This window comes from Symsagittifera roscoffensis, chromosome 4, assembly GCF_963678635.1.
Source record: "Symsagittifera roscoffensis chromosome 4, txSymRosc1.1, whole genome shotgun sequence".
NCBI classification, from domain to species: Eukaryota; Metazoa; Xenacoelomorpha; order Acoela; family Convolutidae; genus Symsagittifera; species Symsagittifera roscoffensis.
The window spans coordinates 59,048,872-59,109,819 of record NC_087065.1 but is presented as its reverse complement, the minus strand read 5'-3'; the positions used below and the strand labels follow the sequence as shown (position 1 = coordinate 59,109,819).

The window sequence follows — 60,948 nt, the reverse complement described above, 5'->3', positions numbered from 1 at the left end:
TTCAGAAAATCCAATTGACGTTTCAAGCAGATCAAAATTGCTGAAATGAAATTAAGAAAAAGTTGTCTGTATGTTTGTATTTTTTCACTTTTTTAAAATTAAAAAGATGTTTTTATTTGAATTTTGGAGAAATAATATTTGCTTTTGGGCGCGTCAGCAGAATTGAGAATTAAGCAGTTCAGTAATTAAGAGCATGTCTGCAGAATTTGTGAGAAAAGTTCTTTAAGGGAAAAATAGTTTAGTTCCCGATTGCATGTTTTTTGCTTTCGCAAGTAAAATACCCGAAAGTTTAAACTCAAACTCTAAGGACTTAATACTTACTGTCCAACAGTTCATTTTGAACTGGAAAATTATCGAAAAACATTGGTGGCCATTTATGCGCCGGTCTAGGAAGCTGGTGCTGTAGAATTTTCACTGTCAGCTTTAGAAATCTTGGGGTAATTTTGCGTAGGTGCCTACAATCGTTTTAGTCTTTGAAAATTTCAATTTGATTGAAAAAAAATTGAAGATTAATTTTTTTCAAAAGTATTCAACTACGCTTGTTTCAAGCGTCAAATTCAGGCATTCAAGGCAAAACAAAAGTCCATAAAATGAAGTTAAGACTGCGAATCACAAGATCTTACTTAAGGATGACAGTTGGAGAATTAGTAGGAACATTTGGATCATTAATTTGTGCTCCAGAGCATCATTTTGTAAACAGTAGACTTCAGGAGCTTTAAGCTGTATTGAAGATTTCATCATTTGAATTAAAGGCATTATATTGCAAAGCTTTTAACCTATTAACATCAAATATTTTAACCAATCTCAAACAGAGCCAAAACTTTAAAATTGTGTAATTCCCAAAAACCAATTTGTAATCCCTCGTGCCTGCCGAATTTAAACTTTTTCTCTGTCATTTTTTGTAGAAGGAAAATTGTTTCGCAGTAGATCAAGGGAATCTATTGCGCAAACTTTCAGCGGCTATTTGTCTTCCCTAAAAAATGTATCTTGTTATTTAAACAAATCATTATATTTTTAGTAACCAGACCAAAACACAAAAATGACGAAGATTTCTTTTTCACTTCAGGCTTCACCCTTCTACGGATTTTGAGTTTGCCAAATTTATTTTTCTCAATACTAGTGTTAAAATTATTTTAATTTCTCATGGCAATTAATGTACGCACACAACTCGAGACTATAACTCGGTAATCCATTAGCTTGTGGCCGGAGTCAAGATGACGCTTTTACTAAGCGTTCATTGCTGGTTGAATGCTTAGTAAATTTATCCTAAATTATAAGTCTCACCTTAGATCGTCAAATTGTCTTGACAAAAAGTAGAGTAGAAACAATAGTTAGAAAAGGTATGAATTAATTAGTTGGTTAGATACAGAGCACTGGGTTATTAGATTATATAAATGAATCGAACAGCTTAAAGAAATATACCTATGAGGGGAGGTTGAGCTAATCTTATTTTGTTCATCAATATTTTATCTTCTTACTAAGGTCGGTGGCTGATTAGTATGTATGGTTGCCCTTGATGTTTGTCCAAGTCAGCACTTCTGGTTGGGTCGTCTGAATCGTCTTGCCGTAGTCCTTTGGGTACTTGTAGTCCAGACTTCCTCGGGGGTGCGTATCTCGAGTATCTCGATTTATAAATTTTCAAATCAAACTTAAACTGAGAATTTATTCTTTTTTTTATAAATGAAAAGGGCTAGATTAATTTTAGTGTTAGGGCAGAAAAGAAAAATTATTTATTTTTAAAAGATTTGACTGAAGAGAAATGACTTGCTGCTGACTGAGCAAAATGAAACACTGAAGATTTCAGGCCAGTCCTTTTGCTCATAAGCATAAACCGGCGGCTGATTCAATCTTTAATTATTCAGGTTTCACCTGCTCCTTTGTTCTCCCTTTTTAATAAGGGAATTTTCAACTAGTTTTTATTTGATTTTTTCAAATCAAATATCTTCAACTTATTAGTCCCCTTTGATAAAAACCGCAGCCTTCAGTTTGTCTTATTAAAAATTCATATTACTCTCTCTGATGCATCATATTGCAGGTGCACCTCTGCTTAATCAAAGCAAGGAGAATTTCAGTGCAGCCGGCAAGACTGCTAAATATTTATCCAGTTTGTTTCAAGTTAAGTTAAAAGGGACGTATTAATAATCGCCGCCCTTTTAAAATATTGAGCATGAAAAAATGAGAAAAATTGGACAAGTATTTAAAAAGTAATGGATTTTCAAAACAAGATTTTATAGTCCTAATAAGAGTAAATCAGTCAATATCTGATTTAGTGAAAAGAGGCTTTAATTTAAATGGCACGCTCCAATTTAGAATTGGGTCGTTAAATAAACAATTAAGACAATGGTCTTTTGTGTGTGTAGTATTTCGCAATACTACACGCTCAAGAACCTCTCAAAATGTTGACAGTCTAAGAGGAAAAAGTTGACCAGTTTAATTTTTCTCGAAAAAACGCTCGAACCGCTTATTCAGAAACACAATTTTGAGGGAATTTTTCAGCTTAAAATGAGAAAAACTCGCAATTTGGATGCTAATTATCTTCAAACTGCCCTTTTGCTCAGTTTCATGACACAGTCTTCTGGCTGACCTACCCGGCCAAAAACTTGCTTATCGTGAATTGGGCACCAATGCACGCAAAAACTGAAGCAGAAGCAAGCGTCAAAATGATACCATTTTTGCATTTCTGTTGAACAAAACCAAAATAGTTGAGCTAGAAAGTCAACTTAACCCCATTCATTGCAAGAAAAAAAATCTAATTTTTCTAACGATAATTATACCTCCCAATTTTTGACACGCAGGCGAAGCCAAGCTTTGCAACACTTACAATATAACACAAACTCAGCACTCCAAAATATTGATTAAAAATGTGAGACGCAGGTCGCAATTTTATTCACATAGGTCGCAAAATTGTGAGGCGAAGTATTTGCGTTAATAAGCACTCATCAAGGCGGCTCGTATATAAGGGCAAAACTCCATAAAAACAGGATCATGTTCTCACCTAGTTAGGAAAAAAATATATTGGAAAATTATCTAGTTCCCGATTACAAATACTCTTGCTTAGCAAGTTAATCTTATACTTAATTCTAAACAACTTTTGGGGAAAGATGGGAGTCTTTTTGTTCGTTCAACACAAACATTGGGCCAGAAATCTTGATGGTTTATTTGGTATTTCATCATTTTTATTTGTAAATATGTTTCTTCTCATTCGAATAATGTTGCAATTCACTAAAGGTCAGCGCAAGAAACGAATCTTGATATTTGAAGATGAATAATTTATTGAACCTTGATTTAATTAAAACAGCGGGTTAACAAATTGGAGATGCTTGAAAAGAATTTGCAAATCATCTGGGAAGTATTTACACAAGATGATTCATTTGTGGAAAAAAATGAGATGATTTACTTTCAGTGTTGCCTCTCAAACAAGAAGTTGAAAAGTAATTTTTCTACACGTGGCTTAACTTTTTGCATTTTTTGCAATTCAAACTTTGAAGAAATTCGGTTCAAACAAGCTTAAAAAGCATGACCGTAAAACATGCATAGCAATTAAAAATCGTGGAAGAATGTACGCAACTTTGACAAAATTATTTCAAAAAAGCGTCCTCACTATTTGAATAACTTTTGGTGGAGGCATAAATTAAAATTTCCAAATCGTTTTAGTGTCAAGCAAACAGTAAAAGAACGAGTGCAAAACTCGAAAGAATATCCCCAATCTATTCATCAAAACGTAACGAGCAAGGGGAAAGAACTTCTTGGCTCATGACTCGGGGCCGGGGGATTCCGACCGACTTCTGCTGCTTATCACTAGGGCAAACTGGACATTCTTACACAACAAGGTAAATTTGAAAATTGTCCCGCATTATTCTATCAAATATATACAGGACATGGTTTTTATAGATAAATGCTCCCTCCATTCTTTTACAACGAAAAACTCAACAGCATATCCACAAAAATGTTGTGTGTTCTATGAACTTAACCCTTTATTAGAGTCAGCAAAACTGATTTCGAAAAAGCAGCAATTTCCTTTTTCAAATCGAAAAACCACACAGCGACCGTAAAAGGGGGCTTTTTTCATTTTTCGAAAAATACAAAAATTAGGATTTGCGGATTAATACAAAAAAGACAAAGATTTAAGAAAGTAAGTGAAAGAGACTTTTTCCAATTGGCGAAAAATACAGGAATTAGTAGTGGCGGATGAATACAGAACAGACAAAGACTTAAGAAAGAAAGTGAAATCGTTTATTGCGCTGGGCTGCATAAATGAATGCGACTTGGAGTTGGCACTAGAAGCTGTCTAAGCAAAAAAACTCGAAAAATCAGCTCCATTCTTATTTCGATTTTTTTAAAATGTGGGTGGGGAAAAAAGGTACGGAGAGTTCCACGAAAAGATCCAGATTTCAAAGAGCTACATGGAATTGGTTCAGCGATTCGATAAATGAAATTGAAAAAATCAACAATTCGTTCGAACGACGGCATAAACCTTTTCAATTGGTATTTGGTTATGCTCACCCACTCTATCAACAAACTTGTTCAGGAAACGAGGAATGAGCAAAATTCAACGAAAAAAAAGCCAGATTCGGTTCAAATTTTGAGAAAAACCCTATAAATGTTCTAAGTATGAACAATTTTAACAACGGATATGAGAATTTCTTGGAAAAAACTATCAAAACAAGGATCTAATTTGGCAGCTAAAAGCTCTTTCATCCAACTTTGATCTGTAAACACCCTTTATACCATTTTAAATCAAAACTTTTTTAACGCCTCAAAAGCTTTGATATTTTACCGTTTTGTCTTACATTTAAATTTAAAAAAAATTAATTTTTTTCCGAGTTTTATACAAGTTGTTGTCTCTTTCTCAAGATGTTGCTAGTTATCTTTTTTGCGTGTTCGCAAAATCAATAACGTTCTAGAACAAATATTTAGTTATAGGCGTACGATTGAGTTAAAAAACACACCAAAAACCTAATCATTAATTATACAATAGTTCAGCTTTTTGATTTTTATCGATTACACACTGTCAATGGTACTAAGTTACTTGTTGTAAACCTCTACAGTTTTATGTAATTTGAAGCAAATAGTTTTTTCAGTTCAATTGTTGAATTTAAAATGCATCAACTGTGTTAACTTATTACTATTCGAAGGTTATTACTATTCAAAGCACATGCTACCGAAAAGCTGTAAATAAGCTCCAAAATAAACTAATATTTGCGAATAAGGTTAGAAAAAAGGTTCTTAACGATACACTAATCTAACACTAGTGTAATTATTAGGATTGAATCAAAATACTTACAAAAGATTATTTCTGAGACTGCTTGATTCCCAACTGAAAGGTGATATCTCAATCAGCTTATTACGTTTGTTAGTCTTGTCTGAGTTTGTCTGGGATAAACCGATTACAAAATTCTGAAGACTGCTTGATCGGAAAAAGTCAGCAAGACCAAAAACTTGACGAAGCATTCCAGACAGTTGATATGTTATTGAACTCACGCAAACCGAAAAATTGACTCTGAAAACTTTCCTATTTTCGAATTTCAGAGAAATTTGCTCCGGAAAATTGAAATCCACTATCGAAACAATTATAAATCACTGGTTTGAATCGAAACTGATTTGAAAACCGAAAAACCCAACATAACCGTCAGACAGTTGTAAAAGCGCAAATGAACGCAACTGAACAGAAAAAAAATACGACGTCAAAAAAAAATCGGGAACAATTTTTGATTGACATGTTGTTTATGATTTCATTCTGAAGTCGCATTTTCGTCGAAAACTTAAGAACATTAACTTCACTAAAACCTCCTCTCCCGACAATATATCTTCGTATTAAATCAGTACCATGTGTCACTGAAACGAAAAATAATTCAATTTTTGTACAAAAGAAATGTTTCATATTTTTCAATTATCTAGTATTTTCAAAGTAAATCTATTATTGCGATATTCATAAATATTCGTATATTGAGAAGTAAAACAAAGAAATATTATTCTGATGAATATTACTTCAGATAGCAACAAACTATGCACCCAAACTTAAATCCCAATAGTAGTAGTAGTATAGTGTCATCTGGTGAACGTTATAATTGGATATTTGCAGCACTTAGCACAGGCAATAGTAAAGCATCGTGGCCGAAATTTAAAACTGCGTGAAATGTTCATTGCAAAATATGAACTCAACTAACTCGGAAAACAACTAAAGTAGATCAACTTAAAATCAATTGAAAATCGGAAATAATCGGAAGCAAAATTTAAAACATTTCTACATATCATTTAGGATCTATTGCATTGCTTTAAATTCGTCGAACTTGCTCTTTTAAAAATTGCACCATATAGTTTCACAGAATTGACTCTAGATTTTTCATGTACAGGAGTAAAAATCATCATCGTGGCTCCATTATTTTTTTCGACCAGTGCTTTAAGTAACGGTGTATGAAACTACTCTTAAAAGTCTCAACAGATTCAGAGATCGGAGAGAAATGTCTAGATACTGTATAAACCTCAACTTAACAGAACTAAAAGCGTCATAATAAGAGACTATCAAACGACCCATTTCTATTTATTATTGCTCTAGTATAGTAAACAACTTATATCCATTTGGCCATGCAAAAACCCAATATATATTTTTACTATTCAAACAAATCTCAACATCCATTTTCCTTAACAAACTAACAACAATTTCAACGGAATCTGATCCTTTGCAATTGACATCATATAATCGCTTCCAAAATGACAAAAAATGGCCAAATGCAGCATTTCATTATAAATAAACCGTTTTTTTGTTGCTGGTATTATAAAATAAACAAGTAGTTTTCGATTTTGCCTGGCTATGTAGTGAGTGCTTCCTTGAGTTTCTGGATGGCTGTGACTGGAATGAGGAGACCCACTACCTTCTGGTTGTCGCTCGTCTTCAATCTGATCACTTGCATCTTACTGTTGGTCACCTGGGCTAACATGGTCTCCACTTTGTTCCACACAGATAACACACTGCCACTTAACACGTACAGTTTCCTCATCCGCTTGCCCACGTCACAATTCAGACGTCTGCAGCTGCCATGACTGAAAAAAAACATTTAGTTTATGGAATCGATGCACAAAATCATGACACATATGTAACTTTCACTGGCCGACAATTTTTCTGAAGATCGGTTTGTTACCAACGTGTACAGATCTAAAAGGTTGGACATCCACAAAAAAATTTCGCAATTGACAAAAAAATATTGGTATAACATTGGACAACAGCTCAATCGAGCAAAATCTAGCTCCAAATCTGATACCATAAGCCGCATAGAATTGCTTTTACTAAGATACAACTTTGTGACTTTTGTCCACTGAAAGAAAAAACACTGGCAAAAACTGTTATGTTAAGTGAGACATGACTACTTTAATCTACAACTCACTACATGTTGTGACTGCAAACCGCCTCTGAGAGTGAGTGCAGTTTGTGCCAGAGGGACTTGGCCTGAGTGGGCTCCACCTTCTTCATTACTTCCCGCACACTCTCCGCCGTCTCCAGTTTGGCCAGAACTCCCACGTTAGGCCTAGTTACCGTGTACAGCACCTGATTGGCACAAAATCATGTCAAGCAGAGAGCAAAACTAAGCCAGCGAAGAACAATTATAAGTTAAATATTTTGATTTCACAATCAATTCAAGTTAATTAACACTGACCTTTTAAATGCTCATTATCACTACATTAAACGCCATAACAAACAATCAGTATTTTCACAGCCTTAATTTGACCGTTTTCAAAATAATTTCGTTAAGCTATTTGGAGGACATATTCAGTCGTGTAAAAAACTCAATGTAAGCGCACTTACAAAATTTCAAACTCCATTGAAAGTTTCACCGACTCAATTATAACACATGAAAGCAAAGAGCGGTTGACAAAAATACATAGAAAAATAGCCAACTAACAGTTGGAAAAGAGCAATGAACGCAAAGAAACTGAAAAAAAAAACTGATTTGTTTTTCCAAGAGCCTTCAACTTTTGAAATTCGAAAAAAGAGATGGCATTAAAGCTCTTTAAATTTCTAAAACAAATTATGATTGTCACTTTTTTCGCTAAAATTTACGTATTTGAGAAAACTGGATCATTACGTAAATTTTTCATTTCCTGAGAAACTTTCACTCAAAGGATCGAGATCAAACTCCAAAGTGAACACAATTATTTAATTAGAAGTAAACAAGAAATTGAGTAAAATATAGTCAACAGACAGTTGGAAAAAATAAAAATGCAAAGGAAATAAAATTTCAAAAACATCTTTCAAAAATTTTTGATAAAAACAGCATAAAAAAACTCACAAAAAATCTGCCATAAATATATGAACTCAACTACTTGCACATAGCCGGAATAAAATGAAAGAATTTTTTTAAAGAAATGCCTAAATTCTAGGCAAAAGCCTTGTTGTGGCAACTAAGCTAACAAAAATCAGCAGACAAACAGAAGTCCGACACGACAAAGCTTTTTTGGACATGCTGAAAATTTTTCCATTTACAAAAAAAATAAGTCCTAGTCAGATTCGATCCATTAATCTCTTTCTTTGTTGACAGGTGCGTTATCTCAACGACACATGCGCAAATTAACGCCGTGCTTTTGATTTTATACATTCCAAAGTGTATACTGATTCAAGTGATCCCACGAAACTAGACATTGACCCAAAAAAGTCTATAACCCGATTGGATAACGCTTGCAAACAGAAAACGTAATGGATCAAAAACTTCCATCACAATACCGATTCATTTAATTTAAACTTAGCTAAGAGACAGTTGGCAAAGGTCAATAAGCGCAAAGAAACAGAAAAAACCATCTGCGACCTACTGCAATCAAGAAATTTTGAGTCTCACGCATTATCCACTCACCCACGCAAGCTTAACAACCGACGAACACTACTCACGAATAAAGCAGCTTCATATGCTAATAAATTGCCAATGCCAATCAGCAAAAGTGGCACCAAATCTAAATAGACTCAATTTTGCAAGTAATAATTTGGAATATAGAAAACTGAAGGCATTCACACTAACTTTGATGAAACAAATCGCAAAGCATATAGCCACATTATGTGTAAATTATGCATTTCAAAACTTGCGTGATATATTGCGTTAGAAAATTTTTGAAATCGAGTTTTCATTATTATTATGTTGTTTGAAACAAATCACTTTTTTCGGTTCATTTGATGAATTAAAAGTATCAACTGCGTTAACTTATTACTATTCGAACGTCAAAGCACATGCTATGAAAAAGCTGTAAAGGTGCCCCAAAAATGGCATCAATATTAGCGACTTAGGTTTGGAAAAAAAAGAAGGTTCGCACTTATACACTCACTTTGCAAGTGTAATAATTGTTATCTTGTTTGAAACAGTGGTTGGTTTCGGTTCATTTGATGAACTTAAAATGCATCAACTGTGTTAACTTATTACGATTCGAATTTCAAAGCACATGCTATCAAAAAACCGTAAAGGTACCCCAAAAGTGGCACCAATATTGCGACTTAATTAGAAAAAAGTCGTAATACAACACTAACGCTCACTTAAGTTCGCAAGTGTAATTAAAAACTTCTATACATTGGAAGAATCACGGGATCTTATTGACATCAACTCCGTTGTAAAAGGGGCACAATTGGTTAGTCAGGTTAAATATGCGCATATGCTTGACCGCTGGATAAGTTCAGTTTAGATGGGGAATAATTTTTACTAGATATCAAAGGCTTGAGCTGTTGACAAGATTCAACTTACCTTCTTGTTGTTCATTCTGACAGCACTGACCAAAACCACTTTCTTCGTCTGAGTCCCGTGCACTATCTTGTCGACATAGAAGCCCTCGTTCTCACTTTCGCCCATATTGGCCTGATTGTACTTCTTCAAAGCCTCGTCATATGACACGCCCCTCTCTACACACACTTCGTACAGCTCACAGTAGGTGCTGTCTTGATACTCAGATCGGAATGTCTCTATCTTGCGCTTAGTGATATGTTCCCCATTCTTGCCCAAATCTAGCAACATAGCCAACAGGCAATTTAAAAAGATCTCTAAGATGGGTTAATCTGCCCCTATGATACGCGTTAACAAAACTTTTGTAAAATCATTGCTCAAACTGCCGATTTTCAAAAGTCCATAACCCGACTGCAGGTGAATAATCAGGTGTAATTTTGCAGGTGAATTATCATTCTAATTCCGTGCCCAGGACATCAAAATCTTTTGAGAAAACTGAATCATTACGTAAAATCTTTCATTTCCTGAAAAATTTTCACTCAAAGGATCGAGATCGAACTCCAAAGTGAACACAATTATTTAATTAGAAGTCACCAAGAAATGGAGGAAAATATAGTCAACAGACAGTAAGAAAAAATAAAAATGCAAAAAGGAAATAAAATTTCAAAAACATCTTTCAAAATTTTTTGATATAAACAACATGAAAAAAACTAACAAAAAATCTGCCAAAAATATTGGAACTCAATTACTTGCACATAACCGGAATAAAATGAAAAAATGCCTAAATCCTAGGCAAACGCCTTGCTGTGGCAACTAAGCCAATAAAAAAAACAAGCAGACAAACAGAAATGCGACATGACAAAGGTTTTTTGGACATGCAGAAAATTTTTCCGTTTAAAAAAAAGTAAGTACTGGCCAGATTCGATCCAGCAATCTCTTTCTTTGTTGACATGTGCGTTATCTCTACGACACAACGCAAGTTAATGCCTTGCTTTGATTTCATATATTCCAAGGTGTAAATTGATTCAAAGGATCCTACGAAACTAGATAATGACCCAAAAAATCTATAATCCGATTGGATAACGCTTGCTAATAGAACGCGTAATGGATCGAAAATTTTCATCACAATGCCGATTCATTTAATTGAAACATATCTAAACGACAGTTGGCAAAGGATCAATGAGCGCAAAGAAACAAAAAAAGTCAATACTGATTTGTTTTCTGAATAGATCTCAACTTTCGAATTTCAAAGAAAAATAGATGGCCTTTAAAACTCTTCAATTTCTAGAACAGTTTGAGTAGCATTTCGATGAAAATTACCCAAGTTGAGAAAACTGGATCAATAGCTAACTTAATTAATACGCTGGGAAATCTGAAAATTAAATTCTACTTTCGCAACTTGAAGTCGATCTGTTTTTCGTGACCTTTACACTTACGTAAATGGAGAGCACAACTTACGTAGCTTTTAGCAGATGAAAATGAATTGAACTCGAATAGTGCATATATACCTAGATGCATTCATAAATGCAATAATTGGCATAAATGCACTTCTGTAAAATATTAAAGCTTTTTAAGACTTTTCCTGAAAAAAAATCATCACGACCGATATAGGAGTCTGCAGTAGGTTCGTCTACTCTTAACAACACTAATTGGATTTAACTCCACTTGATACTAGATTCTTTATGTATTAACAACTCCTCAAATTCAGACGAGAAAACTATAAAACAAATCGCAAAATGTCACATTGAAAAGTCGAAACTTGTCTAACCTAGAATGCCCAGATCGAATTTGCCCATCTTCTTCTCCTCCAAAATGATTGCATCCAGAGTGTTTGTGAAATGCTCAAACAGTGCATTCTGGTGCTTCACTGGCATGCCCAGGATCCTGTTCAGGAACTTAGCAATCGTGCTAGCATCTATAGAAAAAGACAAACTAAAAGGATACTATGCCTGCAATAAGACGATTAATGCTTAAGAATTGCAAAATACAATTGCAATCAGCAATATTAACTATGTGATCATATGCACTATTGTTCTTTCTGCCTATCGCCACCTTATGTCGTTACAAGTAAATGATACAAGAAAGACCGCAGACCCTTTAAAATCATCGTACTTAATTACCGCGGTTCCTCGTCAAAATGTTTTCATGAGTAATATTTTTAATCAACCCACCTTTGTCTAAAATTAGTTGACCAGATTGCGTTTTCTCACACAAGCCGACATCCACGAGACATTTTTGCATCTCTAAACAACAAAAGATTTTTACACAAGGCGAAGCTGCGCTTTGCAAACACTAACAAGTAAAGCTGGTTACTGTGCAAGTAGCACAAAAAGTTCCGACCATAGTCTTTAGAAAACTACGAATTAGAAAGTTTTTTCTCCAAATTAGTTTAGTTTTTTTTCGGCTTGGTGTGATAAAAAGGATCTGACGTACAAATATAATTAGGGCATATTAGACAGTCATAGTAGTATAGGCAAATTGGACAAAAAAAATTGTAGTAAAATGGCTAGAAAAATTTAGTAAAAGTTTTAAATTTTTTTTTCCCAGTGTCGAGAAAAACCGGTTTGATATTTCGGATTTTTTGTCTGAATTCGAGGAAATAAAGCAAGCGAGGAGGCTTCCAAGCTGAACTATGCCTAATTTAAAACCTTGGAACTTAATTTTAAGCAAGTAAAACTAGTTTTTGAGTTTTTTTAGCTTCATTTTGGGCATCAAGAACTCCAAAAACTAGTTTTACTTGCTTAAAACTAAACTTTACGGTCCTAAATTAGGCATAATTCAGCTTGTAAGCCTGCTCGCTTGTTTTATTTGCTCAAACTAAGACAAAAAATCAAAACTTTCAAACCGGTTTTTCTCGACACTGGTAAAAATTTTTGGAACGTTTTTAAAGTGGTTCGAATCACCACTGGTAGGGCTTTAATATATCACTCAACTCAGTCCGATCATTATTTGTGGTACCTGATTTTGCGTGGAAAACAAAAAGCAAAACAAAAACAAAATCACCCGAAGGCAAAGTTTTTCCCTAATTTCAACGGTCGGAACAAAACAAGAACATGACAAAAAATCAGCTTTACAAAGTGAAATAAGAAAAATAGAAATCAGCCTCGAATTAGCAAAACTTTGCTAGGTAACGGATTCGGAGTCTCACACCCTGCCCTCTCGACCACGAACAGTTAACATTCAGCAAAAAAGTCACCAAATATAAATTGACAGAATTTTGCAAGTAATAATTTGCAATATATCAGACTGGAGGCACCCACACTAACTTCGCATGTAATAAAATGGAAAGCATAAAACCACATGATGCTTAAAACCGCATTTCAAAAATTGCGAGATATATTGAGTTAGAAAATTTCTGAAATCGAGTTTTTATTATAGTTGTTATATGAAACAAATAGTTTTTTCGTTTCATTTCATGAATTAAAAATCCATCAGCAGTGTTAACTTATTAATATTCGAAAGTCAAAGCACATGCTATCAAAAGGCCGTAAAAGTTCCACCAAAAGTGGCACCAATATTTGCGACTTAGTTTAGAAAAAAGAATAATCGTACTATAACACTACGCTCACTTGAGTTAGCTAGTGTAAAAAATGCGCCAACAGCATGCATAATCATTTTCTTTCCAGTGTTCGAACTTTTTTTTGGAAAAAAAATCAGTACTGTTCATCAGTCTGAAACAGTTGCAATTGTAAGATCACAATTAACTATTTATTCAAGATCATGCTTTTGTATGAACAAAATCAAGAACTTAGGTACATTAATAGCGTGTGTGAACGAACAGTAGTCTGAAAAAAAAAGAGCAAATGAGCAAACTTGATGTTTCTTTGTTTCTTGTATTTTGAAAATCTTTTTGACTTCATTGCTGCTGCTTCATTACAATGGTGTGAATACGCCAGGTCCTGCAGGAGAGTTCATCAAGCACTCAAATTTATACCTTCGAAGCCATTTTCTTTAAAAAAAAAACTTAATACTATCCGGTGGGAATTTAGGACAAAATTATACGCCAAGTAATTCGGAATATACCTTTGAAGAAGTCTTTGCCTTTGAAGCTTTTTGGTGGCTGCACTTTGCACGGTTCTGCGAGTAAAACACTTGCGTACACGTCATCTAGTGCAATACGGCCATATTTGTTATCAATATTGAAACTGCTAAGATCTTGGTGTTCGGTCGCTCTTCTGTCCCCGTGTGTCAAAGCCCCCAAACATTCGAGACGCTTCGCAACAACTGAAGCGAATCTCCTCTCGCCGGCTAGTTCCGAGATGACTAAAAGATATTCCGGGGCATGGACTTGATTTGATCGGTGGGTTCTGCCGAACTGCTGTACGGCTCTATCCGCGGACCACGGTAGCTCCATTGTAATGTGGATGCGTCGGAGCTGATTTTTGGCACGCCTGTCCGCTTGAAGTGAAATTCCAGAGCTGGCAGCCTCACTTATGATCGCAACCCTCTGGAAAAACATCAAAATCTTTTTAAACAGCTTCCCAAAAATGGTCATAGAATGCTACAAATTAATATATCAATTTTTTATTGTTTTTAAAAAGGCGAATAGTCCTTCAGTAATGGGATCTATTTGAAGTGTTGCATTGTGGACAAAGGTTACTTTTTCGAGATCCATGAATCTCTTTTTCTCTGTAACATTGATGACTTCTAGAGAAACCATGGCCTCCGACCTCTTCTCGTACTGGATGTTTCCGGCGTCATTGCTCACAACGCGTCCCTTTCTTCCGGTCATCTGCAAAAAAATATATTTATGTCTAAAGTTGAAATTTATCAGCGAAAAAAAACAAACAAGAAAATTTGCCAGCTTACGTTCTGTAAAGGGTGATTCAGATTAAATATTTTTCAAAATGCAGTAAATTAAAACTGACATGGTTAACGAAACTATTTTTTAAGACTTGAAAATCCAGTAAATTAAAATTGACGCGGTTAACGAAACTATTTTTTGAAAATCCAAGACGCTACCAATTCTGAAAAACCTCAGAAGCAAAGAAATTTTAAACAGAGGTTTTTCTCCAGTTTCTAATGCATTTCTAAAACGGCATTACTGATGAAGAAATTCAAACATAGTTTGCTCTACCGACAAAAATTGCGTGTTCAACAGAAAACGGAAAGCAAATTGGTTTACAAACTAGCAGTTTATTTTCCCGCTGAGTCAGAAGAGAGTTGAAATTCTGTGGATTTACCGTTGATGAGCAGAACGCCAGTTTAAACCACATCACTTCAAAATATTTGTTTTCGAGCCGGGAGTTACGAAGAAAAATAGAGAGAAACTGGTTTTCTCTGCCAATTCAGTGACCTCATTCAAAAAAATTTTGTGACACACCCAAAGAAGTCTGTCCACCAAGCACAAACATCTATTGTGAATTTTACAGATGGATGAAAACTATAACTCGGTATCTTTTTGTGCTTGGTGGACAGAGTTATAGTTTTCATCCATCTGTAAAATTCTCAATAGATTGAATTGGTAGCCCAACTAACTCAACCAGGTGCATTAAATAACTGATGCAAACAGATTGCAACGAGACACCAGCGGATTTAGGGGGAGTACACTTTCCCATCAGGGATTCGACCCCCTGCCGACCCTAAGCCCCCCTCCCTTTTACTAATTTGAGATCTCCATTTTTGGCAGACGGACCCTAAAAAGGCGCCTTCGGTGCCAATAATTACTAATTTGAGGGGGAAACATGCGCCAAAAACGCAATTTTTTTGGTCAAAATTATCCAAAAAGTGCCTAGAAGCGAGAGCTCAGAAAATCAATTTAGTCAACCTAAAAAAAAGACGACCAACGAGAAGTTTGCAGTAAATCAAATCATTCAAAAGGCCGCCCAACTCACAAAAGGGAGCCCCTGTCAACAGCTCGAGCATCCAAGAAAGTAGCTATACATAGAAAATGAAGACAATATTAAGGTAGCACTTTCAAGAACCAAAGACTTTGCTCCCGTTTGATTTTTGGACAAAACCAACTCGCCAATTTCTGCCAATCACCATCAATACATGAAAGCTCAGACCGTTAAACTGAAGCCTCTTTTGGAAAGTGACGATTATCTCTTTTCTTATTAGCCCTCGGCCCAGCTCCCACCAGGGCTCGGGAACAATTAATTAAAACCCAATTAATTGCAATTAATTGGATCCAATCAATTGATTGTCGAGTCAATCCAATTCCAACTAATTGATTGCGAGGTTTCAATTAATTGCATTTATTATCCACCATCCACCATTTCAAACTTGCTACTCAATTTGTTTTGCAGTTGCAAATTGCGCTGCTCTTCGTAAAGATCAACAAAAATTTTTGCAGTAAAGAAACCATGAAAAACTGGAACTCTTTTAGTTTTTTTATCTAATCAAGTTCGAAATTAATTACACATGTGTGCCACGAACAAATCTTCAAAATTCTAGCCACCGATAGACACATGCTTTGAAATGCTTAAATGCTATGCAACAAACGCGCCACAGAAAAGGAGTACTACTTGATGCGATTTGAAATGAAACAAAAAACTGGACGCAAAGAAAAAAACTACGCTCGCAAGCTTGTTGTGTAAACATAGCCAAAAAACAGTTATTACAGAGTCAATGATCGCAAGGAAACAGAAAAAAACTGACTTGTTTTTTTTGAAAAACTTAAACTTTCGAATTTCAAAGAAAAAATAGATGCCCTTAAAGCTCTTTTAATTTCTAGAAAATTTTATGACCGGCGCTTTTCGACAAAATTGACCCAATTTGAGAAAACTCGATCAATAGGTAAAATTTTTATTTCGCTGGGAAATCTGAAAATTAAATTCCATTTTCAAAACTAGAAGTCGATCACGTTTTTATTGACCCTTAAACTTTCGCCGTTCGATAGTGAGTTTTTCTTCCTTTAAAATATATCAAAAATCAAACTAAATTTTTAAATTAAAAAAAATTAAAATAATCAAAAATCGAAAAAGTAAATTTGAGCCGAAACAAATTTTTAGACTTTTCCTGAATCAAAAACTAATATAAAAATCATCGCGACCTATGTAAGAGTCTGAACTACGTTCATCGACTCTTAAATGGCACATAAATCGAAGTGCATTCATAAATGCATTAATATGAATGAATGAACTTCTGTAGTTATTAGAGCATTTATAAGCTTTTTCTTGAAAAAAAACGAACAAAAAATCACCAAGACATGTATAAGAGTTTGAACGTCGTCCATCGACTCTTAAAAATCAAATATAAATTCTTACCTCTGCTACGTTCTCCGTGCCCCCTAGTTCGTCAATGAGCTGATCCAGAGTATTCGCAGGCAGACTTGACTCCAATCTGTCCAGCATAAGAAGGAGTTCATTTCGCATAGAGGTGCACAATTTGGCTGCCTCTGCTGGACTGGTAGCCCCTCCCCCATTGTTTATACGCGACAAATTCTGATTATTGACTCCTTGGTAGCCCGTCGACATAGAAATTGTGTTGTCTATGAACAAAAATCAATATGAATTTCTCTGTTAAATGTGACTTCATGTGAATCTGTTTAAATTTCAATGCGAGCCAAAAAAAACTTCAGGCCAAAAAACACTGCATTAACTTCTTGTAAATTGTGAAAAAAAAATTGAGAAAAATCAAAACCCTGAAGACCAGATATCTTTTCGACGACGAGTCTGGCATAGCATGATCGATGGCCTTTTTATAAATAAGCTTAGAATTGATAGTCTTATCTGACATGATTGATTAATAATCTTACTTTTCCGTTTCTTATTTGATGGATTTGAGAACGCGGAGTCTCTATCGTCTTCGTGCTCTTCCCACTTCCTTTTTTTCTTTCTCTCTCCATTAAGAGTCTTTTTGGTCGATTGGGGGACGTTCTTTTTCTTCTTGAGCCAAGGACATTCATCTTCTCCGTCTGAGTTATTCGTAGCAAACGGATTAGCGTCATCATCCTCGTCCTGGTCAAGCTCATCGTCATCTTCGACATCATCAATGTCGTCATTGTCAATTTCTGAGTTGTCATATCTATACCAACAATATATTAGACAATCCCATGATAAAACAACAATACGAAAATTTGATAATTTAGTAGACTGAAAAAGGATCGTGTCTGTTTTTGTAAGAAAAAGAGCCAGCATCTGACCCACATCAAATGTTCATTGTTGACTCGAACGTTCAGAGCAAAGAAAAACAGAGCTCAGAAAAAACGAAAAAAATTACTGGCTATTTTTTCAAGCAGTCTGCATTCGAATTTCGCAATTTTAACAAAGGAAATGAACTGAACTTAACCCACAGCAGCGAAGCTGAGCTTCACATCACTTGTGATATAACATGTATAGGATTAAAACAGCAAGACACTCAAGAAATATCAAATAGGACTTTGAACGTTGTTACTGTTGAAGAAAGAACGAAAAAAAAATTAAAATTTTCAAGTTTAAATTTTTTTGAAGTTCTTAAAATAGTTCCGAGTGGAATTGATAATGAGCATTCAAAAATTAGAGTCTAAGGTCTTATCGATATTATCGATATAACCGATAGAATCAAAGCCGCTGCCGAAAAAAATCGCGCGCTGCCGAAATATAATGCAAAATCGGTATCGGAGCAAAACTTACCAAGCGCTAACAAAGCCGAAAATACTTGAGCAGAAACCATTCATGAAGAAAAAAATATAAATCTTAACAACTGAAAAAAAATACTTCCCCCTTCCATTCAGAACACATACACTCATGCAAAAACTTTTTGGGTTTGAAACGCCATAAAAAATATATAACCGATAAAAAGAAAAAACGAAAACAGAGGAAAACTTAACAAATCGAGTTAGCAAAATTACAACCAATATTTAAACAAAATTCGATTTTGCCGGATATATAAAATGCTGAAACACTAAAAGCAAACACACTGAAAAAAGTGTACAGAAAAAGTAAACGATTCTTAGATGTGTCAACTAAGCCGACAGAACATAATCACACAAATATAAGCTCAAATATACTTGAAAAACAGGTTTTTAAAAAAAACAAGCCCTGGTCATATTCGAACCCATGACCTTTGCAGCCCAAGTCGTATTCGTTGGCTCCAGGATAAGTGTGTAAGAGATATTTAAAAAATTTGAAATCATTATGAGCCACACCATGAGATGAGTCTGGATGAGTACTGCGAACTAAGTTTTTTTCGGAAAAAAGTCTAGTACCCAATTGCAACACCTTTGCTTATCGCAAGGGTAAAAAAATCAAAAGTCAAACCGCGAAAAAAATCAAATTAGAGCAAGAAATAAATTTTACGACTTTTTCCTGAAAGAAAATCAGCAAGGCCTCTATGTAAGTGAAATCATTCGTTTTTTTTTTTTTTCATTTAACTAGTTCAAAACTCGGCAGCGGCAAGTACGATTTTGCTTCATACAGCTGATTTTACTGATGGCTCACCTCTCGGATCCGCTGTTGTCGAACTCGTCATTTTCGAGGAAATGCCTCTCATAATCACTCATACTAGGGTCCTCTTCGTCCGAATTGAAATCAGCCGAAAACGGCTTCGGCGTCTTTTTGCTGCCGAGTACAATTCCCTTTTCTTTCGGTCTACCCCTTTTTCGTTTGCTACCTGTTGGTGATAAGTAGTCATCTAGATCCCCTACTCCACTGTCGGCTCCGAAACCATTGTCCACGCAGGGAAAGTACTTTTCGACCAAGGCTTGAAACACGCCCCTTAAAGAAAACACTAACTCCAGGTGCTGAAATTTGGCGAAAATGACTTCTCAAAACAAAAAATGGCGTTCAAAATGAAAAGCCGAATTCTTGAAACAAAAATAACTCTAAAACTAATATTACTTCGCGGTGGAGACGAAATCGTCCAGTTGGTCATTTCCACCGCCAGCAGTGCCTCCTCCCATAGCCTCGATCTGTTCCAGAGTTCTGGCCTCTCCTGTGCTCTGTAGTCCAATCACCACACACTTTCCGTTCTTCAGGCCATGTCTCGCTATTGTGACCACGTGACGCACTTTCGAGGCTATACATAGATACTTGAAGAACCTCTGGTGCGACGACCAGAACTGACCCCACATCATTTTTGAACATGTCGTCCTTATTGTTTCGTCATCATTGATATATGCAGCCGCTTTACAAAAGAACTCACGCGCCTTGACCCACTTAAATCAAACGGATTGATGTAATTTCAGGCATACAATTTAATTTTACACATACAGAAACAGCATACACTCTTTTCCGTCTCGTATAAAAATGATATCGACTCAGAATCTTTGCGGTAAAGCAGCTACAACCAGATTCTTAACCACAAATCAACTTTTTTCGAGACTAATTTAAAAAAAACAATATGTCAATCTCTGGTTTGAAGAAAGCGGGATGAATTCAGCGTCTTTGGACTGCTTCAGTGAAAAATAGCGTTGAGGAAAAATTAGTTATAATCGTAACAGCTTCATTAGGGCTAGTACTCTAAAGAGAATGAACCTGTAGAACAAACAATTGAATGGTTTCTTGATTACTTACTAATGCCACGGAGTCATTGTACATGCGCTCAAAGTCAGGAGAGAGGGGCACCTCCTCGATTTTGAAACTGACACCAGCAAAACTCAATTGACGCGCCAGATACATTCCCCGCAGCTGAAATCAAAGGGAAAAGAAAATTAACATTTAAACTTTGCTCAAAAAAGACAAGATATCTGCGCGGTTCCTGAGAACGATGGTTATTTGCAATACATCGAAAAAAATTTCAGGATTACCAATTTTTGAAAATACTGGACAAATAAATCAATAAAATTTGTTGAGAATTAAGCGAAGTCGCAAATTTGCTGCGTGAGTGTAGAAATTTTGGTACTAGATAGCCGACAGAGTTAAGCCGAAAGAAAATTAATTTGATGGCGCATCAACAGCAATATCTCAATTTTACTATCCCGGCTCTCATTATAACTAGCATTTGATAAAAACCCTGAATTTATCAAAAAACCCGAATTTATCGGAAAAAATATCTGCATCCTTTGAGTGTACTCTGACAGCACCGATTTACAGGGTTGGTAATTTCAGAAGTTTTTTTCTTAGTTTTTTATAAACTCAAATTTTGAAAAACCATAAAATCTTTTTTTTATATCTAAGTTTGTGATAAAAAAAAAGGTACGTCACATCTCGAAAGCTTAAAGCAATTGAGCAGTAGCATTTGGACGCAAGATTTGCAACTCCTGAGAGTTCTCTGACAGCCCCCAAATGCAGGGTTCGGATTTTCAAACTTTGGAAAAAAAATCAAATTTTCTGAAAGTTTTTTTCAAAAAATCACAAAAATGTCACATCTGGAAAACTACAAATATTTGAGCAGTCATTTTTGGAGGCAAGATTGGTGGCAACTCCTGAGAATACCCTAACAGCCCCATACTAAAGGGTTGGAATTTCAAATTTTGAAAAAAAAATTAAGTTTTCTGAAAATGTTTTTGAAAAAATCAGAAAAAATGTCATATCTCTAAAACTTCAAGGATTTGAGCAGTCATATTTAAAGGCTAAATTCAGAACTCCTGGGAATTACCTAACAGAGCCTCACTATAGATAGGGAAAATCCTAAAAAAAACGTATATCTCGAAAACTACAAGAATTTGAGTAGAGATATTCATAAGCCAGATTCGCAACCCCCTGAGAGCACCCTCTCAGATTCCAATAACAGGAGTGATATCTTCAAAGTTTTGGAACTTTTTAACATTCAAGTTTTTTTTGAAAATTTCGGAGAAAATCATTTAAAAAGTCATATCTCGAAAACTATAAGGATTTGAGCAGTCATATTGGAAAGCAAAATTCGCAACTCCTGAGAGTACCCTGACAAAGCCTCACTACAGAGATGATAAATTCAAATTCAACGAAATTTTTTATACCTAAGTTTTCTGAAAAAATTTGAAAAAAATCCTTAAAAACGTCATATCTCGAAAACTACAAGAATTTGAGCAGCCATATTCAGAGGCAAGATCCGCAATCCCCTGAGAGTACTCTCACAATATACAAAAACAGGATTGAGATCTTCAATGTTTTGGAATTTTTAAAATTTAAGTTTTTCAATATTTTTGGAAAAAAATCATAAAAAACGTCATATCTCGAAAACTACAGGGATTTAGGCAGTCACATTTGGCGGCAAAATTTGCAACTCCTGAGAGTACCCTGACAGAGCCTAACTACAAAGATGCGAATATCACATTTTGTGAAATTTTTTATATCTAAGTTTTCTGAAAAATTTTGAAAAAATCCTTTAAAAACGTCATATCTCGAAAACTAAAAGGATTTCAGCAGCCATAATCAGAGGCAAGATTTGCAACGCCTGAGAGTACCCTCACAATACACAATATCCAAAAACAGGATTGCGATCTTCAACGTTTTGGAATTTTTTAAAATCTAAGTTTTTGAAAATTTTTTGAAAAAAATCATAAAAAACGTCATATCTTGAAAACTACAAGGATTTGAGAAGTCAGAATTGGAGGCAAGATTCGCAACCCCTGAGAGCACCCAACTACAGGGTGAGAAATTCAGAAATTGAGAAACTTTTTTAAGATTAAATTTTCTAGAAATTAAAAAAAAAATCTCGAAAATTGCCAATCTCGTAAACTAAAAGGATTTGGTTATTCATATACGAATCGCAAAACATGGGAAAACTCTTACAATTTTCTACTATTGGGTTGCTAATTTCAAACTTTATGAAAGAAACACTGAATTTAAACTGGAAATCGAAAAAACCTTAACCATTGCAATATACGACATAGCTTAAACGTGAAAAAATTCTTTTGTTAAACATGCAAAAATAATACGTTGAAAAAGCTTAAGCATGGCGAGAAAGTGAAGCCCGCATTTAAATATATCAGAGAAGAGATGAAAGTTAAAAAATTAAACGACGGGTAGACAGACATAATCTTGATTTGGCCGCAAAAAAAATACCGAAAAATAATGACCTTGCGGAAACTTAAGCATTGCAATATATGATATAGCTTAAACATGAAAAAATTCTTTCGTTAAACATGCAAAATTATTATGCTTAAACATGGGAGATAGCTGTCACTCGCATTTAAATATAGTATAGATAGATAGATATAGATATAGATAGATAGATATAGATAGATAGATAGATAGATATAGATAGATAGATAGATATAGATAGATAGATAGATAGATAGATAGATAGATAGATATAGATAGATTATTCGTTTATGAAGGAGATAGGTACCTCTTTCGATTAAAAATTTGTTCCCCAAATATCTGACCGCTCAAATCCTTGAGAACTACAAATCATACATACCTTCATGTCCATGGCGACAATTTCCATAGCACCAACACCTCTCCGCTCTACAGCCTGAATAAACTGGTTGAAGTCTTTGAAGGGCGTCCCCGGACCCCACAAACCCAGCCGGGTCATATAGGCCATATTTTTGGGCTCACTCGCACCCGTAGCACTGGCATACACAATTCTCGCTTTAGGCAGCAGTCTCTGGATTTCCAACACAACTTGGCCAGTTTTTGTTGGCTTCGATCCCCCGGTTGGGACCAAATTTTTGGCTCTGTGGCATTCGTCAAAAATAATACATCCATCAAAATCGGACTTAAACCATTGCACCAGCTGATTCAGTCGACTCTTTATTTTGTTATTACGACGTGATGACTCTGATATTAGAGATGAGTATGTTGAAAATACCACGCCTTTCTTGATAGATCCGTTTTCCTTGCTGGATATTTTGGCGTAGCGGAATTTGTTCAGAGAGTATACTGGTATGTCAATGGCCCCAATATCTTTCAGATCGCGTGCAGCATCGTATTTCAAATCATTTGAAACCGAAACCCTAAGGATACTTTAACCATCAACAAAAGCGTTGTATGCGCGTTATATACATGAAAGTTGATAGCAAATATATTTTTAAAATTAAAGACGACTTGTTTAAGCGATAGGACTTTTCACATATGAAGACAGCCCGATGAAACTTTCCTGGCCCCCAACTAAGTGAGGATGTTTTTTAAACCAAATGCAAAAATTCAACATTTCAATTCCCAGCATTTTCAAATTTGAATTTGAGACTAACCATAAGGCTTTCTTCCTGTCCAGAAGGTAATTCTCGAAAATAATTCCAGCAATAGTTCGTCCCTTTCCCACTCCTGCTCCGTCGCCAATCAGGAACCCCGCTCGTCTGTCATCCGCAAGGAACCTCTCATGCCTTTGACACGCATAGACGACTGACTCCAATTGCAGCGCGGAAATAGAGCCAGAGTCTATAGTCGCCTCCGGTAGAGCCAGTTCGTAAAATATTCTCGGCGGTTGGACACTTGAAAGCGAACTCGTTTCCACAACTGGATCTGGATGAAGTTGCCCTAGTTTCAGTTTAGCAGGGTGGTAGTTGGCAAAGGTTTCTGCGTGAGTCATGGTTTCCTCCTCTTCTACTGCATTGTCTTCAACTGAGTTTTCTTTCAGAGGAGCTTTCGGCTTGGAGGTATCGGCTTTCATTGCCTGGAAAATGCTGTTCGGTCAGTATTATTCAGAATTACGTTTTATTAGAGTTCTAACACGAATAATATTTTGATTCTGATCATTGGTCTTCTAGAGGGCCATTCACATTCAAATTCTATGGTTTTTTGTAGGCTTACTGAACAGAGAATAACTTAAACCTCATATTTTCAGGGAAAAAAAGAGAATTATCGACTAATCATGAAGCGAATCAAGATTGAAAACAATGATAGCCGTTTGCTGTGCAAGTAGCACGGAATGTTCCGATCACATTCATAGAAAAACTACGAAAAATAGGTTGTTTTTTTCTTCGTCCCAAATAGGCGTCATTTCTTGTGAGAGTTTGGTTTGATGAGAGAATTATACTAACTAGTAGACTTTTTTAAATGTTTGCAATGTTTCTTTTAAATTTATTGAAAAGAAAAGGGGTAAATGAAGCTTTCTTAACTAGTTTCCTTTGAATAAAAGCAAGTTTTCTCAGCCTAATTAATCAATTTTCTTATCGAAATTAGACTAAAATTCGAAAATTTCCGGTTTTTCTCGACACTGAGGTAACTTTTTAAAACTTTTAATGTCATTCGAATCGCAACTGAAGGGGTATTCCGATGATTATTTGTAGTACCTGCCTAAGCGTGAATAACAAAAACTGAAAAAAACTAAAACACATCTAAATATACAAAGTTGCTCCCCATTTTCAATGATCGGAGCCAAAACGAAGATGGAGGCTCAGGAATCAGCTCAATCACTTAAATCACCCATATAATATGCTGATAGTTGTTTCTAATAAAAGGATTAACAAACCAATTGTGAGATCAGATCGTCTGGAAATTCAAACATAGTCATCAGACAGTTGGAAAGTAGTCATGAACTGAAGGTAACAAATAAATATGGCCTTAAAGCTCTTTGAATTTCAAGAACAATATATGATTGAATTTTTTTTGACAATTTTTTTTTGATCGAACACTGGATCAATAGATAAACTTTTCGTACCGCTGAGAAATCTGAATATTTCAACCCTCTTTCGAAGCTAGAAATCAATCACGTTTTTTGTGGTCTTTACACTTCTACTGTTCGATAATGGAGTTAAACTTCCTTTCAACAAAGGAAATAAAAAGTTTTCCTTAATAAAAAATTTTCAAAAATCAAACCGCGAAAAATCAAAAATTAACGTGAACAAAATTAAACTATTTTTTCCTTAAAACCACCATTTTTAATTTCAAAAATCCTTTATGGTTGACACTTTATCGTTAAACTAATCCATCCAGCGAAAACAGGATAAATCCGGTAATTTTTTTCCCACTGAAACCTTAAAAAATAAAGCCCACTTTGACACTAAAACAGATTCAGATTTTTTGCACCATTTTGTTAATGAGAGATTTAATTACCATTCGTCGAAATGATTTAAAGCGTTCTCAAAACTGTGCCAAACTAATTATGAGCCGACGAACATTGACCTTCAATGAGAAACAGTCAGTTCTAAACTGCTCGTTTTGCTTGCCACGAATTTAAAACATCCCAAACTTATTCAATGGCGAATCTCAATACTTTATTCGCTGAAATAAAAGATACAGTAAGTATTGATCCTAAATTGAAAGGCCGACTACAAGGGCTAATTGAGAATGTAAAAGGTAAGGATGATATCATTGTTGGGCTGCAAAATCGGGTGCATTTTCTAGAGAATAAAGTTAATGAAATGGAAAGATATAGCTCAAAAGATTGTGTTATTTTGCAAAATTTACCTTTACATTCCGGAAATTTTACCCAAGATGTCCTGGCCTTTTTTAACGAAGTTATGGGCGTGGAAGTGAACAGCTACGACCTGAAGGCATGCCATCCCATCGGCCCTGTGAGTCAAAACCAAAAATGTGTGGTTATAGTGAAATTTGTCTACTATGATATAAAAAACAGAACTTATGGCAGGAGAAAGTTATTGAACGATTTTTTGCACCCTGTAAATAAGCAACCAGTGTATATAACAGAGAGATTTACTCAGCGCGATTCAGAGCTTTTTGATTATTCTCGGGGTTTGGGAATGTACACAGTTACATATGATTGTTCTCCTCAAGTTTTCGTTTCGAAAGCAGATGGTGGATTTCAAAGACACAACTTAGTTGATATTAAGGATGCTGATCAAATTTTCAAAAACAAGAATCCAATGATGGCAAGACAGGCAAATAATGCTAGAAAACAAAATCCTCGTGTGCTTCAAAATAATCAAAACAACTTTTCTCACCCTCCTATTGTTTCAGCGAGGAAACGTGACAGAGAAATAAACCCAAATAATGTGGAAAGAAATTATCTGATTGATGAATTGTACAGTAGGGTATCGGATCCCGTCAAATTGGTGCAATTTGTGGAATCACTTCAAAGAGATTCTCCACAGTCGAAATTCGTCAACAACGGAAATAATAATCATGAAAACGATTCTGATTAGTGGCAAAAGCATTTCAACTCTATTTACAGTTTTTGCCGTAAATCTCTTTTGTTTCATTAGAAAAAAAAACCTTTTGCGAGATATGACTGACCTGACAACAACTCAAACAGCATTTTTCCTAAATGTTCAATCCATAAGAGCCCATCATGACCAATTATCCGTTTTAATTGAATCCTTCGATAACAAGCCTGCATTAATCGGGCTGACTGAAACATGGCTCTCAGACAATGATCCTATTGGCATATATAACTTAGAAGGTTATGACAATATTGTCTGTGCAAACCGCGTAAACGCTAGAGGTGGGGGCGTTGCAGCTTTCATTAAAACATTCGTAAGTTATTTTAAATTAGGAGTCTGCTTGGAGCACATCGTTATCAAAATATGTTTTGTCGATCACACTACACTAAATGTTTGCATAATATATCGTCCACCAAATCTCAAACTAGAACTTTTTTTGAATTTATTTGAAGATTTATTGCTTGAATTGAAAGCATTAAGCGGTGAAATTTTGCTAATGGGTGATTTAAATGTCGATATAACAGGTAACCAGCGCAACTTTTTTGACTACAAAAACCTTCTGCTTTCTTTTGATTTAGAAGTTCAAAATATCAACTAGAGTAACTAAATCATCAAGTAAGCATGAAAACTAGAACACAAATAACGCAACGTTCATGGAAAAATGTGTCTCTTAAATGTTATAATTTTTTGAAATCAAATGAGCTGATACCAGATAACCTAACCCAATTAACTGAGCATCAACAAAATGGGTATTTCAAAAAATTGTTTTCATTGTTTCTTTAAGATAATGGAGATCTTCTAGATTTATTTTTTTGAATCATCAAGTCGGATACTATCTAGCAACTTCTGTCATAGGTTTTTTCAGGGTCATGCCTCGATAAGCTGCAAAGCTTTTTGCATGATCCTTGGTGGGTTTGATTTGTACATGCGGTTTATTGTTTACCTGTCTGTATAATATTACTCTCCTAAATAAACAATACTATGAGCCCAAACAAAAAACAGAAAAAAAACACTCGAACTAAGTAAGTTTTTTTTATTGACAGACAGACACTTATATAAGTATTGTGGGAGCGCATTTAACTAATTTCAAACCAATTTGGCACCCACGCTCAACCCTTCATGTTGACTTCATGCACGATCTTGAAAACGAATTCTTACGCCATAAACATATTAACGACGAGTGACAAGTGGGAGCGGTGAGCAAAAATTTTCCTTTCAAAAATCTTTTTAGACATCGAACTTAACAAATAAAAAAAATGAACTCAAAGCGAGCAAATAAGCTACACTTTTTTTGTAAACACCGCGGAAAAAAAATACCCGACTTCAGAAATACAAATACAAACTGCCGGACAAAATATATAAGACATAACATATAAAAAGTACCCCATCACACTGACACAATCAATGAATCTTTTTTGAAATTCATATGGCATGTAGTACTACCAGTTCATAAGAAAGCCATCTCTCCGTGCTCGATTCCAGCCAGCATGAAACTCTTAATTCTATGAATTCCAACAAATAAGACGAGTAAGAATCAATGCGCTCCATAAATATGAACGCACTTTCTATTACTGAAAAACTCAGAGCCAACACACAGTTGGATGAGCGTTTATAAAAATACAAATCGAACACAGGTCTGATTTCTTTTGTGCTTTTCAACATTCAGGCCCTCTAGCTCATCCAACTTTAAAAGCTTCGTTGATTATCAAAACTTTTTAATAGGCCAACAACATCAATTGAGAAAATTGTTTTTTTTTTCCGTAATTTCATTGAAAATTCGTGAAATAAATTCACTTTCGAACGCTAAGCGCCAACGTTCTGAGATTTTCATTTCCGATCTTGACGAGCGTAAGCAACGCACTGGATGGAATTGAAGTTATAACGCGATTGTGCAATGCTCCAAAACGCCGAAATTTGCAAATTTTCTGATAAAAGCGCCCGCATACAGGCCAGTTTTTAAGCTTGTCAGAGCTCTAATAACAAAATTTAATTTCTCGAAAACTGTTACCTTTAAAAGAAATCAAAAGTCAAACCGCTAAATATTAAAATTTAGCGTGAATAAATTTTGAGGTTTTCCTGAAGAAAATTTGACTTAAAAATCCAGTTTTGAACGCAAGTATGATCTTCTCGGCCTATAGGAAAATAGCCAAAGTAAAGAACGCAAGTAAAATATTCACGGCCACTAGGAAAACAGCCTAAAAAATTGCATGCTGTTCTCAAGCAGGAGCGCAGCAGTGGATCTCCGTAAAGAGCTCAACAGCTAGCTCATATGCTGGTCTTTTCGTTTATGAATAAATCGTCCCAAAATTGAAAACATAGCCAACAAACAGTTGGAAAAGAGTCAATGAACGCAAGTAAACACAAAACAAACTGACTCACCTTTTTGTGAAAAAAATTCAAGTTCGAATTTCGAAGAAAAAATAAGATGCTCTAAAAGCTCTTTGAATTTCATGAAAAATTTATGATTGGCACTATTTTGATTAGATGTGAGAAAACTGGATTTTCAAGTCAAATTGTTATTTCGCTGGAAAACTTGAAAATTAAATTCGACTGTCGAAAAGTCAATCTCATTTTTTTTTGCTCTCGATAATGGAGTTTGCCTTCTTTTTAACAAAAGAAATGAATTGAACACTTAAGAATTGAATATAAAAGTCCTACACGTTCTATGAAACTTTGTTCTGTGACATTTTTGTCACTATCAAACACTGATTAAGGATAAACAAGACGCTAAATCATCGCATAATTTTCCAAATGAGTCGACGCACACTTTGCAGAGATCTATTTTGTAAAAACTCAATTTCACCCAAACCAGACGCACTCGGTGCCTATTCACGCAGTGGCTACCAAGCAACATGATGATGAAACTTGGATACAAACTTCGAAGAAAAATTATTATCCCAAAGAACGGTATTCTCAGCATTTACAGCTTGACATAAAACCAAAAATTTCAAAATAACTCAACGCCAAAAATTTCAAACTGGTTTTTCTCGGCACAGAGAAAACTTTTCTATGAAAAATTTAATCTCGCTCGAATCGCGACCGATGATTATTTATTGTACATAATTGCTAAGTTAGGCAAGCCACTTATGACGAATTAGCAGTACCATTCAATTTGAAATAAAAAGGAATTTACCAAGAAAACAACCTCAATTTATAGAGCGGACGCATTTTAGCTAGTATACGAAAAAGTTCATTAAAACATCCGACCCTGCCCAGGTCCGAACCCTCTTATTTTGTTGCGGGTCTCCTTTCCTACCTCTACGCTACAGATCCATTATACCTTGAAACTAAAGTGCAATTTGTAAAATAATAGTCGGTGTTAAAGTCCATAGCATTGGCTGTACATAATAGCTGGTTATTGATCAAAATGAGCACTTTCAAAATGAACACTTATACTTGCGACTTAGGTTGGAAAAAAAAGAAAGTTCATAGTATGTAACATAAGACACCCGAAAAGAAGACAAAGTTCCGTTTCACTTTCAATGGTCGGAAGAATAAAAAACTTGCGTATTTTGACACTAGCCTAGCTAACAGAAACGGAATAATGTCAATTAACCGCAGTAATGAAAAAAAAACTTTTTTTTTGAAAAACTTTTCGATTAAAAACATGATAAACATTAAGCTCATTAAAATTCAAGAGTCTTAGGCGATTGGCTCATCTTTCCTGAAACTAACTCAATCTTAGAAAACCAGATTAATATGTTATTCATGTTTTTACGCCACTTTTACAATTGTAATTAGAGAGCAGAACTCGCTTTCCTTTTGGTCACATAAAAATAAATAATCGAACCATTTGAGCGTAAAATTTTTGAAAACTTTTTTCGGAAAAAAAGCAAAACCACAAGACCTGAAAACTATTTTTTCCCTAATAATTGACACTGAACATAATTTTTGAACAATTGCTTGAATTAATGTTTCAACTAAAAATAAGGTGATATATTACAATAAGTGGCAGTTTCAAGATAAACATCTGGATCGCTTTTTGTTGAAGTTCTAACAGCATTTATCATTGATTTCAAAAGCCATCTTTTTTGGCAAAAAAAGTGTATAATTCGAGTTTGTGACTAAAGTTTCATCTGGCAGAGAAATGTATTTATAAAAACTATCTTAGGAGCATGTACAACTGATTGAAAAAGAAGTTAATATATTATTCATTATAGTTCTCAAATTTAATACATGCACCATACTCAAAATTACCACCTATTGTAACATATGACCAAAAATAATTCTCGTACCAATTGCGTACAATGACTCAAGACGACCATAAGTTCGAAAGTTTGTTTGTTAACTGCCTTAAATTTAATGTCTGTAACAAAAACGGTATTTAAAACTAAAACTGGAATAAGTTACCTTAAGCCCATCACTTTCACGCGTAAAATTTGCACCCTTCTTCATATTAACGTATCCTCTTTCCTTTAAAATTTCGCAAATCAAACAGTCAAATGGAAAAGCACTTTTAAACGAAAACTAGCTGAAATTTGATCCGCAAGTAATCGCTTAAGCAGCTGCCGAGAAAAATGAAATTTCAAGCAGGTAAATTTTGTACTTTTTGCTTGAAAGAACGTTAGTTTAAGCAGCATTATTTTTTTAAGATATCGCAAATAAAAATTGATTAGAAAGTTCTAAGCGCCAGCTGCTTTGAAGCGTGATCAAATCATTGATTTCATAGCAAGAAAAAGTGTCAATTTTAGCATTACGCAAAACAAACTTTGTATCTTAACTTATCAAGGTTTTTAGTACCGTGCTTCGCAGAATTGAGTCATGCGTCAAGTTAAATTCAGGAAGCTAAATTTAAATTCAATCAAGTTAAATTCGTCACGTTAAATTCAAAAAAAAACATCATATCCCGGAAGCTAAAAGGAATTGAGCAGACACAATTGGAGGCAACACTTGCAACCCATGAAAATCCACTGACAGCAACCCACCATATGGTTCTAATTTCAAATAGGTTGAAGTTTTTAAAATCCAGTTTTTTAAAAAAAAAACAAAAAAAACATCATATTTCGGAAGCCAAAAGGAATTGAGCAATCAAATTTGGAGGCAAAATTTGCAAACTGAAAATCGCTGAGAGCACTCCACCATAATATAGTTAATTTCAAACATGAAAAACATATCTAGGAAGCTAAAAAAAGACTTGAACAAACATATATGGAGGTAAGATTTGCAACCTCTGAATGTACCTTGTCATCACTCTACCAGAGTTGCTAACTTCGAATTTAGAAAAAATTTTATACATCTAAATTTTTTTGATAAATTTTCCAAAAATCATATAAATTGTCATATCTCGGAAGCTAGAGGGATTTGAAGAGACATACTTGGAGGCAACATTTGACACCCTTAAAAGTACTCTGACAGCATCCTAACATACGGTTGCTAGTCTCAAATTTGTGAAGTTTTCTAAATCTCAATATTTTGAAAACTTTTCAAAAAATTATAAACAACGTCATGGCTCGAAAGCTGAAAGGATTTGAGCATTCATAATTGGAGAAAACATTTGGTGCCCCTTAATGTACCCTAATAGCACTCAACTATACGTTTGAGAATTTCAAAAATTAATGGTAGTCATTCAAATCTCTTAATTGAAAACGTTTCTCAAAACTTCAAGATAAACTGTCTAGACATTTGGCCTTGAACTAAACAAAGATCCTAAGCTGATACTTATCGAGATTTTGGATTGAAAAAAAAAACTTCTAGAATTTTTATGATTTTCACCTGGACATTGTCCCCAATGCCTTTTCTAACCATTGTCCTCTTATGAAAATTGCTTAAACATAGCGTCCATAGAGTATTTGTCGCTGCGTTTAAATAATACTTAGATGGATAATCGAGAGCACGAATTTGCTTTGGTCATCGACTTGAGAAACATAACTTGATCTTTTGGTATCTTTTTAGTGACACTTTTTCGATTGATAAAATTAGCTCAATTTGAGAGCTGTATCAGTAGGAAGCTTTTTCTCAACTGGAAAATCTGAAACCTTTTTCGCGCCATTACCAACTTCGTTACGCGAGAGCGCAAACGTTAGCAGGTTAATTGAAATCAATTAAAAAGATCACAATTCAAACCGCAAAAGATCAAATTCGGTGTGAGTAAACTTGAAGACTATTTTTCCTGAAAAAAAAATATATCTCTTTAACTTGAATAATGTCTTCATAGCGTCTATTGACACCACATAAAAACTCATTCAAACTAAGCGCTCAAAGCTGAAGGGTACATATTTGATATGTACTGATGCGAAGGTTAAGACTTTTTTGAGAAAAACCTCAGAAACGTGCAAATATTTTCCGCAGCGACTCAATAGATAATCATAGCCAAACAGACATATAAGAAACAGTCAAAGAACGCAAGTATGCAGGAAAAAGCTGCCTTGTTCTGAAAAAAACGTTAAGAAAAAAAAGATGGTCGTTAAGCTCTTCGAATTTATACAACAATTCATGGTTGACACTTTTTTTGAAAAACACAATTTGAGAAAAATGGATCAATAGGTTTTTTATTCAGCAGGAAACACTGAAAAGAAAATTCAATTTTGGAAACTGCAAGTCCTTGACACAAAAATTAGTTCAAAAGTGAACAATTATTAAGTTAGAAGCCCAAAACTATAGAAAAAAAAAACAAATTAAAGAACTTAAAAACATCGAAATTTGTGCTTTCATTTAAAAACTAGCGAAAAGCACTGAAAACCATTTTATTGAAAAAGACAAAACTGAACGTTTTGATGTCTTTCAGAGCTGTTTCGACGGCCTTTATAGTCATGCTTAGAAAGGAGATTCCATGACAACTGCAGTTTCAAACGCCAACAGCCTCAGAAATCTATCTCTTCTTGATTATGGTTCAGACTTTGTTTTAAAAAATTATAATGTAAGCTAGCCACTCAACTCAAACTTTGCGATTTTTTCCGTTAACTCTTATTGGAGAGCAGCTAAACATTTCGCTACAAACCTTTTCAATGTTAATGTAAAAAACCATGAATAACTCGGCCCTCTTTTTTCATTATCACTTAAAGATCGAGGTCGAACTCAAAAGAAACACTGATATTAAGTTAGAGGTCAAAAGTGAGAGATAAAATATAGCCAGCAGACAGTTTGAAGAGAAGAAGGCAAGTAAACAGAAAAAACACTGACTTAATTTTTGAAAGAACTTCATGTTTCGAATTTCAAGATTAAAAGTATATGCCTCTATGGATTCAAGTACAATTTATGATTGAAAATTTTTTTTGATAAAACTTAGCTTAATTTCAGAATACTGGATCAATAGCTGAAAAATAAAATCCACTTTCGAAATAAGAAGTCAATCACGTTTTTCATGACGTTTACTTTTGTGCTGATCAATAGCGGAGCTTGCCATCCTTTTAACAAAGAAAATGAACTTAAGAAAAAGAAACCCAAAAGTCAAAACGCTAAAAAACAAACTTGACCCTGAACAAATTTTACGACTTTTTCAAAAAAAAATCAGCACGACTTATAAAAGAAGTTAAAAACACTGAAAGTTGTCATTTCATTAAAAACTAGCAAAAAATACTGCAACTCGTCATTTTATTGAAACATTTCAGAACTGAACATTTTTATGTCTTTCATAGCTGTTTCGGCAACTTTCTTATTCAAACTTTGAATTGAGATTCCATGACAATTGGAGTTTCAAGCGCCAACAGCCTCAGAAATCTAATTTCCGAAACCTCTTGTTGATTGTGGTTCAAATTTCGTTTTAAAAGTTATCCTAAAAACCAGATATTCAAATTTCAGGATTTTTTCGATTAATTGTTTTCGGAGAGCAAATGAGCAGTTCACTAAAAAAGCGCATTTTAAGCTGACTATAGAAACTATGAAGATATTATCCCTCTTCCATTTTCACTTCGAGGATTGTGGTCGAGCTCAAAGTGAACACTACTTTTAAGTAAGAAGTCAAAAGTGAAAGAAGTATAACTTAAGACAGTAAGGCAGTTGGATACGAATCAAAGAACGCAAGTAAAAGGCACTTTTCTGATAAAAGTAACCCAATCTAAGAAAACTGGATCAATTGGTAATTTCTATATTCCGCTGGGAAATCTGAACTCTAGAAGTCGATAACGTTTTTCCTGATCTCAACTTTTTGCTGTTGGATAGTGGAGCGAGCTTGCCTTCCTTTGAACAAAAGAAACGTAGTGAACTTAAAAAGAAATAAAAAACATCGCTAACAAATACATTTGAGCATTAAAAAAATATCACGAAGTATAAAAGAGTCTGAGCTACGTTCATCGAACCTTGAAAGTAAAAATCCTATCTCATACCTTTCCATAAAACCTGTTTTTATTAAACACAAACTTGAAAACATTAGAACAATAGCAAAAAATTGCTGAAATTCATCATTTCATTGAAAACTTCGTGACATTAAACGTTTTGATGTCTTACAGAGCTAACTCGACAGCTTTCATAACCATGCTTTGAAATATGATTCCATATTAACTAAAACTTAAAACGCCAACAACCTCAGACATCTGAATTTCTCAAAGTTTTTTGATCTTGGGTTGATTTGCTTTATAAAACTATACTGTAAACTAGACATCCAAAATTAGCCTTTTCATTCTTTTTTCGGATAACAACTAGGTTAATTTACAAAAAACGTCTTTTTATTATGTTTACCGAAAACAAGAACAACTTATACTTCTCTTTCTTTATTTTCACTCAGAGGATCGAGATCGACGATAAACACAGTAATTAAAATAGAAATAAAAAAGTGAATTATAGTCATACATGTGAATAAAGGCCAGCTGCAAAATATTTAAAAAACGCAAGTAAACAAAAAAACTGCCTTTTTTTTGGAAAACTTCAAGTTTCAATTTTCAAACAAAAAATATGTGCTCATAAAGCTCATTGAATTCCATGAGCAATTTAGGATTGTAACTTTTAAAAATAAAACTGACTTAATTTGATAAAACTGGGTCAATAGGTAATTTTTTATTCTGCTAGAATCTGAAAAAATAATACAAAAATAACAACTTTCAAAAATAGAAATCGATAACGTTTTTCCTGATCTTAAACTCTTTGTGTCCGATAGTGGAGCTTGCCTTCCTTTTAATGACGGACATTAAATGAACTTGAAAAAACAATCAAAAACCCCAAAACTAATGTTAATTTTGGTTTGGTCCAATTTCGTTTTAACAAAATGATACTGTAAAGTAGCCATCCAAATTTCGCGTTTCTCTCCAGCATTTTTTTTTCGGAGAGCAACAAAAACAATTCACTAAAAAAGGCCTTTTTAAAATGAATATAGAAATCATGGACAAATTAACCCTCTTTTTCCAGTTTCACTTGAAGGATTGAGGTCGAAGAAAGAACATTTCTATTAAGTTAGAAGTCAAAAAGCATAGAAGTGAAATATAGCCAACAGACATTTCGAAAAAAGTCAAAGAACGCAAGAAAATGGAACTTTTTTGATAAAAAACTAACCCAATTTGGAAAAACTGGATAAATTGTTAATTTTCTTTAATCCGCTGGCAAATCTGAAAAATACAATCAATTTTTGAAACTAGAAACCGATCAAGTTTATCCTGAGTTTTGCACTTTTGCAGTTAAACAGTAGAGTTTGCCTTCCTTTTGACAAAAGAAACAAACTGAACATAAAAAGAAATGAAAACTCAAACCGCGACAAAGTAAATATGAGCCTGAACAAATTTAAATTTTTCCTGCGACCTTTACAAGAGTCTGAACTAGGTTCATCAAAGACAAACATCAAAGACAAAAATGAAAAATCAAACTTGAAGCTTCTTTAACATTTTTCCTGAAAACAAAAAAAGCATCAAGACCTTCATAAGAGCCTTCACTACATTCATTGACTCAATAACCAAAAAAAAAACAATAACCAAAAAAGTCAAAATAAAGCATCACTTGGTCATTGCGCATAAACATAGCATAACTACTTCTGGATCTAGTTTTTTATAGGCTCATTATAATAGGTTTTATTAAGCGTGACTGCATAATACAGCTCTCATAGGGTCAAAAACCGAATCGAACCAAGCCGCTTGTTTTATCACTATATACTGCAGTTAAAAATAAATGTTTGATTCATTTTTGAAAGCAAAACCAATCCACTGCAAAAACAACCGTGACCTCGAATTATCTTTACCCCTCACAAATTCAGCGAAGCGAAACAAGAGTTGGAGTTAACACTGTAAAGTGAAGATAACCTCATTCGAAAAAGCCATATAGTTTGAATTCGGGTGTTGGTTGTTCATATTTGACATCGCAATTGGTGACGGCGTCGATGCTAGAGGCGAAGGAAGTGATGATGTGAAGCTGTTTCCATTCATGACTGCTGCTGGATATGGTTGCGAGGGATGGTGGGTCCCAATCTGTTGCTGTGTCTGCATCATGAGTGGAGACACTCGCTGTTGCATGAAGGCTGAAGGACCTTCTTCACCCGTGAAATGTGGTGACATTGCCATCGGCAGTGAATTTTGATGGGAAATCATGGCACCATTCATCATCGGGGGGCTCCCAATATTCTGAACCCAAACACTTTGTTTATTAAGCGAGTTTTTATAAACACGCAATTTTAATCACTTCAAGATTTCTGCGATATACTTTGATATCTAATTCTTTCTGAGAACTTTGGTGCATTAGATCATGGGTCTCTTGGAACTACAACAACCAAATATCTTCAAAAATTCAAGCGAATTGTCTTTCTACGTAATGATTGTTCTGATCAGGGAGCACTTATCCATGCGCCAATTGTGTTCATAAGCCAATAAAATAAATTTACCTTCGAGGGTAAAATCCCCGGTCTGTTTTGATTCATCCAGTTCAAATTATTTATTTGGTTTTGATATTGCTGCTGTTGATGGAGTTGTTGTTGGGTACTGGGCATCATCATTCCCGGGTTATATCCATTGGAGATTTGTGGGTTGTACTGCACAGTTGATAAATTTACGAGCCCATTATTCTAAATACCCAAAATAAAAACCAATTAGCGAGGACACATTACATTTGCTATGCAGATCTTACACAGTGGCGAAGCGAAGCTTTGCATCACTTGCGATACAACGTAAGCGCGGCATTGCAAGTTAGCCAAAAGAAAATGAGATGACGGAAAAACTTCATAGAGAAAAAACACAGAATAAACAGCATTACATGAGCTTTGAATTTTTACAGAGTGGCCACTAAGCCGACAAAACGGGGATCGACTCTCATTGAGTCGAAACAAAATTCCGTACAAAACTTTGCTAAAAAAAAGCAATTAAACTTCAAATTTTGATTTTTACAAGAGAAACAACCAAAAATTAGATTTTAAAACAAAATCAACCAAGCTCTGTCCTTCAAACGACACAAAATAAGTCTACTAAGCCAAGAAATTATACGACAGAACAATTGAACAAAAGCTTTAAAACACAGCCAATCGAAAATTGGAAAAGGGTACTGAACGCAAGTAAACATCTAAAAAACTAGATGCCCTTTAAGCTCTTTGAATTTCTGGAAAAAGTTACGATTGGCGCTTTTTTGATAACATGAACCCAACTAGAGAAAACTGGATCAATAGTTTAAGTTAATATTCGTCTGGAAATCAAAAATTAAATTTCACTTTCGAAACTAGAAATCGTTCACGTTTTTTGCGCCATTTCCACGTTCGTATTTGGAGAGTGCTATTTACGTCACTTTCAGCAGATGCATTTCAATTGAACTCAAAAAGTGCATATGTACCTAAGTGCATTCATAAATGCATCAATATGTATGAATGCACATCTGCAGTTATTAGAGACATATAGGACTTTTCCTGAAAAAAAAACCAAAAAAAATCAGCAAGACCTATATAAGAGTCTTCACTACGTTTAAAACTCTTTAAAAAGACTGAAGATACAAATTCAGCAGACAAACAAACAAAAGCTGACAATTCAGTTTTTCCCAAAGTATTTAAACAAAGTATGTACGATAATACCGGGACTCGAATCTCAGGCCATATGGTGCAAACCACGAACTCTTTACCTCCAGACAAAATTGCAGGAGACTGGAAGTTGTTGAGGTTCACTGAAAACGTAACTTCTCAAAGACTACTAAAAGAAATTGTTTTAAGATTTTAGAATTTAGTGTTTACAGAAATTAGCGAACCGTAAGAAGTCATTGATAAACATGCCAACAATTCATCTATTTTCCAAGATCTAACAAAAACATGCCTCGGAAAGTATCTGTTAAAATTACGAATTGTTACTTAGGACCAACTATATAATCTACTGCATTTGCAAGGAGTGGTAAAGGAAAAGAAATGTGGAGAAAATATATTTTAACAGGAGGCTTGCCAAGATTATTTCGAAAGCTGATTAGTGTTAGTTAATGGTAAAATGCAAATTGGTGAGCTCGGATAAAAATACACGCGTAATCGTTACGCGTATTTTTAAGAAAGACAAAAAAAGGTTGCAGAAAATCGTCCCTTGTCGTCGTTAGCTCAGAGCCCATGGTATCAGTTCCTTGGGAACCCGGTCGAAAGCTTTTTCGAGATCAACAATTATGAAATGCAGGGGTTTTCTTTTCCGCAAATAGTTCCTTCACTTGCCCATTGAGAAAAACTGCATCGGTACGTGGTCTACCGGCGATAAAGCCAAATTGTATGCCGTATATTTTTAACGTTTCAGACGTTTTTCTTGAACTGTTTCAAAAAATTCTGATGCAAGTTCCAGTAATCAGATGGCTCTGTAGGATCTACATTTTAACGCATTGCCTTTCCCTTCGTAATATGTAAGTTTCACTCTCGCTCAAATTGAAAGCTATTGGACCAGAGTCCTAGACTTCCTTGAGGACTTCATAAAGTCCAGCAAGTCGACCACATTCCCCTGCAAATTTTATAATGACTGAAAAACTTGTTGGTCATGGGCTTTTATTTTTTGATTTCTCTGAATGCTAGTGCTACCTCCTGGATATTAATATCCTCCCAGGGGACAGCCTGTCTAGCATTTCAAACAGACGCGTCTCAACTGAAAGATTTAGGTAGCTTTGCTACTGCGAGAGAACATTTTGAGTCAATTCTCCGATTTAGAGAGATCTTGAAACCATTTCTGGCTTGAATCTTCTTTAGTTTCCGCAACTAGATGTTTCACGACTGTGTTATATCTCCAATATATAACCCAGTCTTCATCATTTCCAGACCTCTGTCAATTTTTGAAAAAAAATCTTTTTTTTTTGTTCCACCATGTTTTTTTCTCGCTCGTTTCCGGCTGTTTGGCCACATACATTTTTCTTTTCTTCAAGAAGAATAGATTTCAAATTTCCCATTTTGCATTTTTTCAATTTTTCTCTAGCTTTTTCTTTTGGCTTCCTTGTAGTTGATTTGGCTTTCCTTTTCATCAAAATCTGAGAATTTGACTTAACATGGTATATGTGAACTTCAAGAAAGAAATCACACAGAACAAGTCAGTGTTGATTGCCACATTCTTCACCCTTGATAACTTTCAAGTTTTTGACACAGCTTCTTGCCGACGATGTCAGAATGAAATCAATCTAGGTACAATTGTCTCCTTTCTGAAATGTACAATAAAATAATCGCAACGTTCCTTTAAGAGTGTTTAGGACGGCAGAAATTGAGTCGTCTCTGACCTTCAGAGTTTAGAGTCCCAAAGCAGATTGGGCCACCTTCGCATTCAAATTCCGGGCGCCACAGTCCAATATGTCCATTCAAGTCACGACACAGGAAAGTATATTCATGATCAGATAGTGATCATAGGATTTTCTAGCGTGTTGTAAAGATCATCGTTTTCCGAATCCTCTCTTTCAACTTGTAGGGCTATATAAATGCAACAATACACATAGAATGCCATAAAACAAATTTTAGGCGCATAACACGCTCATTTACTCTAACAACTTCCAATACAATTTCAAAAAACGACAATTGCTGACTACTGCAACACTATTTGTGCTTTCTGACGTTCCCTGCCAGAAATACTTACATATTTAGTCACCATCTCGAAAACTTACTCTGCCGCTTCCTTTGGAATGAGTTTCTTAAAGACAGCGCACCGATATCTTCTTCTTTCTAGAATTTCCCCTATTTCACAGCATTTTCCTTCTAATGTGCCAAGGTTCCATGAAAATAATCGAAACAATAGCAGATTTCTACCACGCAGGTTTCTTGCCATGTAGGTTTCTTCGTCTTATACATATTAGTATAAGTCATATTAGTACTTGAAACTGAGATTCTAAGGACCCCTCTCCATTTAAGGGGCGCATGGGACTGTGGGCCATTGCTTGTTTGACTTTCCATAAGTTGTTTCGAGCGGTGCCCATTACAGAGCATTTTCAGATCGTAGTCCTTATAGACCAACTGCCCTTCCTGACGTCCATTCTCTTCTTTTCCCGAGCTTGGGACCGGCATTTCTGTTTTTAAAACCGGGCTGGGGACCCGCAGCTCCGTCTTAACCAGACAGTCCTCAAGAAAATAGCCATGAAACTGATTTGGATTTAACCTTTGTTTAATTGGCATCTAAGCCGTTCAACATAGTGCTGAATTAAATTATCCTGCCTGACAAAACGAATTAAATTTCAATTTCTTGTTTGAAAGGAATTGACATTAGACAAAAAAAGATGGAGCAAACGTCTATGATGTTAATATGATGCAATATGTTATTATGATGTAATCTAATTTGCGAAAACCGGGCCCAAAAACTATCCCTTAACAATGACTCACTTTTGGCACTATTTACTCAAACAAGAATCATATTAAAACCAATGGGTAATTATTGAACAAATTTAAATCAAAGTGAGCCTCATAGGAAGATCAATAAATTTTAAGCGAAGGATTATCTGCAAAACTTGCATGGCAAAAGTATTTTCGGTTGTTAACAAAAAAATATTTGCTAACAAGAGATTTAGGATATCACACCCCTGTTGAACTTTGCTGGTCTAATGAGAGCCTAACTTTGACATAATTCTTGGCAACTTTTACTCTCATCTCTTTTGTCTTATTTCAACTTTAAAAAAATATGTTATGTTTCCATTTTTATGCTTTTGGTCTGGATAATTCAAATCAGCACTGTAGAACTTAATGCAATCAAGTCAAAACAAATTCCAATTAAAATTTGTGTTTAAACATCACTGTACCATTGAGCAAGCATTTGAAAAAATTAATGAAGAGGTGCTAAAATTATGAAACGCAAAAAAATGGCAAAAAAATTAACCAGGACGGAAAACGTGTAAAAAAAAATATGCCACTAGTGTTCAGGTGTGAAAAATACTACTTCGATTCTCATTTAATTTCAAGCTTTAAAATATTTCATTATTAGGCCCAATTTGATCACTCGTTAACATAGTATTGGCTCATAGAAGCTCATTTGACAATTTCAAATCAGGGAAATGGATCATTTGCGCACCCAACTATCTGCACCATTACAGGAATATATAAAAATTGTAGAAAAAATGTTCTAATCACCGGAAAATGTGTGCTGAGGCCACTCGGCCGACAAAAAAAAACAGAAAAGACAAACAAGAAGTCAGCAACTACTTTTCAAAGCCGATAGCTTTCACTCTGTTAAAAAAAAACAAATCCCAGACGGATTCAAACTCAGGCGATTCGTGGAGCCAGGCATGGACATTGCCTCCAGGCCAAAGTTAACGAGTGAACCGCTGAATTTTAATGTGTTATTAATCAAGCCAATAAAGGAATCAGTGATTCTGCTAGACAATTTAACTAGAAAAAACTAATTTCCGATTCGATACCGCTTGCTAATCGCAAGCATTATTATCGCAAGGGTAAAAATGTTTGAGAAAAACCATAAAATGGCCAGCATAATGTTGACATTAAATCTTTCATTACTGGAAAGTTTGATACATCGTTAGTCAGCATTTCGAAACGCATTCAAAATTTCGCAAACTTTCAGAATATCAGATTTTCTAAATTAATTAAACTCATACCGAAAAGTTGCTACTTTTGTAAAGGAAACGTCATTTCAGATAGCAAAACTTAACTCAGAGACAAAGCGGATCTTCGCATCACTTGCACTACAAGGCAAGTATAGCATTGCAAGCTAGAGAAAAAACAGAGGCAAAGGTGAGCTTCTCACCAGTTGCAATAAGTAAAAAAAAAATAGAATGGAAGCTAGCGGAAAACAAATATGACAAAAGCCACTGATCCGAAAGATTGCCTCCGAGCTGGCTGATTTTGAAGAAAAATACTGAGAAACGTTAATGCCGATAAAAAGTAAGTATTGAAAACCAAGATTAATCAAATGGTTACTGACTAGACAACACTTGGGTAGACGACAAATGACCCAAAAAATTGCAGTAAAAACTGTTTCCTCATTTCCTCGTTATATAAACAAGGCATCTCTACCTGAAAACATAATTTCCTTGAATATACGCAGACCTTGAATATACGCGATTGGGCCAACACGATTGGACCAAAGACGATATACGCAGAAAAACAGACTTCGCTAAAAAAACAGACTGAAACAGATCAGTCTGTTTAAACAGACTAAGTGGTCACCCTGATTAAGCCGCAAACTAAAAATGCAATAAAAAATTAAGGTCAGAAATTAAGCGATTAAGTTTTCAGCACAGATGCGAAGCTGCGCTTCGCAAGCACTTGCGAGAACACACCAAAAAGCAGCTCTATCAATTGAAATTTAAAAAATATATATAAATATGCCTCAAATTAGCAAAACCTCCGCTACGTTTAGGATTCGAATCTGCCGCCTACTGCAAACAAGAGATTTTGAGTCTCACGCATTATCCCTTCAGCCACTCAAGCTCAACAACCGACAAATAATAGCCACAAAAAAGCAGCTACATATGCTAATAAATTGCCAATGCCACTCAGCAAAAGTGGCACCAAATACATATAGACTCAATTTTGCAAGTAATAATTTGGAATATAAACTGAAGTCATTCATACTAACTTTGCATGTAACAAATCGCAAAGCATAAATCCACATTATGTATAAATTATGTATTTCAAAAAACTGCTAGATATATTGAGTTAGAAAATTTCTTAAACCGAGTTTTTATTATTGTTGTATGAAACAAATAGTTTTTTCGGTTCATTTCATGAATTCAAAATGCATCAACTGTATTAATTTATTACTATTCGAATATCAAAGCACATGCTATCAAAAAGCTGTAAAGGTGCCCCAAAAGTGGCACCAATATTTGCGACTAAGGTTCGTACTAAAACACTAGCTTCGCAAATGTGAACAACTTTTACAAAATACATCAACACGGAAAAGTAGGTACAAAATTGCCAGGACTCCAAATCCAGACCATAGTGTGCAAATGCAGTTCTTTTATCCCTTAGACTATGACGGATGGAGTCTGGAAATTGTTAAGGTTTACTAATAAAGCAACAGGTTTGTAAGAAAATTTGTTTACGGGGAAAAGTCTAGTTCCCAAGACACTTGCTCGAACAAAAGTAAGAAAAAGGAACTAGATATGCTATTGTGGCAGAATAAGCACATCTAATCTCCTCAATCTCGAGCAGAACTTGCCTTTGTAGTCAAATTTGCAACAAAAAAAATCATTTTTTTTTGACAAATTGAAACAATACGTTAAACCATCAACTTGAATCGATTTCAAATAAAATTCTTAAACCCAAAAACATTAACTAATTAAGGCTAAAACTAGTTAAAGCTAAAACTCACGCACTTTTAGAGCAAACAAAAAATCAGAAACCATGCATCCGAGAAAAAAATTTACTTGCAAATAAAACTCTAGCAAAAAAACTCAACAAAGTTCTATTTCTAAGAAAAAAATGTGGCGTCTATAAAAACCAGAAAACCATGAACTATATTTACCATCATAAAAATGATGAAAAAAGTATCACAGAATTAATTACCAGGCAAGTAAGCCGACAAAAATGGGTCAAAATCAATACAGCTGACAAAAAAAATCAACTTACATCAAAAATATTTTTCAGCTGTAAAACAATTATCACTTTAGACGTTAAAGCCAGCTTTTGAATTGCTACTAGACGTTCATCTTGAAAGGAAATAGAGATACATTTGGAGATGACCAAATTTCAGTCGTCATGTGGACAAAGTTGTTTACGGGGAAAAAACTAGTACTCGATTGTAATACCCTTGCTTATCGCAATGGTAATAATGTTATGAATAGGATTAATAAATATTTGTTTTGAATTGAGATACGAAATGTAATAGCTAACCATGTAATCCAGGCCATTTGAGTACATTGAAGTTTCTCTCATAGGCGTTGTTCCATGGACAAATGGAGATGTTTCAGAAGGGAAACCTATAAAGCAATAATAAATAATAACCAAAGAAAACCGCTTGAGCCAAAAACCGGAAGAAACTTGTTCATGCCCAATCTGCTCTGTGAATAATTGTTTTGAGTTCCTCCCATGAGGTCGTCAAAGTCAGGAAGTTCATCTGTTTTCATCAAGCCACCACCACCTTGATACGCCTTTGTTGCAAGTTCCCTAGATCCATTCAATCCATTACTGATACCGTTCGATACATCCTGAAGCACAACATTTTATCACTTGGCAAGTAATGGTTAATTTGCAATGAGCGCAAAAGTTTCCGAACACAAGACGCATTTCGAAGCAGGAACAATTTTTACTACAAAGAGAAAACAGCGATGAAGAGAGAACTGGAAAAGGAAAGGAAAGTAGTTTTAGATTCTTTGAAGCAGCTGAAATCACGACTAAAATTACTGCATTAAAATGTCGCACTGAACCATGAAGGAGATTTCTCAAGGTACTTGAATTTGCTTGGTAAAAAAAAACTCAATAATAAGTTTTACTATTCGGTCAGTCAGTCTTCATAACAAGAGAAGTATCTACATTTTTTATTCATCAAGCAATCTACAAGCATTAAGATTGCGGGACATTCAGATCAAATACCTAAATACCGAGTATTCTTTACTATCAATTGTTAATACTCACATAAACTTCAGCTTCAAGGTCGATCCCACTGGCACTTAAAGCAGCGCCAATCAAATCAAAGCCTTCATCCATTCCAACGCATTCTGTAATATTTTATTATTTCGGACATAACTTTGCTTTTAATCTAAAGTCTAAACACGGGAAGAATAACGAAAGACAAAGCTTTTTTACGGCAAAATTTGCCCAGTAGCTTTTTGTTACTTTGACGGAATATTTTCAATAACAGTCGTTAAATTAACTCATATATGAAGCTAAGAAGGATATGCCAGAGACACTATTTCCCGAGCCTCTGGCTCACGGTACCAGAGACACTATTTCCCGTGCTTTTCTAACTCAATCAATCGGAGCCATTTCGTGGTTCTCAGACTTGGATCTTTTAGAATTTTTCAGCTGTTTTTTATCTTTTCCTCAGGAGCGCGAAGTGTGCCAGTCGGTCATATCTGGAAGTTTGACCTTGAGGGACACGAATATACGTGATTTTGGAGTGAAGTTTTATTTTTCAAAATTTCGAATGGAGCCTGTCATGCTCAGTTTTCTCGCAACAACTGAAAACACAAAATGAAAAATCAGAACGACCGAATTTACAATTGCGGGAAAATACTTAAGAAAACAGCAGGAAATTGCTATTCGCAATTTCCAGATACAAAATAAGACACGAGTAGAGCCGTCTTATCCTGAAATAGGAGGCGAGATAATCACGAGAGAAGAGTGCAATTATTCGAACTGAACCAGAGTGAACCTTCAACGGAAAGGTGGACAGCTGGAGTGTCCCAATGGTTCAGACTAAAACTTCAATTCTAGAGTCTAAACTTATTTCCTTTGTTAAAACTGACTAGTATTGAACTTATCAAGTTATCTTATTTAATTCTCGAGTTGCTCATCAATTTAATTACTCCTTATACTCGAGTGCGTCGACATGTGAGTTCCAAATTTACTTTTCTCGAGTGTGTTTTATGATTGTTATGTTGAGATAAGGCGAGTTTTAGGTTGATCCATCTGAAATGGATCAAAGTTCCACTGTCCAATAAAAAGTAACTTAACGGATTGTTCCGACCCTGTTTTTAACGGCGTTCGTGTATTTTGGGTATCTCGAGACCTAAGTATGGGGACGTTCTTATTTTCTAGAGTGGGGGGATATTTTGTTAGTAGCCTTTAGGCTGTAACGGGTTCTAGTCTCATGTCGCAAGCGAACCGAATTGGCTCCGAACGTTCTTGAGGTAGAAAAACACAAGAGATAGTGTCCCTGACTCTTGAGCCAATGGTTATAGGGCCTATTTTTCTTAAACCTCATATGTGACCGAAGTAGGCGACTGTTACATAGTGTTTTTATGGCGCTCCTGGGTGTTTTTACGACATCATGACTACGGAGTCGAACCCACTTGACACAGCTCCGGGCTGCATGCCCATTCTAGAGTACCGGTGGTACGGTTCAGCGGGAACGTGTAAACCTTCCGGTTGTACCGTGATAGCTTTTTAAGAAAACTTGAGAAAACTTCCTGGTACGCTCTCCGAACGAGGCCTAGCTAACCGAGTAAGGGGGGTAACTAGGGGGACAAAAACACGAGCAAAAAGACAAAAAGCGAAACAAAAACAAGAAAAAAGTATAGAAAAAGGAACAAAAACCATAAAACAAAAAAGACAGTGACTTTGATACCAGATCATTTGGATCAAACCTTTATATTAATTAAAAAGTATACCCATACTGTTTTATAAGACCGATCGTTTCGATCAATCTAGCAATCTAAACCAGTGACTTCAATAAGGTGCCCGAGTGGGGGGCGTTGTTAAGGGTTTTCAGATAGATTGCAACCTAGCCAGACCACTAGGAGACTTAACTGGAAAGGGTAACCAGTCGAGTGGGAAATTAGTTCACAAGGACTGAACCGGACCACTAGGAGACTTGACTGGAAGAGGTGACCAGCCGAGTGGGAAAGTGGTTCAAAGGGACTGAGCTGAACCGCTAGGAAACTTGACTGGAAGAGGTGACCAGCCAAGTGGGAAGGTGGTTCTGCTGTCAAGTGCAGTGCACGTCAACGGAGACAACCAGCACGGAATCACTACAAGAGGACGCACAGGGGTGTTCTCAAGTTGGGCAAACGGGTATCGTTAAAATCCACATTACATTATAGGAGATAAGTGTAAAATTGGATAAGCGGATCCCCATTGTTTTGAGGAAGTTTTTACACAAGAAGGCCTGGAAACAGGTCTACGGTTTTCTCTCGAGAGGTTTAGCACCTGGCGCTTAAGGGATTTTTCGGCTTAAGAGGGGGGCTAAAGAGGGGGGAGGTTAGAAGGGGGCCTGGTTAGGTTAAAGGTTAGCGGTTGTAAATTGTAAAAAGGGGGGACACATTAGAGTAACTAACTGTTCGGCATCGTCGATTTAGTTACATTAGATACTTACACGCGTTGGTTATAAGAAGCGGATATCCAAATTTAATATCAGGTTAAGGTAGGTACCCTGGTCGGATCGGTAGGGGGGAACGGACATAGACAGTTTTTGTGATACCCCATAAGATCGCTAGCAGGGGGGAGGAAAACGCGTGGCAATCGGGTACCAGATATTTTTTCAGACAAAGGTTGACATCTGTCAACTTTGAATTTTAGGTAGGTTCGTCTCTCTGTTTTTGGAACTTTTTCCTGTTTAAATTTTTACGTTTTGGTGAAAATTTGTTGTTGGTATTTGAACGAACAGGTGATCACAAGATACCCGCGAGGAAGGTAGGGTTTCAAATAGCCTGAAACAACGAGAGGGAGATAAATACTGGGGGGTTAGTATTTGGGTTTTGGCAATTAAGATAGGAGTTTTGGGAAAATTTTTTACTAGAGCTCAGGTGGTGGTAAACGGTACAGTGGTTCAAGAGTCCCTACAACGAAGAAGAAGAGATCCTATATCCAGACACTCAGTGACAAGTCTTGGGACAGTACCGAAGAAGTCTCGGGACAGAGCAGTCTTGGGACAGTCTTGGCACGGTGCAGTCTTGGGACAGTCTTGGACCAGAGCAGTCTTGGTACGAAACAGTCTTGGGACACTAGTCTTGGGACAGTAGTCTTGGGACAGTAGTCTTGGGACAGTGGTCTTGGGACAGTGGTCTTGGGATACTGGTCTTGGGACAGTGGTCTTGGGACAGTGGTCTTGGGACAGTAGTCTTGGGACACTAGTCTTGGGACACTAGTCTTGGGACAGTAGTCTTGGGACGGTGGTCTTGGGACAGTAGTCTTGGGACGGTGGTCTTGGGACAGTAGTCTTGGGACAGTAGTCTTGGGACAGTAGTCTTGGGACAGTAGTCTTGGGACAGTAGTCTTGGGACAGTAGTCTTGGGACAGTGTTCTTGGGACACTAGTCTTGGGACAGTAGTCTTAGGGCAAGGGTCTTGGGACACTAACAAGAAGTACTGGGACAACACTGAATAGTCTTGGGACAGTAGAGAGGAAGTCTTGGAACAGTATAAAGAAGGGGGTTGACGGTACTAAAAGAGTACTAAGACAGGTTGAAGGAACCAATTGCAAAATCAAATTTTCTATCCAATCCTAGCATATAGAATTTTCAAAAGCTCAGGAAACGTTGTTTTTAGCAAATTGTAAACTTCTTTTTATAAAATTTTGTCAAAAGAGGTTTTAACCTTAGAGTAGAATTTTGTAGATAGTAATACTGTAAATAGGAACAATTGTAAATAAAAATAATGAGGCGGAGCAGGGTACCGGTAGCTGAAAAAAGACCTACCGAAGCGAAGACAAAGTATAACTCGTCGCTACTTAAAACGACATCAATGGGTCCAAAGGTAACAAAGAAGAACTTTTCAGTTAGTATGGTCAACACGAGGAGTAATACGGAGAACAGAGCAAAAGAGGGCACGGAAGGGAAACAAGCAGAACCCACCATCGAGATTGAACTAGAGACACCGGATCAAAGTGTGGATGAAGTGGGAAAGAAGACGACAGAGTCAACTCCGATGCCCAATGCGGAAGAACCTAATCCGAAGCCCATGGAGTTCTCACCGATAGACAACGTGGAAGACACAACAGGCAACATGCCAGAAACGGTGAAGGACGAGTCTCAAGCAAAAAGAACGTCTTTTACTGAAAGATTGGCGATGATGGTCGGAATGAAATTGAGAGACGCAGCAGTGGAGGAGACGAAAGCCGATAAAAGCAAAACATTCGGAACAGTATCCACGAGATCGACAGACACCGACCAAAACGAGGATCAGAAAAAACCGGGAACAGCGACCGACTACAGGACAACAACGGACCATGGAACAACTACTCTTGAGCTAAGTGACTTGATGGCGAAGCTAGATCAGATAGACGAGAAACTGAAGCACAGCGAATAGGATAGAAACGTGATAAGGAAGGAAATGAGAAACAACAAACATGAGTACCTGGACAGCTATTTCCATCTAGCGAGAGCAACAGAGGAAAAGCTTCAGCAGATGTCGGGAAAAATACACACCACTAATGGAGAGCGAGACAAGAACATCAGAAAAGACATGCGAGAAATGAAGCAGCGATATGACGCAGTGAATAGCCAGTTGGGGAGTTTGGAAACGAGAATGGATACGATGAGTAGGGACCAGGCTGAGAGCTCAAGTGCAATACAGACAAAGTTAGACGCTATCTTGAGGAATTCAACACCACAAGACAGGCCAGCGGCGGAGCGGACACAAGGTAATAGGGTTGACTTCGTGGAACCACAAAGGAACAAAGGACAGTCAGCACCGTTACCAGTACCCCGGGAGGCTGCGAGTACGGCACCGATGGGGGCCAAGGCGATTATAAAAAGTGGAACAGCGAACACAACCAGTGGTCCAGGGGACTCCACGACTCACAACAACGTGGGACCGGATGCCATGACATGAGCAATTACCTGGGAAATGATGAACAGGACACTAGAAGCCTTCGCCACAAGGAACACCGACTCGAGTGACAGAGGAAGCAACAAATCCAGGAAAACTTTCTAGAAACCAAAAGAATTCAAAGATGATTCAGACGGATGCATTGACACTTGGGTAGAAATCATGAGGTTGCACTTGGAACAAGACAACCTGAACGATGAGAGGGAAGCATGCACAGCGATACTGAGCAACCTGGAAGGCACGGCATTGAAATGCGTGGTTGCGAAGAAAGAAGAGGAACGCGATACAGCGGACAAAATCTTCGAAATATTGTTAAATCGATTCGGCTTAGGCATGAAGGGTCATCAAGCGATGATGTGATTTGAAAAGAGAAGGCAAAGGGACGATGAATCGATAGACAGGTTCCTAGATGATCTTGAGAGCTTGAGAAGAAGGAGTGACCCGGAAGAATCTACCAATAGAAGGAACTTCAGCATCGCCTCAAAGTTCATTGATGGGGTAAGGAGTGATGACTTGAGAACGATGTTAGCAACTTACTATACATTGTCGAAAGACAGTGCACCAGCTCCAGAAGAGATGAGGCAGAAGTCAAGAGAATACATGCTAATGAAACCCAAGAAATACTCGTACTCAGACAACAGGAATACGCAAGGGGGGAGTCAGCCACAAAGGTCGTCATGGTACAAGCCCAGAGATGACATGGACAAACGCAGATCATGCGCGAACTGCGGGTCAGCTGACCATCATGTGGCGGATTGCACGACATACAAGCAGGGCATGAAGAGTTTGGGATATGCACCCGATGAGGAAGATATGAGCCAGATGGAGGAACACGAGTTCTATAGTGGCTTGATCATCAAAATAGGTGCAAGATGCTTCTTCTGCAACCAAGAGGGAAACTTCAGGATGGACTGTCCGTTGTTTTGGGAGGCGGTCAAGAATCAGAGTCATCCAAAACACAAAGTGGCGTTAGCAGCGGTACAGAACCAGAGAAATAAACAAGGTGAATTTGAAACGAAAAATCTAGAAACACCAAGTGCGGAACTGCCGAAGAAAACAGGGAAAGCTGTGACGCAAGTTAACAGTGCAACAGAGGCCACGGCAAGGAACGCCCTAGAAATAAATTATGAGAAGGCGGCGACGGAAGCTATCAACAAAGTGAAACAGGACCTGGCAGCGAAAGAAATAGAAGAACGGCTGAAGCAAGAGATCGAAAGACAGAAAATGAACGAAGCATTAAGTTGCTCGCAATCAATACCAGAGGCTGTAGCGGGGTCGACAAAAAATGGAAACTGCAACACTGTAAAGATGGTGACGGGGAAGCCATTCGGTATAACGAAGATCGGGGCAAGAATAATGTCAATAATCACTGTGGGCGGCCATGAGGTAACGAGAAGTTTGAGCGAACCAAGTGACCAGACAATCATGCACATTGATGTGTACGCAGATTACTTGAGTTGTATAAGCCCACAAACGACTTCTAGAGCATTGAGGGCACTACTCACGAGAGGGGGTAGCAAGTCAGTCCGAGTTGATAACAGGTACACAGAAGCTTATGGTCCACATGAAGTGATGCTAAATATAGATGGGATCAACATCTATACGAAAACAATAATAACATGTGATGAAGATCTCATAGGGCAAAATCTACGTGGGAAAAGAAGAGTTGAAAGTGAGATCGATTGGACACTGCGCCATGCTTGAGGAAGATGCAATGCACATCGGGACAGAGGCAGATGTGACACTACATGTGCTCGACATAAGTGGCAAGAAGACTCAGTTACGTGGGTTACTTGATACGGGAGCGGTCTTGAGTGTCATACCAATCTCGAAACTTGGGAACGAATGGGCTTCAACAAAAAAGATTTGATAGATTCAAGAATACGGTTGTCAGCTGCAAACAAAGGGGCGCTGCGGGTGTTGGGCAGAACGCCGATAATAGCACTGAATCTGGGGGAACGCAACCTGTGGATGAGCTTTCTTGTGGTAGAAAACCTAGATGAGTCTGACCAATTTATTTTTGGGAGAGACTTCATCAGGATCTTTGATGTAGCGATTGATCTAAACAACGCAATGTTCAGGATACGGAACCCGGATAGGAGGTACGCAATCAAACCGGTAAATTTAATAATGGCAAATGAGACCAAAGCACCGGTATTCTTGAGTAGGAGAGTGAGGCTAAAGGCGAACGAAGCGGCGATCGTAAGCTTACGAATGAAAAATTACAATGAACTAAGTGACAACAAGCAGGTATGCATAGTCCCAAATCCAAATAGTCAAAGTGCTGCTGTTTTAGGAAGATCCTTCTCGATAACGAAGAGCGGTCTCTGCGTGAGTGGCTTGTTGAATACCCTTGACATACCAATTAAGATACAGAGGGGGAGGAAACTGGGATATGCTTTACCCGTAAAAACTCGATATGAAATGACTGAAAACCATAAACAAAATGAAGTTGTTGATTGTCCCAATCATAGGGACAAAATTTGTATCTTGAGACGATTGAAGAAAATAAAAGGTTCATCAGGTCTTGTGAAGTCACTTAAGTCCGAGACAGACGATGGACTATCGAGCTGTTCGAATTTCCCGGAACGGCCCACACTAGATGAAATGCAGAGTGATAAACCGGTCCTGCCGGAAATTGAACATTTAAGAGGCAAGTTAACGGACGAACAGCTCGAAGCCATCAAGGATATACTAGAACGGAACGAGGAAGTTTTTTCAAGACATAAGGCAGACAACGGGTGTTGTAATTTTGTTGAGCATGAAATAGAACTTGAGGAAAACGCAATACCGCACAGGGAGGGGGCGAGGCGCATGACCCCACACAAATCGGATGCGTGCAGAAAGGAGATTGAAACGCTACTAGAGTATGACATGATAGAATCATCCAAATCACCTTGGGCGTGTGGAATAGTGATGACCAAAAAGAAAGGCGACCAGTTGAGGTTTTGTTGTGACTTTCGATACCTGAACTTCCCATACCTAGAATTGATGAGAGCCTCTCGAAGTTAGGTGATGCAAAATTTTTTACGAATCTTGATTTAGGTTCAGCCTTTTGGCAGGTACCACCCAGGAAGCAGGACAGGGACAAGACAGGGTTTGCCTGCGAGTTGGGTCTGTTTCAATGGAAACGGATGCCGTTTGGTCTTTGCAATGCCACAGCCACATTTCAGCGATTGATGGCACACGCGCTGATAGTTGTGACGAAGAAGTACGGCAATCTGGTAATGTGCAATGTGGATGACGTGGTAATAGCGACACCCACACTGGAAGACCTTATTGAGAGACTTGATGAGGTGTTTGCGTGTATGAAGAGGTCGGGGCTAAAGTGCAAACCATCAAAGTGCGAGATACTCAAGGATTCGATAAAATACTTGGGCAGAATGGTGGACAGACACGGCATCAGACCAGATCCAGACGCAGTAGAAGCAGTTCTAACTTGGAAATCGCCAAAAATGGAACACCAATTGATGAGCTTCCTGGGTTTTGCAAATTACTACAGAGAATTCATCAAAGGCTATGCAGACAAGGTTTACCCGATGCAACAGTTGATGAGACACAAGGGCAAGAAGTTCACGTGGAACAACGCAGCAGAAGAGTCACTCCAGAGAATAAAGAAAGAGTTGTGCGAGGCACCAGTACTAGGGATGCCTACAGAAAAGGGGATGTACGTGCTGGATACGGATGCGTCGGTAGTAGCGATTTCTGGAATTCTCCATCAGGAACAAGAGTGGAACGGGAAAACAGTCTTGAGACCAATAGCTTACGGGAGCAAAGTCTTAAGTGACACGGAAATGAAGTACGGGGCACCGAAAGCACAGATGTTTGCGGTGGTTACCTTTGTCGAGAAATATAGAGCGTACCTAGGCAGCGAGCCATTCAAGCTGCGAGTCGACAACATGGCACTAAGCTGGCTGAAAACGTACTCAATGGACCAAAGTTACATTGGGAGGTGGATAGTTCGCTTGGATGGATACAACATGATAATTGAGCATAGAACACGAGACAAACATCAAAACGCTGACAGCTTGAGCAAGAAGACGGAGTTCTACGAGAGACAAGAACAGAGGGAGGCAGATAGACCTGAGATCAAGGATGGCTTCTCCTTCATGGACAAGGAAACCTACGACAGTCTTCCACTCACAAGATGGTTGGACAAATCAGGCTAACCAATAAAAGATCACCTCGAATTACCAAAAGAAACTCCGGAGAAAACAATCTTGAAAAAGAACCAAGGGATGCCGATAGGAATAATGCTCAAGTCAAAGATCGTGAGGGAGACGCTCAAAGCAAAAGGCTATGATCTTAACCAGGTGGAGACGGGAGAGGCACAAATAGACGATGACTTAAAGAGGTTACTCGAGAAACTAGCAGATGATAAGCCCGTGATCCAAAAAAATAGTAAGGAGGAACCTGAGGTCACAAAACTGCGAAAGAGCGGGATAGTTAGTGATGGAAATACCTCGAAGGTGACTAAACCTGATGGGAAGGAAGTGATGCAGTCACTGGTTGAAAAAATTCCGGCCGACATACTTGAACAGACTCGGGTTAGGAAAAAGAGAGTGGAGTTCAAGGAAAAGGCTGAATACCTGGGACTAGGTCAAGAGTCCGGGGAGCGGACCACGTCCACGGAGGAAGGATACACTGAAGGAGGAAATTTGTCCGGGGAGTGTGAAATGTGGGATGAGGACTCGGAAGAGAGCAGCGACAATCAAGATAGTCTCTGCATGATATTGGCAGAAGAAAAGATTAGACACCGCGACAGGGAATTACAAACAGATCCGTCCTCAGGAACCTTCAACTTGGACGTACAGGAAGTACGAGGAGGTGAAGAACTTGAAAGAGTTGCGGTTTCGAAGAAACCATTCAGGGAACTATCATGCAACTCAAATGTCAGAACAAATCTGGTGCCAGAAGATGGCATGAAAATAGTAAAGAGGATAGTATGCGTGAAGCTGAATGACGACATCCACAACCCTGGGGAAATGAATGGACAGATCATGGCTCTGAAGGAACATGTCAAGGCGAGATATAGGCTGTCGGACCTGATAAGAGCCCAGAAGAATGACAAGATGACAAGTAACCTCTCCAAATGGATCCGAATGGGGTCCAAGGAGAAAGAATAACATGAAGAAGACAGCTACAAGATCCTGAGCCAGTTCTACAAAGAAAGGAAATAATTACTCTATCACACAGCTGACGGGGTGGTAGCATGCAAGAGAAAAGACGAGGAGAGGGTTTTACACAAACACAATCTCATCATATTACCGCAATTGTATCAGACAGAGGTGCTGTTCAGATCGCACGATCAAATGGGGCACCAGGGGATAGACAAGGTGCAACAAAGAATACTTCACAGGTTCGATTGGCCAGGATTGAGGAAAGCTTGCAAGAGAGGTGGGTGAATGCATGCCTGGCATGCCTGCAAGTGAAAGACCCAAGGAAGATGAAATTCCCACTCAAGTCGGTGGAAAGCTCGGAATTTAATGAAGTGGTGCAGATAGACCATCAGAAGATCTGCATGACGGAGTCGGGGTATAACCAGATACTGGTTATAATTGACCACTTCACAAAGCTGGCAGAAGCGGTGCCGTGTCAGACAGCTTCGGCAGAGGAGACTTGTGACCACTTGATAACCCATTGGTTATCGAGGTATGGTTGTCCAATGACTTTTCAGTCAGACAACGGCAAGGCCTTTGTGGGGGACTTGACTAAAGAATTAATGAAGAGGTCACACATTGCTCAAGCACATTCGACGACTTACCAGCCTCAGACCAACGGGCTGGTAGAGAGACACAATAGAACGTTGGTGAATATGCTGAGGGTATACTGCTCAAGATACATGACAGACTGAGATAGATATCTGCCGCAAGTCGTAGGGGCATACAACAGTACTCAACACTCAACAACGGGCATCAGTCCTTTCATGATGTTGACAGGCAGAGAGAGAGAGCAATGCTCCTGACATTCTTTTACCCGGAATATGAAGTGAAGAGGACGTCGCCTCAAGCTTACGTGAAAGAAGCGATCAGGAGACAGCAGGAATTAAACGAGCTATGCAGGAGGAACACTGCGCAAGCACAAATGAGACAGCGCAAGAAATATGATGAAAGGATTTTACAGGCGAAGCCATATGAAGTGGGCCAGTACGTGTGGGTTTTCCAGAATGTTATACCGCCCAAAGGGACGAAGAAACTACTCAAGAAATGGAGAGGACCATTCATGATAACGGAAGTACATCAACAAGGACGGTTCTACCGCTTGAGTACTGGGCGAGTAGCACATTTTGAGAACCTGAAGCCTCATGTCCCATCCCCAGAGGACTGGTGTATACCAAAGGACATGGAGGGACTAGAGTACCTACTGGTGGAGCCAGCATGTGAAGTGAACGAAAAAGGCACCAGAGAGAAGAATGATGGCAATGAGAACTTGAGTTTGGATGACAATGAAAAAATAGAAGCGAACTCTGAAGCGGAATCTTTTGTGGAAGAAGACTGGAAGGATCCGGAGCAAGGTGAGGTGCCGAAGTGGACAGAACCAGACTTATCAATACCAGCGGGGACAAGCAGTGGCAATCGCAAACGCACAGGCATGAGGTATAACAGGTATGGGGACGATTTCCTGATTGATACGATACAGCCCGACGACCTAGGCAAAGAACTACTAAGTGTGGGCGAGCTGGCGGCAGATGGTGAATGGCAAATCATCAATGATAATGAACACTACCCACAGGAAGTCTACTCGACACCGGAGCGGGAGACGGATTTAGAACAGAGCGAGATAGAGAGGAGGGAGAATACGAACCTGCGGATATTAGAATGGATGCGCAATGTCAAGAACGAAAGCGAAGAAGGACAAAGCATACAGCAAGTTGACATATCAGCGGGAAAGTACATGAAAACGGAGAATCCTCTTTTCGGCTGGACGGTAACAGACAGCCCACTCGACATTCCGCCAGATAATTCAGACCCAGCATCATCGACGGGGACGTCGATAAATATTTTTGTCCGGGGAGTGGGGGTAGGACTTACCCACACCGAAAATTTAATGATAAAGAAACTCAGGGAAGTGAGAGAAACGTGCGGACTGAAACTGGATGGGGAGGAGGCCGAGCCTACCATAGGACGGAATTTCAAAACGAAGTTTGAAATACCAAACGAATACTCGGCAAATGTCCTGATAACGGATAGTGACTTCATTCTGTCAGAGAGGACTAGCGCAATCTGTATCACGGCGGACATGAATTTCAAATCAAGACTGGAGGCTGACTTCAAGAGAGAATACCAGAATGTGGAGTTTCTGTTTAGACAGAGACCGGGACTGGGAGGAATGGCCGCGCTTCCACCATCAGTAGCACAAGTCCCGGGCAAATACCTGTGCCTCCTAGTGACGAGGGTCAATGACAGGAACACGATTGATCCCGAACACGTGATGTTGGCACTAACAAGACTACGAGACTTCATGATTGAAAGAGGGATAACGGAGGTCTCAATGCCGGTGTATGACCCAAACAGGGGCAAACTGAGCCCAAGGGAATTGTACGCTATCCTACACGTGGTCTTCGCAGAAACTGAGATAATGGTACATCTTCACAAGAAATACTACTTGAGCATCGCCTGAGTCGGGTACACGGGGGTCTCGAGTTAGGTGTGGGGGTACAAAACAGGTAAAGAATCTTAAAGGTGATTGGCATGACAATTAAATTTTAAACGATTGATGGTGCTAAAACATAAAATGAATCTGCATGCTTTTAGAAAATTTCCAATTGAACTATTTTAGTAGGACGAGAAGGAAAGGATTTTAACTATAGTGGTAAAGGGGGTTTTTAGGTTAGGAACATGGCCTGTTAATCTAAAAATCGGGTGTTATTTTCAGATTGATTTGGTAAAGTCAAATTGACTATCCAACTGCATTCAATTGAAGAAAGGAAGTCCTTAAACGAAAACGCAAATTAAACAGCGCTTCAAGAAGCAATACTCAAGTTGCTAGTTTAATACTCAAGTTGCTCAGGTAAAACTCAAGTTGCTCAGGTAAAACTCAAGTTGCTAGTACTCAAGATCACCAGGAAGTTACAGAAATGGCAGATCGATTCTGGAAGTCCATGCCATCGGCTTTGAAAAGGCCCACACTTGATGAGTTGTACAGACGCCTGAGGGACTTGGATTACACTCAAGTGGATGAGAGAATGGCGGTGATGCTGAATGCCATCCTCCAGTTGGAGGAACAGGGCGAATGCCGGGAGTCTGCGACAGAAGCGGTTTTGATGGTCGGCTACACCACCGATGGAATATCCAACCAAGAGCAAACCAGATGGCTGTCCTGGAATGTGGATGGAGCAATAAGGGGGTTCGACTTGGCAAGGAACCCTGGCTTGAGCAACAATACCTAGTATGGCGCAGGGCAGTTCCCACTACCGATCAGACCATCAGTCAGATCTACAGGCCAGAGCACGAGCAAGATGCCATCGATGTCGCGAGCGCAACAACCGGGGGAAGCGTATCCAGACCTCAGCATCATGAAGAGAGAGCTTGAGAGGACTCAGCGGGAGAGGAACAAGGCGAACCTTGACCGGGATCAAGCGAAGCTTGAGAGAGATCAAGCGAAACTTGAGAGGGATCAAGCGGTCGTCGAGAAGGACCAAGCGCGGAGGGAACTGGATATGTTGAAGGCTGAGCATCTACAGGAACAAAGAGTACGAGAGAATGCAGCGAATTGTGAGCAACTGAAGTCGGAGCTCGAGAGGATCCAGCAACGACAACGCGAGCTTGACATGCAGAAAGGGGCTAGGCCCAAAGAGCGGATGGTTACCGGCTCAAAGCCAGAGTCGCGTATGGAGGTGGACGAAGCTCCTAGATCGAAGGGACGATTTAACCTTGATCGCGCGGCTCAAGAGCATATGAATGAGGGGTTGGAGGTGTGGATACCAACTGAATCAACGTCCTCCCTGCGTGGCCTAGAGACACAAATAATACGCCCATTGATGGACGTCGCGCTGCCTGGATATACCCCAAGTTCAACCCCGAGTAGTAGTCAGGTGAGCGGTAGCTCGTCACGACTGAAAGAGTTGAACGAGCGGCTACAGCTAAGGAGTCGTGAGAGTCCAGCAAGAGTAGAGCTACCCTCGACGTGGAGGGAGCAATCTGTCAGGAGTGTGGTGATCTCAAGTTACAAGAAAAATACAGAAGGCAGATACCACAGGCACAATCGGATGGATTGGAGCACGACGCAGAGAGCCAGGCGGGATTGCTTCCACGACGCGGCTTGGGTGGAATACCTCACGCAGCCACGTGTGCCTGAGGGGGCGGTCCACTTGATCATAGGGGACAGCTTGTTGCGGCTGCTGACCCGATTCAATCCCATTGGCAAACGGGGATCTTGAGTTTCGCTGGAGCTGCGACGCCACAGATGTTGGCAACACTTGAGATGCTAGGGATGGCAAGAGTATACACGGTAACTCTGATGGTCGGGACGAATGACGTGTCTAGGGGGGGGGGCAAGGAAGGTGACGAGGTTGCATGACAAGATGAGCTGCATTCTTGAGGAATTGCGGATTCAAATGGATCCTGCCATTCTCACGGTGTGCACCATTCCCTATAACATGAAAGCGGATCAACATGCAATGGAGATGAACACGAAGGTGCGAAACCTGAATGAAATAATCAGGCAGATACACCAAAGGAGCGTCCTCCCCGTTGGACTACTGGACGTAGCCGAGCAGATGGAGCGATCTGCTTTCCCCGACGATGCATCCTCGGACGGGATTCACTTTGACAGGCCCAGAGGGGCGGAGTGGTTAAATGACGTCTTCCAAAAGCACATAAGGCATTGGAGGCAGAGTTGCTAGAGACGGCCCAAGTCACGTTCGGACCACCCCCAAATCCACCCTTCTTCAACCCGAGAGCTTTGTCCAGTCGCCTGGGAGCGATGGCCGATTCTAGAGACAGTTCGAGGAACAGCCGGACCAGGTTGCCGGGCGCCGCACCCATGGAGGCCGAGGAGGCAACGTCATCAACTCCTCAGGGTTCGGTAATATCCTCGGTGGTGGTGGCGGAGAAAAAGAAACCGGAGAGGCCAGAGCTGGACTTGGAAGATCTGGAGTGCAGGCAAGAGTTGGCGGAAGCTTTGGGTCTTGAGCGGGTGTCACACGAAGACTTGGGTAGACACCAATTCGTGGACTGGCTGAAGGCTCACGAGACGCATTTCTCAAGAGCGAAAATAATGGAGACAGCGGATCTGACTGGGATTCCCACGAAATCGGTCATGGGACCCATCAACTATAGGCCTCTCAAGTCGCTGGGGAGTCCGGGACTCGTGGTGGAGCCTCCCAAGCATCGAACCTGCATTGCAGGATTAGGTTGGCAACTCCAGCACAGTTGAGGGTGGTGGACAAACTGTTGGACCCGAGGGAGATGGAACTACCGGACGCCGCGTATGAGGGTACGAGATTAGCAGACGACCCTAGATACGGGAAACCCTGCGGGAACACACAGCTGGCCAAAACCTTGGCAGCTTTTGACAGGGCAGATCCAGCCGCTCCAAGGGTGGTCATCGTGGCGGGATCGGATTTTGAGGGAACGTCTCCCAAGTTATTTTGGCCGGAAACTTTGATATACTCACTACCGGGAGTGGATATAAACCAGATGTTAACCTTGGTGGTAGCAATAAAATCGGAGATGCCTTGCGAGCCCGAGCTATTACTGTTTGCAG

At 37.8% G+C, this 60,948-nt stretch overlaps 1 protein-coding gene across 1 annotated transcript; it reads right to left on the bottom strand.

Annotated features, from left to right (window-relative positions):
- Nucleotides 1-5,893: 5,893 nt before the first annotated feature.
- On the bottom strand, nucleotides 5,894-45,522 carry LOC134843567 (protein strawberry notch homolog 1-like). Its single transcript, XM_063859691.1, has 19 exons — nucleotides 45,389-45,522; nucleotides 44,805-44,961; nucleotides 44,648-44,733; nucleotides 37,277-37,456; nucleotides 36,702-37,019; nucleotides 23,674-24,095; nucleotides 22,899-23,436; nucleotides 20,129-20,242; nucleotides 19,454-19,770; nucleotides 19,055-19,330; nucleotides 17,392-17,660; nucleotides 16,901-17,124; nucleotides 14,293-14,424; nucleotides 13,716-14,139; nucleotides 11,864-11,935; nucleotides 11,461-11,607; nucleotides 9,717-9,973; nucleotides 7,383-7,543; nucleotides 5,894-7,041 (listed from the first exon to the last, which is right to left on the bottom strand). Exons 1-19 carry the CDS (start codon nucleotides 45,458-45,460, stop codon nucleotides 6,810-6,812), a joined length of 4,398 nt encoding a protein of 1,465 aa, XP_063715761.1. The 5' UTR covers nucleotides 45,461-45,522; the 3' UTR covers nucleotides 5,894-6,809.
- Between the last annotated feature and the right edge of the window lie 15,426 nt (nucleotides 45,523-60,948).

Bases quoted from the DNA above. Each gene is read 5' to 3' on its own strand.
- LOC134843567 (XM_063859691.1), bottom strand. From the start codon at position 45,460: ATGGATGAAGGCTTTGATTTGATTGGCGCTGCTTTAAGTGCCAGTGGG. The intron at 19,331-19,453 runs GTAATATTAGTT...GTTTTCTTTAAG, and splicing joins GATTTCGTCTCCACCGCGAA to GGGCGTGTTTCAAGCCTTGG. The intron at 17,125-17,391 runs GTAAGATTATTA...TTTTGTTCATAG, and splicing joins ATCAAATAAGAAACGGAAAA to ACAACACAATTTCTATGTCG.